This window comes from Rosa chinensis, chromosome 4 (genome assembly GCF_002994745.2).
Source record: "Rosa chinensis cultivar Old Blush chromosome 4, RchiOBHm-V2, whole genome shotgun sequence".
In the NCBI taxonomy this organism is placed as follows: domain Eukaryota; kingdom Viridiplantae; phylum Streptophyta; class Magnoliopsida; order Rosales; family Rosaceae; genus Rosa; species Rosa chinensis.
In genome coordinates, this window is record NC_037091.1 from 57,646,747 (window position 1) to 57,717,499 (window position 70,753).

Below are 70,753 nucleotides of genomic sequence, written 5' to 3' on the forward strand. Positions count from 1 at the left end.
CAAAAGAAAACGTCACAAAACAAAAAGAAAAGAGAGAAAGATGGAGGGACAGATAGGGGATAGAAGAGGGCACTGCAATCCTCAAAATGAAACTGATTTGGAGTTTTGGGTTTTTAACGAAAATAAACAGAAAACAAAGAGAAGAAAAATGATTTTGAATTTAGGGTTTGAAAAGATATGGATGAAGATGTTAGGATCTCGGAAATCCACCACCAAAATATGCTTGAGACAAATTTATCTTCCTAGTTTCAATTACTAAGTCGTGAAAAAGGTTTCAATCAAGAACAAACCATGAAGCATGCGTGAGTTCTTATTACTTCCCTAGATTACTTAAGCAAGATGAACGCACCATTACTAAGCCTTTAGAATAAAAAATCAAGGTATAGAACGCTATCCTATCAACAATTTATTCTAAGCATTAATCACATGTGGAAGTTTGATCGAAACAAGTATGCAAAACTAGTGTGGAACGCCTACCTAGCATCCAATCCTTTTTATTTGGTTTCACCTATTGTCCTATAGGTTTTACTATCATCGAAATAAGCATTATTAACCGGTTAGGAGATCAAAATACCTATTTCTAGCCCCACTTACAAGTTCATAATGTTCTATGCACGCGTTCATGAACATAAACAAGTAAGAGTTATCCATAAACCAAAACCAAATAAACAATTTCACAACAAAGCAATCACAAAACTAGGAATCAAAATATTGTCAAAAACATATCTTAGGGGCTTCAAACCTCGCCCCTAACAAAAGTAGATTAGCCACACATTGTCTCAAAATTCACAACTAGAAACATATAAGTTTGAATTACAAGAAAATAAAAACCGTAAAGGGCAGAAGATGAGAGCCACGAATTCACTTTTAGGCAGCCTTGAACGCAAGAACCCCCCTCAAGATGGTACACGGCAAGGCTTGATGAAGATGGATGATGGGGTGCACGGTTTTTGCTCTTGGAGGACTTGGGAATTTCAAGATTTTGTGTGCTAGGGTTTATGGCAGAAGATGGCGCTGTAGGGTGGTAATTTTCAACGTTTGCAGAAGCCCTATGTGTATGTGGAGCACCCTCAAGATTCCTTTTCCAATTCTGCTTTGAAAACCTCCCCTAGTTGCTTGAGGATTACTCTGATTGGTGCACAATTAAATGATTTCCAAGCCTTAATAATCTTCTAAAAATCTTGAGGAATCCTTATAGGACTCTCCTTCATATTTTCAGCAGAAATTACCTTCCAAAAATGCACCCAAAATTCGTCCACAAAAGATTTCTGCCAAACAGTCCTGTTTTGACTAGGATTCAATTTCTGACTCTGAAGCTTCCTTCTTGGACAAGGAACGACTTCTTCTGGTCAATTTTCTGGATGGTTCTTGACTCCCACTTGTTCTATGACATCATATCATCTAGAATGATCAATAACCTTCTGGAAAAACTCCAAGAAAATTTCCGGAAAAGATCTCCCAAAAAGCTTCATGAAAAGCTGACAGTTTCTGCCTTATCGGGAACCTTACTTTGAATTTGATTTCCTGCTGCCTCGCTGATGATTCTGACCAGTTATTTAGCTATAGTTAAAGTATAACATCATTTCTTCAAGGATCGATGTCCCTTTCTACGAAGGTGCATCTGGAAGGGTGCAAGAATTGCTCCTCAAAACCGTTCCCAGAAAGCTGATTCTGAAACTGCAGTTTTCTGCTTTGCAGCAACTGTATTGCACAATGAATTCCGTGGACTTCCCTAGTAATTTCTGGCCAAAAGGTTGATCAAACTTGGTCCTTTGCATCAGTACTTCATTATCCATGGCTTCTTTTCTCCCTTTCAGCTCTTATTTCTCTTGAGCTACTTCACGAACTACCTAAAAAGAAAACAAAGTTAAAACTGATTTTTTAAAGGAATTAACTAAGAAAAGTGTAAGGGATTTCACACTATATTCGTTGCATTTATGCTCCTATCAGGCGTCGGACCCGTAAGACCGAGGACCCGACCCGAACCGAGGAAAAAAGCCCGATTCGGTTCGGTTTTATAATAGAAATTTTCGGTTCGGTCTAAAGCCCGACCCGAATTCATGTAATCGGTTCGGTCTCGGGTTCCATATTTTCAGAGCCCGAAAGCTCGAACCGACCCCAATACTGTAGCAGTTGCCACATGTCAATCCATGATTGGGTGTTATAATAATAAGTTAAATATTAAAAAATATATATATAAACAACCCTAAAGGTAAAGGGCCTTTAGTCCAGCCCTAGTACTCTCCACTCCAGTCGACTAACTCGAGGTCTCGAGTACTCGACCTCAGCCTCCCTCTCTTTGCTTGTCGATACCGTCGATACCATCTCATGATCTCAATCTCAGATTCTCAGCCCCAAATCTCAGTGACTCAGTCTCAGCCCCAAATCTCAGTCTCAACCTCGATCTCCAGTCCGTCGATTCTCCCTGAGCCTTGATGGTCTGCACTCTGCGGCATCAATATCGGTTAAAAGGAATACCGGTGGGATAGATCTTAGTTGGGATTAATTTCGGTGAGTAATCCTCTTGGGTTTTTTTTTTCTTTTTTTCTTATAAAGTTATGATCTTTCTGGGTTTTTTACGTTTTTTGGTGATCTTTCTGGGTTCATTAATTCTGTAATGGGGTCACCTTGCTCCATCTCCAGGAACAATTTGATCCCATACTTACTTGTCTTCAAGCTTTTGTTGAAGGAATAAGCTTGTGAAGTTGTGATCGATGGTGATTTTCGTGGGCGTGCACCAACATGTAATGAAAAGGATAAGCAGGTCCACTACAATCCTGCTTATAAGCATTACTTATGTGGTCGCGAACCCAATTTCCTTCCTTCTAGCTATGATCTGATTTTCACAAACAATATTGCTTCTGGTTGGATATGTTCTCTTTTCCCTGTCATGTATCAGCAATCGATTTTGAGTGTCATTTTCAGCTGATGTATGTGGTGGAGGTAATTTCATCCAGCATATTGGCCAGTTGTTGTGCCATTTCCCTCAGAATGAGGAAAAAACTTGCTGCCATTCCTAATTATCAAAATCAACATCTTGGAACTTATTATATTCCTTTGTTCTGACTGAAGTTGTCCATGTCAATACTTTCATCTCTACACCATTAAACCAAAGCAAACAAGTTTCTATTTGCGTGTTAATTCAAGCGTAGCTACACAAGGGGTTCATATAATGATGTGATAATAGTACTTTTTGTTTAGACTTTAGAGTTTGCACAAATGTATGGTTATAATTTGATATACAGATATATTACATAGTTTTTCTCCTTCCATTACATCATTCACAATTAAAACAAGGTTATCGATATTTAATGTTGTGTACTTGTGTTTCCATCTTCCGACTACTAACAAGTGAAGCAGAAGCATGTAACAGGAACTTTTCCTGTTGCTCTAATCCTTTTCACCTTTTCTTCATCTGAGCTTTTTCCCAAGCATCTGCTTTGGTTTCCACTACATTACCATGTCCTCTTGAATTTCCCTTTCGGTTTTGATTTCCGTCTGCAGGAGTTGGAGGCCTTATAGAGTTTCCACGATTTGGATACCTGGACGGAAAAGCTTTCTCTAAGTCCAATGTTTTTTGGTCCTGCCCCATTGGCCTTTTCATTGAAGCTCCACCTATTAAGTACAACCCTGTTTAATTCTCCAAGACCATTTCACTATAAAAAAAGGAAAAAGCACAATGAATATGTGCAGCTAAATTTACCACCATTATTTGCTCCTTTGTTTGATAATCGCCGAGTTGCTGCACTAGAACTCGGCCTCCCATTCATGTGATCATGCATATCGAGTTGCTCCTTTGTTTAATTTTAGCTTTTTATGATGCAGCGGTATCTAATTATCTATCTTAGATTTTTTTTTTGGGTTCACTTTTTGGCCATGTTTTGGACTTTTTTTTAACTTTGAATTTGTAAATTGATCAGCTTTGAAATGTGAATGCAGAGTTGCAGACCTCCCATTCATGTGATCATGCATATCGAGTTGCTCCTTTGTTTAATTTTAACTTTTTATGATGCAGCAGTATCTAATTATCTATCTTAGATTTTTTTTGGGTTCACTTCTTGGCCATGTTTTGGACTTTTTTTTAACTTTGAATTTGTAAATTGATCAGCTTTGAAATGTGAATGCAGAGTTGCAGAGAGTTGTCATGGAGTTCTAGACCTGTTGAGCATGGGAGCCGGTCGAGCAGCAATTTGTGCAAAACGGGAGGATTGTGTTCATGTTTCTGTTGCAGTTGTAGTACCATTCAAACTTTGAATTTCAAATGATTGAACACATAGTTGAAATGATTGAATAATTTGGATTGTTTTCTGTTGGGCAATGGACAATGTATTTGTGAGTTTGTGTTGTAAACTATATAAATTTGTAATAATGCATGATTACTGTTATGTTAATGAGATAATTGGATATGCATTCTAGTCTTCCAGGTACCAAAATGAGTGGCAAATGACAAGGTGCAGAATTGTATCTGGAAAATAGGGAAAACTGGCAAACATTCTTGAATTGGAAATTGGGCCCGAAAAAGCCCAAAAAGCCCGAACTGTAGGTTTTCATTTCGAAAAAAGCCCGAACCGGCCCGAACCGATATTCTCTGTCTCGGTCTTGGTCTTACTGATTTTCGGGCCCGGCCCGACCTGAGCCCAGCAGCAACAATAGCTATTCGGTTTCCCATTCACAGAGATAGCTCGCTTCTAGGATTTCTCACCACCTCAACCATTCTGCATTTAAGATATATTCTAAGATTATCTCAAGCCCAGAATTCCAACTGAAGATCGAAATGACCAAAGGAAATTTAAACCTGTAATCAGAACAGTTATACACGGCGGTGGACGAATTATACTCAAAACTCAATCGAAGTCGAAAACAGTTATACCAGAACGTAGAGCTCAATGAGAAGACTAATTTCCTTACCTTGCATGTCGTCATCGGCTACCGGAGTCGCCGGAAAATGCAGAAGAACCGCCGTAACCGTAGAAATTTCTCGGCTTCCACTTGGCTTAGTTGGAGCTCGTCGGTGGAAACCCAAGCCATAGAATTGGTCGCGACGTCGAGAGGAGTTGAATGAGACCTGTACGCTGCCATTTAGTGGTCGGACCGAAGAATTCCGGTCGGGCCTTCTTCGCGGCTTCCGGGTTCGAGAAACCCGTCTCACTTCCTCTCGAACGTTCTGGGTCGTTCGTCTAATATCGATCCTTATATAGGCTAAAATAGATTTTAAATGGACGCCGTAGATCAAGCGGTGGATAAACCAACGGCCTAGATCACACCGAAATGAATTTCCTTTTATTCAGAATGAATTTCTTAATTCCCAACTTCTAAAATTTGTAACAAATAGTTCCGACGTCCGAAAATTTCCACAAAAATTACCACGAACTCGTCATGACGCGTACGTTACACTTGAGTCAACAAATTGAAAATTTATTTCCGCAATGTTTTTTAGAAAATTTCCCGAGTGTTGTTATCACTTATCAGAAAATAAAATTAATCTCGTCTTAAGTCCTTAAACTTTTCTCAAGGCTCACACTGGAGGTCTCCAAAGAGGTCATCAGAAATCTTATAGGTCACCGGAATTTTTATTACCTCAAATAAAACCCAATAAATTTTTATTGAGGGTTCAATAAAAGTTTATTGGATTTTTTTTTTTTGGGGGGGCGGGGGGAATAAAATTCTATACGGTATTATTGGGAGACAATAAAAACGGACACCGATCACCAGACTTCAATCATCGGTCACTGGAGGTCCTTAAAGAGGTATCGAATATCTTATAAGTCATCGGAATTTTTATTAAGAGGCAATAAAAGTCTCCGATAACCTATGAGATCCCTGACGACTTCTTTTGGAATCTCCGGTAAGATTTTCAAAAAAGTTCGGCAGCCGGTCACCAGATTCCGGCGAAATCTCCGATTACTTCTCTCTCTCTCCAAAATTGTCCACAAAAATAAATAAAAATAATAATTTTTTTTTTAATTGGATATTAGGGCAAAAAATATGTAATTTATTAGATAAGTGGATAAAATTTATACGATGCTTGTGTAAGTGGAGTTATAAATGAACATTTTTCCTTACTTTTATTATAAAAGGTATTGTAAACTTCCAAATTTTGGTTAAACCCTTGACACTAAACTTTGATTTCCATTTATAGTAGTAGAAATTAGTTACATAGAGCTTGAAAATTGGTAGACAATGACACGGTAAGCGTTTCATTATCTTCAACCTTAATTGGTGAAATAGCAAATTACAATAATTATTTCCCCTATTGAAGTTGAGGACGGAGATCAATGTCGGTAAATAGTTTACATTTTCAGATCATCATGTACACTGAATTAAGGTAGGACAGACTATTTGTAGCATAAATAGATTATGATCATGATTCATGAGGTGAAGCACTTGCGAATACATGTATACAAGTACCACCTCAATCGTCGGCAAAGAATGGTCCAGAAAGGTTATCCATGACGGCAAATTGCATGTTTTCAGATGGTCTCCAATGACGTTTCCGCTGATTGATGAACCAGTTGTTGATTTGCCTCTGATCGAGCCCCGTTGATTCCGCCAGTGCAATCTTATCAGCCTCCTGAATGCATGAACGAGAGATTACAGGTTATGTTGATTGTTACATTTTGTCATGAATTGCAATGTAAAGCGACAGCTATGAATATGAGTGTGACACATATCGAGTACGTCTTCTCTATCGTTGTATATAAGACCGTTCGAGATAATGAAGTAGTACCGTCGGGTATGGCCATTTATAGTGAACACTCCACCAATGAAGTAACGCTTGTCTTGCTTCCTTCGGAAGCTTTCCCTTCTTCTTCTTCTTGGAGAATTCCAGCTTCAAGGTGCCAATATGACTGCCAAACTTACGGAAAAGCCTATTTTTGAGATCTCGATCTTCTCCCCGAGCTTGAGCTTCTTGTACCTCTAATTCGCCTCCGCTGAACTCCTCCTCTGATGACACAGCACCTTCATCTGACCAAATACAGCATTGGAAAAGTGAATAAAAATATATCAGTATTTTCTCACATTTTGACATACATTGTGAGAATTTCTCGCACAGGAATCGAAGATACACATGTGATGAACAGCTAGCATTCAGTTTCAACATAAACTCAGTATCCGCATCCTATCAACGTTTTTATCATAACAAAGTTCAGGATCATCCACCCTCTGAATTGAAATGAATCTCTACATAATCCATTATGCAATTAATTAGGGAGTTGTTAATATCAATGTACAGGTCTTTAATCAAAATTGAAACACATGCATGAAAGCTCAATGAGATCACAACCAAGTCCTCGGTAAATCCATTCAACGACCGTATTTTGACAATTGCAGACTTTGAAATTTTAATACTCCAAAATACTATGCAAGTTTCCGGGGACCCGAAGTCTGACCCGGAACTCTTTTCTAGAAGACACTAAAGTGTAGACCAGCCACAAGCGTGGTAGTATTGATTGCGTCAGAGACTGACCGAGAGTGGACAAGACTTGGTAGAGCCCATCCATCAAATCCAAATTGACACACACAACCCCACAACCACCACAATAAGCCAGAGTCTCTAGGTACAGATACGAAGTCCCACCGCCCAACCCCATATACCACTAGTAGTAAGCCTGGTTATGCAAAGCCTCTCCCTGATAAGCCGATTAGCTCCTTCCTAAACCCTAATATCATATGAAGACCCTTTCACCAAAAAAATGAATGAAAGAAGGACAGCATGTCGGACCCGAGTGCACCCGCAGGAACGAGTAGTAATAAAGAGACACGTGTGGTGCAATAATCAAAAGGGCAACGACCCACAGAGAAAGCACAAGGAAGACGCCATGGACACAAGTACTTCAGCGGCACCAAGTGCATGGTGAAGGCTGAAGACGACATTGCTTTGCTCATTAGTTATTACAGAAAAGCTGGGAAGACATGCAGCGGAAACTGCGGGAGTCCATGTGAATTTGTGTGTGGGAGAAAAATTCGACCACCCGCTCAACCCGGGCTTCGATTTGATTGAATTGGATTGGCTTTCTATAAAGTTCATTCTCTCTCTTAAAAGTTCTCTCCATCCCTCTCTCTCTTATCTCCATCTCACACAGTGCTGCTGGTTTAGGTATTTTCTCCAAGTTCCCATTATGCCCCTAACGAACTCCATCACCACCACGGCCGAGTTTGGCAGCAATAATTTGAACTGAACCCTAGCCAGCTTATGAAAACCACGATAACAAGACAAATGCATGTGGAAGAAATAAATGCCTCGCTAGCTAGCTAACGTTTATGGTATACAAGCCAAACTAGTTTCATATTCATATGTAACTATAAAGGCCGTGCGCCCAGATTGGGATATAAAACAAGAAATGAACACAACCATAAGACACAGAAGCGCATATTATGTTCGACTGTTTCACAAGAAATGTGAAATGAATAATTGCTGTACCATAGCGCATCTTTTACTTGCATGATATTTATGGTTTATGAATAAAACAATATTATGTAATTGACACCATATGAAATACTATATCAGAATACATGGGTTAAATTAAATTATTAAATCAATCATAAATCTTTTGCTATGGTATTCAATCGAGAGGTTGATTACTCAAAACTATATATAAAACTAGAGGTAGAAGAAGAGATCGCTAGCTAGTAACTGGAATCAATAGATCAGGAACTGTTCCAAGTTATTCAAAGAAGTTCTCACACAGTAACCAAGACCAAGAGAATAATATATACAGATTAAGAAAGATTTGCTTCAAAACGCTATGCTTGAAAAGGAAACAAAGAACACTTTGCAGCAAACCAGATGCACGTGATCATATGCCAAATATTATCTCTAAACCACCATAACATATCCAAGTGGGACGTGTGCTATGGTCGCATGCTGTTGCTTAAAGAATGTTCTCTCCTCGATCTCTCTCTATTTTAAAAATTCGGGTCAGTACATTAAGGAACCCTAGTTAGAAAAAAAAGGATTACGGTGAACCGATTGATGCAGCAGTAAACACGAGGCCTAATTAAATATGGAAAACACATCACTGATCACCGGACAGGTATTCTGTACTTCCATTCAAATAACAAATAACAGTTGCCAACCACAACCAACCAGCATTAGGATAACCTTTTACCAAAGAGATAATGTTATTCTAATTAATCATATCATCCTGGCTAGCTAAAGCTGCTATTCGCATGCATGGCAGTTACATCCCCCACTCCACTCCACTCCACGCCTAGATATGCAAATGAAGCTTTTCTCTCAACTGAGATGCCTAAATGTCCAGGTCTTTGCTAAAAGAAGTAATGAATTAACAAAAGCAACTGTATTTTATCATCTACAAATGGGATATGTACCGAGACTACATCTGCTGCTGGGCTATTACATATATAACAGACAGAATTCAGCAGTAAATCATATACACACGCAATTAGGCATCAGCAAGATTCGTAATGTTGCAAATAACTTGGCTTCTCTAGTTTAGATCGAAAACAAATTTCAAGAAGATATATATGAATGTAGCATTCTATATTATAATGCTGCAAAGAAGCCAGATACTAGTTGGACAATTTCCTATGACATATCAGAAACCACCATATGTACTACACATGTACCTTGGAACTTGAAAAATTAATGAGAATCAATAAAGGATCGAGCCTACACATGATTGCTTCCCATTACCAAACGTGAAGATCACAAAAAAAATAATTATTAACATCCAACAGCTATATTCAATATCATCCGATATAAACCTAGATATTGACCTTTACATCACAGTAATGGCACAAAAAATATCATGCATGTAGTGTGAAATACTGAAATCAGAAATGTGAAGTAACTAGTTTATATTTTTGAGGCTAAATAAGGTCAAAAGACTACAAAACATAAACTACATACTATTTACATTCTGTAATTAGGTTTGTCATTATTGGCCCAAAAAAAAGAGTTTTCATTGGATGGAATCAGAAATTTTTTTCATTTGCCTACTGTAAATTATTAATGAAAAGACGCTAAAACTATTTACTATAAGCTATGTGATCAATTTTTTTTTTTTTTTAAATATCTACAATACTTAACATGGATAATATTTATTTACTTTCACCTAAACATTTAAGCCAATAGTTATACAGTCAAACTGCTACCTTAACTGAAAAGCTTGGTCTAAAAGAATTGTTTGGAAATCAACCTCATACTGGCAATGCAAAATGCATACATTTAATCTAGCACGTTAATAAAAGAACGTGAATTAATAAAAGAACATGAATCTATATGCAAGTGGTCATCACTCAAGCTATTAGAAATATATGACTCAAAAACAGGCATTAATGAACTATGGAAACAAAAAGATCATCCAACCTACTTAAAAATTCACCCAGATGAACTAAAATTCTAAACCTGGATAGATTATAATTCATGCTTAGGAAAACAAAAAGAAGAAACATCCATCTTCCCCAATAATCAGCATTAATTTGAAGAATACTGATGAACTAAGTTCATGGAACATCTACTATTTGAAATGTCACTGTATCGAACCAATCAAAACAACTATTTAAGATGTCATATCTGCGGCAGATCTAGCTATCTCTGAAACGTCACATCAGAATCTCTTATTCAAAAGAAAAGTTTTTATGTTTTTACTTTCAATCTAGTTATCCTATGGCGCGCATTTACTATAAGTAAAGATAAAAAGGCAGAAGAACACAGCAAAGAACATAGTGGGTACGGCCAACTCAACTAAACGTAGTACCAAGGTAGTCTGATCATCACACCAAAGACAACTGAAAGAAAGATATGAACACTGTAATAAAGTCCTCCAGTAATCCACAACCTGAACCTTTTTTACATATATATCGATATACACGAGAGAAGAGAGAGAGAGAGAGATAAATGAGAATGCAGGCGAAGGATAACGTGTACTCCTAATAAAGCATTTTCCAGATTACAATTCCCATTCCGGGTACCGTTTTAGAAAGTAATAAAGTTTGGAAATGTGTATGTGTATGTCAATGAAGGGTCTGTGTCATCAGTTTCTAGGGTTTTGTTCGCTTTTGTTTCGTGTCTCATTATTGCCAGGCCCCTATTATCATGATAAAAAGATAATTATTCCGCGAGTATGTTTTGTGTTCTCAGAACTCAGAAGAATAACATGCAAGTACCTTCACTAAGGTTAATCTTAGCTAAGAAAAAACCAGCTGCGGCATATATAGCTAGCTGCTGCTTATTAATTCCTGTGACATGGCCTGGTGGGGCATGAGCCTCACCTAACCATATTGTGCGTCATCAACATAGAACAAAACATGCAACAGTGGCCGCCGGAGAGACTCCGGTTCACAGCGATCGATGACGTCACATAAGAAAAACATAGAGAGCGAGAGAGAGAGACTGACCGGAGAGAGTTCGAATGCAGAGATTGCTGAGTTGCGTTTCAATCTTGTTCAAGAACGTGGTGGCTTCATCAAAAGGCCTTGCTAGATCTGATTTGTACTTGACCAGCATATCGCAGTAGGTTTCCTACATGATAAAATATAAGAAATCTAGCAGAGACTAAACGCCCAAAATCTAAAAAGTGAAGAGAGAGAGAGAGAGAGAGAAGTGAAGCTGGGGGGGACCATTATCTACTTACCATGAACTCGTCGAGCTCGGGATCGGCTCCTAAACACGTGGACATAGCAGCGTCTCTTTCTCGTTTATAAAGGTCATTTTCTCGGCGGATTTCCTCCAAGAAGCTCGCTATTTCCGGAGGCGCTCCTACCTAGAACAAACAACAACATTCACAGAGTATCTGTCATCCATATGTACAAGTCAGTACTGACTCACTGAGTCGGCGTTTAATGATTAACAGAAATGAACCAAACAAAAGCGCCTAATCCGTTTTCGAGCACAAACAGAATAGTTGAATCAACCATGGACGGTTTGGTTTCACCTTCTGGCAATCGATGTAGGCCTCAATAAGTCTAGGGTAGCTTGGATGGGAAGCAATTTTGGCTTTGATGGGTCCAAAAACATCTTCCTCCCCGCGCCGAAACTCCGGCACGGAGGATATGGCCGAGTACAAGTCGCCGGCGTCGGATCCGAACATCATCGGGACCCGATGGTCGCGGAAAGCTACGGAGGAGAGCAGGCTCTGGTAATCCATAGGAAGGATCAGGTTCTCCGGCGTCATAAGGGCCTTGTCGGCGTAGTCCGTCGACTTATCCCCGTAGTCCACCGCTGATTGCAATCCGTACATTTCCTCCATGAAGAGGGTACACAAGGTTATCTTCACTCTCTATCTCTGCTTCTTGGAAAAGAATAAAAGCCAACAATAAACAATATAAATTTAAACCTGTTGAAACTTTTTTTTTTTCCTTCAATGAATTTATCTTAGAAATTGAATTTTTAACTGAGATGGAATTGGAGTTGCAGGAGTAACTGCAAATGTTCTTGGAGGGTGTGATTGTATTTGTTGGATAAACTTGATATATATAGCTAATCATCCCTCTTTTTTCCACCTTTGTTTTCTTTTGTCTTTTTTCTTTCCTTTTCTTATTAATGGGTGTTTATTTACAGCAAAACGGCATTATTAATTAAGATTAAAAGCCTACGCTAAGTTATATACTGCACGACTCGAGCATCCCTTGTAACTTTGTAAGTTGCAAGGTTCTAAACTAGGTCAAGAAAGCAATTTCTTTCCTTAAATGTGCTTTTAGCTGGATGTGCTTCCAGTTATAAACTTAATGAATAATTTGTGTGGCCAGTTGAGAACCGAACAAGTAAAACATATTAATTTCATTACAAACTCGTCTCTCAAAACTTTCTCATTCAAAAGTACTAATTTCTCAAACTGATAGATCTCCTTCTAGATCTTCTAACGAGTCGTATAGTTTACTAAATTGTAATTATCTTTTACTACATTAGTACTAGTTGTTGATAATTAACTTAACAATGGTAATGACGATAGTGTGTGTTTAATGTAGTCAAAACGAATTCTATTTGGTAGGTCATGGACCGAGAGAGGCGGCCATCACCTGTGGGACTCTCACACGTGAAGGGCACGCTGTCCTTTTCAATAGAGTAAGTGAGTAACCCACCTGACCGATATGCATGGCAATTAGCCAATTAATCTTAATTTCCGATAATTAACTGGAGCTGTGGCAGTAATTTCTCCTGAAATGGTAAAAAAGAAAAATCCAGGGGATACAGTAAAATTTTGAAGAATGATACATGAAAAGACTTATTAGCTTAACTAGAGCAATCCGAATTTGCTGGTAACTGAAAAAAGGAACTACCTAGTTCATTACGGATACAAGTCATCGGTTTTGTTAGACTTAAAGAACCAAATCAACCAATGATCGATCTGAATGAAATAAAGATGGGCATAAGAAAGAAAAGGATAAGATAAAGGGGGTCATTCTGTGTCTCCTCAAAGGCCAACTATCTTCCCTTCTATGAGGATGGTCCGCGATTAATGGCACTACTGTCTACAGGTACAGTTGAGAAAAGCCAATTTGATATGTCTAGGTGTGTGTATATACAACGTCTGCTTTTGACTAGAATACGTAGTAGGCCCTGAAATTGAAGCTAATTCGACTAGTCAATAAAATGCAACGCAAAAGAAGGTGATCTGTGATACGTTATCTGTTATTTATTCAGAATAACTAATATTATGTAATTTATATAAATTATGTGTTTAGATCTCACTACCATAAATTAAAAGACATAAGAGATGAGTAGTGTTGAGTAATAATGTAAAATAAAAAAGAGAAAAATACAGAACAGGGGTAAATATATTGTATATGTGCGTACATAAATTACTTACGCATACTGTGGAGTGCGTCCACCACTGCAGAGGCCAACAATTAGACCTAGAAGAGGACCAGAGGGGGCAAAGTTCCAACTTCAATAGTGCGTGTGTGATTAATTTGCTTCCTTAATCTCATACGAATATATAATTTTGTTTCATGTTTGAATCAAACTTTGTCTGAAGCTCGTTGTTAGTAACACGGAGTTTCAATCTCGAGTATCGTGGACCAAGCTCATTGGTGAGCGAACTGTTCGTTTTGCTTCCTAGCTATTATTATATTTTTGATGTTTGATTTGATTGATTGATTGATCGATCATCTCGGAGAAAAAAGTGACAGGAAAGGAGAGCCTCCTCTCCCTGAGACCTGAGTAGTAAAGTTAAAAATGAAAGAAACTTTCAGAGAATCCAATGGGTGATTTGTATTACCCCAAGTGAACTCTCAATAACATCCCCCTCTTTCTAACCTATCTTGCTTGGTGGCTAGACAGGCACAGGGTTAAGTTATCTTACCGCTTAACAGGCTTTAGAGTAGGTCCATCTGAGATTAGCTCGTCAAGACTGTCAAGATTATTTACTGTTTTTTGTCTTTCATTTCTATCTTTTTTCTTGACCAGTCAGATACTGTTCACAAAAAGTCACTCTGAGTCAATTTCTTGACCTGCCAACTGACATTTTGTGATTTTTTGTGAACGGTCTCTGACTGGTCAAGAAAAATAATGGAAATGAAAGACAAAAAACAGTGAATAGTCTTGACTAGCCAACCTCAACGGATAGACTTGCTCTTAGATCCACCGAGAGAGAAAACAATCGTCATGAACAGTTGAACTTATAGTACTCATATTTGTCACTCCCTGAAACCAGAAAAACAATGATAACATAACGTCTCCTTAAGATCAAAATTACTAGACAAACTCAAAATTTATTTTTCAGTTCTTTGTAGTGATTAGTTCATAATGAGAAACATCACAAAATAATTTGTAAATCTAAAAATGTTCAACACCAGCATTTCAATACTCCCAAATATTATAAAATTTTCATATAAACCCGTTTATTCCATAGTTTTAGGAAAAGGTCTCCATCTTGTGCTGCGGGATGTAATGCTTGTGAGTCCGTGTGATTTAAGAGTTTGAATATGTTTGACCAGGAGAATATTATATGTACGTGATCAATGTTTGACAAAGGACCTATGAATTATAGTCGAAGGTAATATAACAATAGAAAGTATAAAAATAAGAACTTGACTTAAGGAATGACAAGTGTTACTACTTTAACCGAGCACCCTAAAGTTTGGATTATAATCAAGTTCCAGGTAATATAATCAGCCAAAAAGTAGGAGAACCACAATCCTAAATGATCGATGCTTTTCAGAAAGTTATTTTGATGATCCATCGAGTCAAACGATTAAACGTGTTACTTAGTCATACATTCATGTAGAATTTCAAGTCATTTTCAAAAGATGCCCGATTAAACATTTAAACATGATAAAATGCACACCTTAATCCCGTATTGTTTACTATTTGACTTTTGTTAACACAGTGAATTGCCTAGTCCCACATTAAAAATGGGCAACACCTAAGGAAGCTTTATCTATGGAGCATTTTATCAAGATCAATGATACCAAATCTTGGTGCTTGCAGTTTGTTACGATTTGACATGTAACTAATAACAACTTTTGTCGACTGGGTGATATAATTGTTTGCGTTTGAAATTCTGTGAAATATAATTTTGAGGAATAATTGAATCATCAAATTTGCTTACTAAATTATATCACTTTATATTCAAAATAATTGAAACCCAGAGCTCTCGTTTTCATTTTGGCCAGTCAATTAAAGAAGAATTCATGATTGTCAGTGGCTGAGGTGAAGGCTGACCTGGGTTGACAAGGATCTCCATTAGTCAAAGATATATAGAAGAAGGTTTTTCTGTAGTTGCACTTCTTTTATCATCAAACCATAGTTTTAGATACTTTTAATTATATTGAGAAGCTTTAATTTTGTTAGAACTGGTATGAACAATGAGCTATAATTCTAACCGAAAAGAAAAAGAAGCTGCACCTAAGCTCAGAGCCTTCTGAGTCACACGATCGGGTTTTTCCAAAGCCAGCTGAGAAAGGGGTTGTTTCTGGTCGAAAGAATGCAGGATTCCCTCAACTATTTTGGGGGAAAAGTATTCGTTTTTCTAAAGCCAATTTAAGAGACAAAAATGGAATGTTATCTTTATCATATAAATATATTAAAGTTGCCATTATTTTTTTATCTGATAACCCTAAGATATATTATATAATTTTTCGGAGTATAATCTCTTTATTATATAGAGACAATGCTCCTCTGTGATAAGTGCTGCACTCCTGCATGATTAATCATTGCTTTTAAGAAAATAAATAAAAGATAGTTTATTACAGAAGTCAAATTTACAAGAACCAGACAGTGGAAGTAGCATTGATGTTAAGCTGTCTAAGATAGGATTTATATTTTCATATTAAATATTTAACCCATCCATCAGTATTACGACAAGTTTACTAACATTAGCGAAAGATCGACTCCATTAGCCACTCCGGCTCTAAAGTAGAATTTCTCCCATCCCTTTTTCCTGTCCTTTATTATGACTTGTGAGTCACATGTGGCCATTTGAAGCTCGGCTTAGTTGAATTTGGGCTTCTGCTCATGTTACTCCATTTTGGGCTGGTCTGTTCTATTTGGTTTACATGGAAATAATGCTTTCCAAATCTCAAAACACAAAAAGTTAATAACTAGAATGACTTATTTGGTTCGCTGATCAAGCAGGATAGGTTAATTTCAATATTGTGATTAACGTAGCCTCATCTTTTACTTTTATAATCCTACATTTTTTTTATATTTTTTATCAAAGATATAATCCTACAGTTCGTCGTATAAAACCACCAATTATGTCAATGAATTCGAATTCTAATTAATTAAAAATATATAATGTCAATTCAAAAAATTGCAAGTAAAATTGAATGACATTGCATTTTTGGTATCTTTTGAACCAAAAATGCATACACAGATGTTCACCCTACATAAACAACATTCTACAACCTCATATGAATCAGCATGCAAGCTACTTGAGAAAAAAAAAAATTAATTAAAAAATATATCTTTTGACAGTAAATATATTTTTTAACGTGACAACAAAACCCATTGTTTTTTTACAAGAGAAATAATTTGTCATCATTTTTTTTTTGAAGGGGGAAGAAGCCCATCAAATGTTACAATAGTGTTCACCTGGTCAGTTGCTGACTAAAGAATTTATACTCAATAACCCTTAAATTTACATCCAATGGTGGAAAACAAAACACCTCAACTTAATAATAATTCTCTCTGCCATTGGATTTACATCCAAGAGTGGTTGAGCATTATTTTATTGGTCAATAACTGACCAGGTGATCATTTTCGTCAAACGTTATTATTGTTAAAAGGATTATACTGCGAGGGGAACATAAAGCCTAAACCTCGAGTATTATATCAAGAGTAAATTTTGGGAAGTACTCTCCTTTTACAAACTACACTCCTTTATCCCACTGATTAGGTGAAAATTTCCAAATGACCCTCACAGCCAATCTAACAGACGTGTTTTGCTTTGTCTTCCTTAGTCCCATCATTTTTTTTTCTTTTTTTTAAAAGATGATCAAAGGATTTCACTTCTACCCTCATGGTGACTCAAATCCAGGACATAGATCCTAGGTAGTGGGCGCTCTAACCATTGAGCTAACCCCACTTCATCACCTTTGCTTCGTCTTCCCTAGTCCTATCTTGGTTCAGAGTCTGTTCATGTGCTTGTGTTATAGTTCATCACCTTCATGGCTCAGATCTCAATGGCGTTGGGGGACCCAAGATCACATCTCCAGGTCGTAAATTTTAACCGGGTTTCTGCTAACCAAGTAACTCTTGAAGCTATTACACAAGCATTTGGTAAACACACATACCCAATGAAACAGTCATATATTTATTAGCAAATAAAAACGAAACCGTTTTCGAACCAATTTCTTCACAATTCAAATTCCTTGAAAATGGAAACTTCCTTTGGTCAAGGTATTAGATGTATATCGGTGTCCAATTCCACCACAGTTATGCTTCTTGACGGTGGCAACTTTGTTTACAGAACAGATACTCCTCCTCCCTCCCTTGGAAAAGCACACATAAAATCCAGCACCTGGAATTTTTTTTCTCTCGAGATTGAACAAAATGAAACCATTAATTTTCTTGCTAATGGGTCTAATCGGATAGTATTGGACAAGTGGGTCTTGGAATGGCAAACTTTTTCCCCAAGTCCCTGAAATTGAGCTGAATGATCATATGCTCATCATATCACAAATGTAACCAATCGGCCTGGAAATATTTAATATAACTAGTGAATTAAGGGAGTGTAGATTACATAAAAGAGTGTGAATTTTCACTCCCCTAAATTTTTTTCTGGCGAGCAGTTATGTTGGTAAAGATAGTTCATTTTTGCCCTAGCCTGATTCCCATCCGTCCTTCAAAAACGAGGCATATAGCAATTCGTTCCAAGTATCCGGAACACCCGGCAAGCACCAATGGTTGCAATCCTGAGATCGTTCAGCAGCAATTTCTTCTTCTTTTGTCTTGTATTCCATTCTGTAAATGGAAGGGTGGGCATCTTTTCTGCAATCTGTAAGCTTACTTATGTTAAAATACGTCACCGGAGTTTTCATTCCTTGAAGTACAGACTCTACAGCTCTCATTTTCGAAGGATACTTCGATAAATGAGCTTCGTTAAAGATTGGTTCTGTTTCTTTGAGGCAATGTCCTCCTGAGTTCCATTGCCCATTACTGCAATTACATCAAACACTTTCACAAACTTGTTCTTCCAATTATTCCTTTTAGGTAAGAGCAAAACTGAAAATTTAAAGATAAGAAGCTCATAAATGTGACAACTAAACACATTTCTGTACCTGTAATGGGAATATGCATATCCTCGGAAGAAGACCCGAGTCCGGTTGGGATTGATGTTCATGTCCACCCATCTAGCCCAAGTGGTGAGAGCTCTCTTGTATGCTTCAAGAGCCTTTAGCCTTGGGTGCACATAGTTGCCTTCTTGGTAATAGTGTAGTCTGTTAGACCACCAAAAATGTCGTGATATAAAGTAGGGCTATAATCAGAAACTCAAGGAAAGAAAAAAAAAGCACCAACCCTCTAGCTGTTTTCCAGTAATTCCACCAGTGGGCAGTGTTGAAAACTAATATCAGCATCACGATACTTCGATGTGGTCTGGTCCATCAAATCCAACCTCAAGGTCTCTTTACCGGCGAATGATGATTGCCTAACAAGAAATGGTGAACCAACATATTCCACAAAACAATTGTATTCCTACTAATGCAGCAATGTGTGGACGGTTAGAGATTTTCAACCAGAAGAATAGTATATATGTATATATTGCTTGAGATCAAACTGGAGACTTGCCTCAAACTTGAATGAATAAATGCCCCTCTTCTTAAATTGCGACTTTCCTGAAAGCTCATAAACTTTATTCTTCTGTCGGACTCTGTGGCGTAGAATGCACACCAGAGACTCCCACATGTTCCTATTCAGCGAATCTCCCACAAAAACCAGCCTCTTTCCCCTCAACCTCTCCAGAAAATCAGTTGCATTCAGACTGAGAATCACAGAGGTAACATATACCCAATTTTCAAAAAGCAACATATAGTATCACTTAACGCTTAGTAGTATATTTTCATATCATATTTGAATAATACACGATATCACGTATTTTTTCAAAAATATTTTTGTAGTTTTTACACGTAATTAAACACATCTATCTATACTATTATTAAGAGAACAGAGCTTGCTCTCCATAACTGAAATTTTTTACTAATTTACCCTTTATATATTAAAAAACTTTAAATCAGAAATAATCACAAGAGATAATAAAGTCAGTTTACAAAATAAAAATAAAATTAATATTAAAATAAAAGTGGTAGAAACGTGGTGGATTTCTATGAGGAAACTCTCCACTACTTTCAACTACTTCCCCACACACCTTGAACAAAAAAAAAAAAAAAAAACCCTCCCTATACGGCTATACACAATGTGTGTAGGCCCATGCTAGTGTTAATCATCACACGCTTGTTCATGAATTTAACACGTTTTTCAAATAATATATGTGCATAGTTTTGTCATATTATGCATGTCCCGTTCATTTTTGACTATGCATGTTTCACTGAACAATCATATACTCAACCAATGACATAATCACATATTTTCCCGCAAAAAAAAAAAAAAAGTTTTGTACGCGTAATTAAACATGTTAATTATCACACACATTTTCATGAAATTAACTTATTATCCGAACAGTACGTACATGTACGTAGTTTTGTCATGTTATACATGCGTGTCTCATTCATCCTTGCACGTACTATGCATGCTTCACTAAACAATCGTATACTACCAATATTAACGTGATTTCAAAATTATACAATTTTTCACACACATACTGTGTAGCTCAACCACTATATGCTTCACCAAAACAAAAAGCGCTCACAATCAGCAAAGGCATCAAGTTGAAAATGCAATTTACCTTGAGATGTCGCACCCATATGGCTGCCATTTCCATTTTAAAAACTCATCGTCCGGCCTCCGATTGAGGTGACAATTAAAATCCCTATCAATGTGCGGACAAGAACCTCCAGGATAGTATGGCATGGAATCATCTCTTACCCATTTACCATCATAAATATCACATTTCTGATAAGAGTCATCATCACTCTGCATTTCCCAAGTTTGAGAATCAATGCCAATCATTTCAATTTTTACATCTTCTGTGACCATGCCATTCCCACTCCTAGAATTGTTTGAAAAACTAGCTTCAACTCTTTCCTCTTTGCCAGCAACGCTTGATTTCCCCGTTGCTTTCCCACCTGCACCATGCAATCTTCCAAATTCCAAAATCTCAGAGGAATTCCCCAAATGGGCAATCCCTCCTTCACCGTTTGAATCAAAGTTGCCATCTTTTTGTCGAACACTTCCTTCTTAAACCCCTAAGCTTTCACCTTTAACTTGCTCTGTAACATTCCCCAACTGGGCAATCCCTAGAACACTTCCTTCCTCATATGAATCAAAGCTATCATCTTTCAGTTGGACACTTTCTTCTTCAACCCAAAAGCTTATTCTATCGTCAACTTCCTCTGTAATATTTCCCAACTGGGCCTTCTGGAAGACCATCGTACCATTCTCATTGCCCTCCACAAATTTTTCGTCTACTCCAGCAATTACAGAATCATTTGATTCTCCAGTAGAACTCTGCAATTCTGGGGCAATGGAATGTGCAGTAGTTGAAACAAAAGAGGAATTTACAAAAACATTATAAAGACCCTGTTCCTCTACTGTAGGTGTAGGACTACTACTCTTTAAGGAGCTGCTCACAAAAAGTACAATGAGAACGACTCCAATTCCCAAAACAAACCCAGAAATTAAGTTTCTTTTTGGTGAGAAAAACTGCTCTAGTTTCTTTAAAACCATGGCTGAAGACAATGCATGCACGCAACACCCGGCCAGTTGGGTTAAGAAGTAGAGGAAATAAAAAAAATTAAGTGAGATGGAGATCAATCAAATAGTTCCGGTGTGGAAATGTGGAATGTGTTTAATTTGACACATAAGTGGAAGAAGGGCTTCCGGAGATTACAGATTACAGATTACAGAGATAAAGCAAGGAAGAATGGCAACCTTTCATTCGTGAAAGTGAAAAAGAACTAAAGAAATTTAATGGATGGGTCGTGACGCAGGGGAGAGAACATACAGTGCTGGACAAAAGTTTCTACCACCCTTTGGCGCGAAGAGAGGCAGTAACACTGTAACAGTGAAAGATCAATTATGCCCGTTTCTTTCTGGTTTCTACTTTATAAAGTTCTAGAAAAACTACCAATTCCTTTTTTAGGGGCATCTTTGTCAGATCATTAAAATTTTGATCTCCCACTTTAACAAATTAAATAGCCGAAACAAGAATTCATTAATAGAGGCTAAGTACGTAACACCTCAAATAAAATGTAGCCCATAGATGCGCCACATTGCTACAAAGTCGGGTCTTATTATCCTTAGCCTAATCAAGTAGATATCCATGAGAGGCTACAGTAGGCTCTGTTAAGAGTACAAGTCATATGCTGATGGTCAAAGTCAACAGTCAACAGAGATAATAACCACATTAGCATAATATGGAGTTTTTATCTTTAACTGAGGGTTGGTCATTTTCTTTGTAACTGTACATCGTCTTCTTCATTCATCCATGTACCCAGATTTCTACGGTTTGTTACAGAGTACTCCATAGCCATTTTCTTTGCCTCTTCGTTTCTACCATGATTTCTAACATGATATCAGAGCCCATGGTGGCTTGACCTTCGATCCTTCATCAAGTTCTCCACTGCAACTCTGATCAAAAACCCTAAGTTCCTCCTCTTCTTTCTTTGTTCTTCATTTTCTTTGTTCAATTACTAGTAGAAAACCGATATTGTTCAAGAAATCAAGCAAAACCAACAAGAAACTACCCTTTAGAATCATCAAATTACCAGTAAAAAAGAAATTTATCTCTACTTGCAGATCTACTCTGCTTTGTTCTTGATTTGTGAAAATCTGTTCGTGAATCAAGATTTGGGGTTATTCTATAGCTGTTTGTGTTGCTCATGTTGTAGCTGTTTGCACTACTCAACCACGGTTATTCTATAGTTTACTTATCTCCATGCTTACAACCACGCTTTCTGCAGAAGCTTTAACTCTGGTAATCGGTTGTCAAACATCTATGGAGGTATGGCTTACTCTCAAGCAAAGATATGCTATTGTTTCTGAACTGCATATTATGAAATTAAAGGCTGCATTACAGAACATTCAAAAAGGATCTGACTCAATAGACAAGTACTTGTTGCGTTTTAAATATATGAGAGATCGATTAGATGTGGCAGGAATTGAGATGAATGATCAAGATGTTAAATTTCTGATTCTTGCTGGACTCCCTAGAGAGTATAGTCACACTAGGCCAATTATCAGAAGCAAAAGTAATGTTGATTTGGAAGAAGTGACATCATTGTTGTTGTCTGCTGAATATGAAATTGAATTGGAGAATAAGTCTGCACCTTTAATTCTTTTTGATGCAATGTTAGCTCAATATGGTATGTACTCTGGGATGTTGTCATCCACTTGTTTTGGTCAACCTTCTAGGATGCAATCAAATCTTCTATCTTCCATTGGTAATCATGGAATGTGCCCTTATGTGACTTCTGGCATGACTAATGTGCATCAATATAATGCTTCCTCTGCAACCATGCAATATGGTGTTTTCACTCCACAGCACACTATGACTGCAAGCACTTGTTTTGCTATACCACCCACATCAGCTACCTCACCAGCTTCATTCCAACACAACTTCATTCCATCCAGTGGTAACTATCAGTCTATGCCATCTATGGGAAACAATGGATTCATGATGAACATCAATATGGTAAATGAAGGTAGTTACAATCCAATGCCATTTCTGTTTGATGTCTCTCATCAAACATCTGGTTTTATTGCTCAAAATGGTTCCAATATGTCTCTGCCATTCAGTCATCAACAGCAACATGCATCTATTATGAATAACTGCAACTACAACAGCACTCCACACCAGAATGCAATTTTATCTCAGCAGAATTTCTCTCATCAAACTGTTCAGAATGATTCTTCAAACAATGATTATCAGCAGAATGGCTTTATCAATTCCTTTGCAGATGGTGGCTACTCAGATGACAGTACTTCATATCCAAATTTTCCAAGTAACAAGGGTACAAACAACTACAACAATAGGTCCAATAAAAACAATGGGAAGCCAAGAACCAATGGGAACTTCATCAATGTCATTGTGTGTCAGATCTGTGAAAAACCAGGGCACAGTGCATACAAGTGTTATTACAGGAATTGTCAACAACAGCATGGTACATCAAGTTCTTCGGTAGTATGCCAAATTTGTGACAAAATTGGTCACCCTGCCTACAAATGTCATCTTAGAAATCCTAAACCTCAGAAATTTGCTACAAGGCATCAGTATGATTGTCAACCACCATCCCTTGCAGCACCTCAAGCTTTGTCTGCTTCCATTTTCACTCAACCAAAGCCACCCTCCATTGCTACTCAGCCAACTAACAATGCTTCTCAATCACAAGTTGTCAAGTCTCTGCCATTTTCATTATCAGTTCCTACTCGACCTCAATTGCAGCAAGCTCTCCTCACGAAACTTGCAGTTTTGTGGACACCAAGAACTTGGCTACTACCTTCCACTCTGGACAGAAATTTAATGAATTGTAGGCAAGCTTGTGAGTCTTCGAATTCGTGGCGATCACTTCCTCTCATTCCTCCTGGTTGAAAACACATTCTCTGTAGCACCCTAGTACTTGGGGATCCCAACACTAGTCTGAGGGGGGATGTTAAGAGTACAAGTCATATGCTGATGGTCAAAGTCAACAGTCAACAGAGATAATAACCACATTAGCATAATATGGAGTTTTTATCTTTAACTGAGGGTTGGTCATTTTCTTTGTAACTGTACATCGTCTTCTTCATTCATCCATGTACCCAGATTTCTACGGTTTGTTACAGAGTACTCCATAGCCATTTTCTTTGCCTCTTCGTTTCTACCATGATTTCTAACAGGCTCGTCATTCGTCACAAGATTATGAACAACATTAAAAGCAGCTGACACGTTCTAGGCAGGTTAGTAACCTCTTGGATCAAGCAGGAGGTGGACTGACCTCTTGATATATTAGAAGGATTTTTCCAATGGGGGAAGCTAAAGCTGTTCTGAGTATAGTATACCTGTAAGTTCTAGAACTGTTGAGGATAGAGTGGTGTGGAGAATGGAGAAGAGTGGTAAATTTAAAGTTAAACCTCCATATCGTGGTGATTTTTCTATGTCGCATTTAGTAGTCTTTTTCAAGTTTCAATGGGTATTAACTTTTGAAAGAAGCTTTGGAATGTTGTCATATGAGTCTGCTGTAACATTTAACCTTTCTCTTGAGAGACTTGCGTTGGAAAGGATGGTGTTGGAATCACAAGTGTGAGACAAGCTACAATACCCACCCGTGTATCCCATACCTTTATTTTTTATTTTTTTAATATATAACAATTTAATATGATGGTAATCTGATGACTTTCAAATTTTGACACATGGCAACTTAAAAAAAGAAAATTACCAATTTAACAACACATTTGTCATCAATTTATAATATTGTTTATGTACATGTAAATATTGTGATAAATGAAGTAAATACCAAAATGTTTACCCCAATTACACAATCGAGAACTATATTACGTGAATGAAAATACATGATCTATTTCGTCTGAAATATGAAGATTTATCACTTGTACAACACATTTGTCGTCAATTTTGTAAAATGGTTCATAAAGTGGTAGATGTTGTCTTAGATCTTGTAATTGCCAAAATCAGGACATTTATTACAATATTTTTGATCATTTGTCTTTATATTCGTAATAATCGCTGTCAGAGATGTAACTATTTTTTCAATGAGGAACATTACATAAGGTACCACCCAATTACACATTCGAGAACTTTATTACGTGAATGAGGACACATGCTCTATTTGGTATGAAGTATGAAGATTACCACTTGTAAATTTGTAAAATAATTCATAAACTAGTAAATGTTGTCTTAGACCTTAGACCTTGTAATTACCAAAAACAGGACATTTATTACAATATTTTTGATCATTTAATTGTCCTTATATTCGTAATAATCGCTGTCAGAAATGTAACTGTTTTCTCAATGAGGAACATTACACAAGGTACCACCCAATTACACATTCGAGAACTCTATTACGTGAATGAGGTCAGATGCTCTATTTGGTATGAAATATGAAGATTATTACTTGTATCATATGGTTTTCTTGCTTGGGCACATTTTTGGCCTTTCACTATGTATCTTTGTCCATATTTTGTTTTTGGGAGTAGTATTGGTTTTGACCGCTACTCCCTAATGCATGTTGTTTCTCTAGGCAAGGTTTTGGTGTAGTCCCCCTTGCTCTGTATACCTTTTATTTTGCTTATCAATAAAATTTCGGGTAAGAGCGCTGAGTTAGCTCTTACACCGCTTCCAAAAAAAAAAAATGAAGATTATTACTTGTAGAACACATTTGTTGTCAATTTTGTAAAATAGTTTATAAACTGGTAAATATTGTCTTAGGTCTTGTAATTACCAAAAATAGGACATTTATTACAATATTTTTGATCATTTGTCCTTATATTATTAACAATCGTTGTCAGAGATGTAATTATTTTCTCAATGAGGAAGGTACCACCCAATTATACAATTGAGAGCTTTATTACGTGAATGAGGACACATGCTTTATTTAGTCTAAAATATGAAGATTTACCACCAATGACAACACATTCGTTTTGAACTTTATAAAATTATGGGTTCATAAACTTGTAAATGTGGTCCTAGACCTCGTAATTACCACAAAGAGGACATTTTTTTACAACATTTTAGTCAGTTGTCTCATCTCATTTTCAGCTCCTCTCGGTCTCTCTTGCTCTCTCAGAGTCTCATCCACGCACTCTCTCGGTCGCTTCACCAAAGATTAGATAAGGCTTCAAAATTTAGGCCTAATTCAATATCTTATTGAAATTTGGGTTTCTGGGTTGCAATTTTGTATAATGTACTTCTAAAGATATTTCCTCAGTTGGAAAAAAGATTTGGTCATCAGAGGAAACATGTTTACGTACATCAAAGATACTAGGGACGTTGAATTGATTATGAAGATCAATGCACCTGACTTGATATTGGCCTTGGTTTGCTAATAAAGACTAAAATCTGTGCTTTGTTTACGTGTATTTTACGTTGGACTTGCTCTTTCAATTTGTAACACTGAATAAATAAATTTGTGGCAAACTTGCTCATTATTTGCATGTGACATGTGAAAAAATGTGCTCGAACTATCACGTTTGTAACTTGTTTTCTTATGCTTTTTTTGGGTTGTACTGAAGTACAGTGAACTCCAGACTTCTTAAAGATTCTAATTCTAATGAAGCTGGTGAAGAAGAACTAGCAGAATGACATTGAGATATGGACTCTTCGTCGTTGCAAATGCCAAAATTGTATGAACTGATATTCAATAACAAATTAACAATATAAAAAGCTGTCTTATTATAGTCATTGCAAACCACGTCTTATGATCCCGACATGTAAGTATACCTTGTGCTCCTGAAATAAGCTCATCAAGTTTTGCTGCACAAACCAAAATTTTGTTGTTGCCAGATCAAGTTCTTAATACATAAAAGAACTCAACTTCATAAAGTAACAAGACAATTTAGAAATGAAGAAAATAAACTACAAAACCAACCTGCAACAAATCCAACAACAGGTATATGTTCCAACATCTTCTTGGTGCCTACAACTCTTGACCTAAAATTCTCAACCACAAGAGTCATGAAACAAATGATTAACTCCTAGAAAAAGCAACAAAGTATTATCAAATTACGAGAGATGCGACTGTCAGCTACCACTCTACTTACCCCACCCTTAATTATCAGTGGTTTGAATCAAGTCTAAAGTGTTTTTTTGGTTTCTCTCATCTTTTCTGTGAGGGTAGGAAAAATATGAGGGTGGAAAACATTCTTTATTTAAAATAACATCTGCATTTACTAGGTATACTTGCTGAAAAATGGATCTCTCATGAGGTAAAGCGCCCATAACAGTTTTCATCTTTTAACATGAATCCAAGCCATAATACAAAGAGCTACTCAGCACCTACTTCAATGGGAATAAGACAACATATTATGACACTTAGCAGAAGGTTGATCTCATAGTCTACAAAGAAATTGGCCAAATCCAACCTCATTCTTTTCAGGGACAGAAAGATGAAACTGCGCGCTGCTCTTTTGGAGACTCTTTTCGGACAATATGGTGGATATAGTCAACCTCTCAACCACTGAAGCTGTGAGAAAATAAAATCTTGTAATAATAGAAACTTAATATAAATTGTAATTACACTTATCCCAGTGTGTATATGAGTAGTTACTTGGAGGCTCCACAATGGCATGCTGGACAAGTTCGCAAAGATGAAAGATGTTTGATCAATTTCTTTCAGTCGAACATACTATAAATTAGATTATTGATAATGCACAGAGTGCATGAAACCTGAACACAGTTCATGTACAAATGAAAAGAAATGTAACTTGTAATCTATCTAAAACCATTTGAAAATAGGATCAGAAAGCTTGAAGTACAAATAATTCTCAGTAATGGAAGTACAAACAATTCTACAAATAGCTTCCACAATCATCACTACTAGAAAAATGGTCTTTTACGGCCCACAAAGAACGCCGTAAAAGACAAATTACGGCACACAAAAAAACGCCGTAAATGGGCATGTCGTAAAAGACAAAACTCTTTTACGACATGTTTAGAGAAAGTCGTAAAAGACCCCGCCTGCACGCCGTGAAAGGCAAATAAGAGCGCCGTAAAAGAGTTTCAGAGAATTTGAATTTCGTTTTTGAAATATAAAAGCGCGCCGTAATTGACCAAAAACGTGCGACGTAAATGATCTCAGAAGCACGCCGTGATTGATCTTAGAAGCACGCTGTAAAAGACAAAAATGGCGCGCCGTAAAAGGGTTCTATAAATTATTTATTTCGATTTTGAAATATAAAAGTACGCCGTAATTGACATCAGAAGCACGCCGTAATTGATATCAGAAGCACGTCGTAACTGATCTTAAAAGCACGCCGTGATTGACTAGCAAGCAGGCCGTAAATGTGGTCCTGTTTACATAAATGTTTTTGTAAATTTGTGGCGGGTAATATTTGCACCGAATTTTTTTTCCTGTAAATTTTGCAATACCATTTCAAAATCTAAATAAAACTACACAAGCTTTTGAGATAAGAATGTAGATAATAAACTGGAAGTATGAAATTACTAAATGTAAATTAATTGCCAATAGCAATTCAATACTGTATAGAATTGAAACAACTTAATACCAACAAATTATCATCACAATGCATGCCAAAATAGAAAACATTCTAGATTACTAGAGAGCATCTTAGATTAGAATTGTCTTTGTTCATTGCAAAAGATAAATCTATAGTGATCCATGGTTTGACCTTTTAAACATCTTCATACCATGCATGGTGCCAATTTTTACCTGCATAACCAAAACAAACACAAAAAGAGCAATGAAATGTAGCCTGTCATATTTGTTTTTCATTCAAGGAAAAAACATGCAGCTAAAGTTCTAATTTAGCAATTAATGTATCATAAGAAAATAGAAGCAATTACCTCCAAAATGCCTAATTCACTTTGATGTCCTTGATAGGCCATGCAATCATACTTCCTGTGGATGCATAAAGTTTACTAAACTCGCTTGTTGGGCGATACAAGGCTATATCATGAAAAACTTCATGCACCGATACTTTCCAACAATCATGGCCAAGAGGCACATGATGCACCTCAACTTCTGGATCTTTTGATATAATACTAGCACTTGCAACAACTACTTCTTCTTTAGCAAACCAACTTAACAACTATACTTGTTTCCCCAAACATGTCTTCTGGACCTTTTTGGGGTTATCTTGTTGCTTCTTTCCATTAAAACTTTGCTGAATTGGCCTGCCATTTTCTGTCTCATTATAAGAACTTCTAACACTTGCATCTTTCTGTTTCCTCTGTGCTATATCACTACCAGTACTTCTAACAATTGGATTTTCTTTACGTTTTCTATTTCCAATCTCAGTAACAGATTGTTGTGCACTAGTGTGTTCCTTTAGTGAAAATCCAAAAAAAAAAAAAAAAGCAGTCAATAATCTAACTAAATGTATCAAAAAGAAGTGAGATATGTACTGTATTAGCATCAACTAATGTAAGTGAAAACTTACATTGTTAATTCCTCCTTGGTTTAGCCGAGCACAAAGGCCTCTCACCATCTCTTGCAATTTGTCTACCACTTGTGTTTGAGCAGCAAGAGCATTCTCTAACATTGTGACCTTGTTACTTACATGTAGTTGAGCATCAACTTTTGAAGGTAGCGCACCGAACCCATACCCTCTTACTCGTCCTCGGGGATCTGGACCAAGTACTTTTGCAGCAGCATCATTCTTTATAGAAGACGGTCCAGAAACTGTTTCTTCTTCTTCCTTGTACTTTTTCACTTGTTTCTACATATATAAAGAATCCATAACTAAATATATAAGCATAGAGTGCTAGAAGATTTATGTAATTCAAAGGCTAAGACATAATTGAGCTGGAAGTAATAATGTGCTAGACCAAGCTGGAAGTAATAATGTGCTAGACCAGTACGTATATATATTATATATTTTGAACAAAAGTATTTAACTATAGATGCTTGCATTGTTACCACTATTTCTGAATCCACAGCTTCCTCGGTTGACCCTTTCTTTTGTTTTGCTTCATACGCACGAAGCCAAACATCAGACCTTGATATTGCATCCGGCGTTTCACTTTGTTGCTTCTATGGAATAAGGAAGCACATATTAATTATGACTGTTATTTTGATATTATGACCTCAACAAACTAATCAAATTATTCTTACCAACTCTGCCTCAAGGCAGGCAAAGCTTTTCCTACTTGTTGTATGCAATAAAGTTCTTTTTTCTCGCATTGACTTGAATCTTTTTGACTTTTCCTATAAAATTCCAAGTAGAAACATTTGTAAGGCTAAGCATGTATTTAAATTCTAACTTTAAGCACTACCTCACAAATCAATAAAGTTACCCTGAATTCTTCGGTGCTTCTAGATTTAACAAAAGTTTGCCACTCCTCCATTGAATCTACGATATCTGGTTTGAGTTGTTCAGCAGCACGTGGTAAGCCTACCACTTCAGCTTGTTCCATCACTTCTTTCATTACAAGGGATCTATGATCTCTCCAAATTTTGACCATTTTTCAAAAAATATGCTTCTTGCACCACTCATGAACAACATAATGTTGCTGTTAAAGAAGATTATAGGGAAGATTATTAGCCATGGTATGTTCCCAACTATTACACTATAACTAGACAAGGTCAGAGACCTATATTTTTTCGAAACAAAAGTGTATGGAAATTAACTTACCGTGATATGTTGCCAGATTTGTTCTCTATAAGTATCTGTGAGGTCTTTCCAATTCTTAACCGTAATTGGAACAAACTCTCTTGCTGTGACTCCAAGGAAGGAGGAAAACCCTGATGCATATTCCCCATAAGGCTGACCCCTAGCATTGAATTCAACTTCAACTCGACCTTTTTTCTTAAAGTCTTTATCTCCCTTTGCCTTGCCCCTAGAAGGCCTCTTAGAATTTGCTGGTTCCGTCTCATCTTCACACCTTGGAGTATTAGGTGTCACAATAGGCGATATGATATCAGGAGAATTAGAATCTGCATCCGATATTCTTATTGGTGGATTGCTTTCTTGCCTATTCACAGCAATAGCAGCAGCATTTATCCTTTGTTGTTGCTTTTTTCCTCTCTTACCACCTTTTTTTGAGGTCTGACATAAAACACATGATAATTGATTAATGACAACTGAACAACTCTAAGGTGATGCATAAATTGAGTGTTTTTGAAACAGTAAGGAAATAAGATTAACATTACCTCTGGCTCCATAGGGTGACGTATCAGATTATAGTGATGGTATCGATATATGTCGATCAATCCTCACTGTGTTCGCTATCACTCTGTTAGAAGCAAATTGTTTTTAAGGCAACTTCTTAGCAAATAGAAAGTTTTCTGGTTTGAACTCGCAAATACAGTAAAAAAAGAAGAAGTTACAGAGTCTAATTAATTAATCATCTATTTAATTTTTTCCCAACCATGAAAAAGAAATAATAAAGACAATTATTGTTTTATGAAGGCCTATTTATCTTGTGCCCAGCTTTACCATCTGATTTCAAACCAGAAACCATGCATATACAGACGTCTATTCAAATCAAGTGCAAGACCACATTCTAAATTAACACCGAACACAATGATAGAATCTAACCTGGAGAATTTCATCAAGTCTTCATTACAGCAGCAGCAGCAGCAGGCTTTGTGTATAATATATGTCTCAATCTTCACTGTCTTCACTATCACTCTGTTACAAATAAATATAGTTACCAGGCATATTAAATCACTTAAAGAAGGTAAAAAAAAAAATCATCAGACAATAGGAGGATACATTGAAGAAGAAACATATTGATATTGTTAATCAGACACTAAATCACTAAAACACTAAGCAATGCAGACTGAATCCATTACCGATGCATCTGGCATCGCATTAGCTTGGCCTCTTGTAAAGTCTCCATCACCAAAATTTATGGCAAGTTGTGATACATCTAAAGGCGTAGTTGGCATGTAATCATTCATATCAAAATTGTCATTCTCATAGAAACCTCTTGGCGGTGCTCTTAGAACTACGTACCAATTCGATGTATCACTATCTCTCGAGTAAAAGACTTGTTTTACTTGTGATGCAAAAACAAATGGATCTCTGTCAAATTGACGTTGGCGTTGATGGAGATTTACTAATGTAAATCCATCTTCCACTTTGACACCAGTTCCTAAGTTAGCCCACTCACAATCAAATAAAGGAACTTTAAAATTACGATAATCTAGCAAAATAATTTCTCTAATAACACCATAATACTGCACCTTATCCAGCCTTTGCAAGGTGCCTCTTGCACCTGCTTGACACATTGTGTCTGCCTCAATAGATACACCACTATTTTATGTCACTTTCTCAGCCTCCTTAGTGTGAAATCTGTTTCCATTGATCTTAGAGCCTAAACATGACAAAACATCTTTTTTAGGCTTACATGCAATCCACCTCATTGTACTTGACATATCACCACAGTCACCAGATCTAACTATGTTAGCCAACCAATCACTAAAAGTGTTCTGATGTTTTTTCTCCAGAAGGCGTTCATTCTTCGCAAGACGTCCATCATTAAGCCTAAGCTCATCTTTATGCAATCTAGTAAGAAACAGTGAATAATAAATTTAAATTGAGGATAATATGAATAAAAAGAAACAAAACTCAGTACACTCGTAGTATATACACTTATTCTTTCCATGGATCAAGTTCTGTAGTATTTGCCAACACATAACGATGAGCAATTTCTAACATACTAGAAGTCAAAGGCCTTGTCTTTTTCCGACCAAAAGGTTGCCCTTCTAATATGGTTTCATCTTCAAAAATATCATTACGCTTCTGTTGAAGACCTATATTAGTAGCTTGTTTAATGTACCCACTACAAAAGCGTGTAATCTCTCCAGCAAGATAATTTTCTGCTATACTTCCTTCGGGGTTAGAACGATTTTTAACATGCTGATTTAAGACACCTACATACCTAAATTGGAAAAATTATTAATTAAAACCAATAGCTATCAAGTTAAATTGTATCTCACTAAGAGTGGAAAATTGGGATTTTACTAACCTTTCAAATGGGAACATCCAACGAAGGTGTACGGGGCCGCCAATAAGAACTTCTTGTACAAGATGAATTGGTAGATGGACCATAACGTCAAAGAAAGATGGAGGAAAAAACCTCTCAAGCATGCATAAAGTTTCAGCAATCTCATTTTCCAGCAGCTCTACTTTGCTTATATCAATCACTCGTTGACACAGCTGATTCAGACAATCACAAAGCCGAAAGATAGCAACTCTTGGCCCCTTTGGTAAAAGACCTCTTAACGCTACTGACAACACTTGTTGTATTAGGACATGACAATCATGGGACTTCAGATTAAAGATCTTAAGCTCCTCTAATGATACCCGACTGGCAATATTTGAACTGTATCCATCTGGTGGTCTCAAGCTAAATACCCTCTTACAAAAGATCTGCTTCTCCTCCTTTAAAAATACAAATGGTGGTGTAGTTCCTTTAGAACAACTAGATCCATCATTTCTCCGACGCAATTTTTTTGAAATTCCCATTTCTTTCAAATCTTTGCGAGAGTTCAAGTTGTCCTTTGTTTTTCCTTTCATATTCAAGAGAGTGCCAATAATACTCTCACAAATATTCTTTTCTATGTGCATCATGTCAAGATTATGACGCAATAGCAAATGCTGCAATTCAAACAAAAGGAAATGAATATTAAATTCAGCCGATAACTCTAGTATATAGTTAAATTGGATGAGGACAAGAGGAAAAAAAAAATATTACCTGCCAATATGGCAACTCAAAGAAGATTGATTTCTTCTTCCACCGCTTTGTAAGCTTCGTAGGATCATCACCATCATCATCACAATCATTATCAGCATCATCGTCATAACTATTTAATCCACATTTTTTTCTTTTTCGATTACCTCTCATCATCTTTCCGTTATCACCTTTCTTTTTCTTTCCCCAATCATTTTTAATATTTTGGACAACTTGGTAAATTTCAGAACCACTTAACTGTTTAGGCTTCAATCGATGTTCCTCGGTTCCATCAAAGGAAGCTGCCATTGAGCGGAAGGGGTGATCATGGGGAAGAAACCTCCTATGGTCCATGTATGCATGTTTCTTTCCATTTACTAGCCATTTTGAGCAAGTTTGAACACCACAAACTGGACATGCTTTCTTACCCTTCGTGGAATAGCCAGATAAATTTCCATATGCAGGAAAATCATTTATGGTCCACATTAATAAAGCTTTCAAGTTAAATGTGACGTCCCTAAATGCGTCATGCACACTCACCCCATTCAACCATAACTCTTTCAAATCATCTATAAGTGGCTCTAAATATACATCTATATCATTCCCTGGTTGCTTCGGCCCAGGGATGAGTAATGTAAGCATTAAATTTTCCTTGGACATGCAAATAGAAGGGGAAAGGTTATATGTAACCAAAATCACAGGCCAACAACTATAACGAGAACTGAAATCACCAAAAGGATTAAATCCATCAGAAGAAAGACCAAGTCTGAGATTACGAGGCTCAGATGCAAAGGAAGGCCAATTCCTATCTATACTCTTCCAAGCCAATGAGTCAACTGGATGGCGCATCATGCCATCTTGACTCTTGTTAGTGTCATGCCATGTTAACTGTTCTGCTAGTTCAGCATTTTTAAACATTCTTCTAAATCTTGGTATTATCGGAAAATACCTCAAAACTTTAGCAGGAATGCCTTCATTAATTTTCTTTGTGTGCTTATCAACTTTCCAACGTAATGAGAAACATTTTGGACACTGAACTGCTTGTTCTAGTTCCTTCCGAAATAAGCAACAATCATTCACACAAGCATGTATCTTATCATAACCAAGGTCAAATGCTTTCAATAATTTTTTTGTTGAATATAAAGAATTCGGAAGAATGTGATCATTTGGTAAAAACCCACCAATCATCTCAAGAAGTTCATCAAAACCAGTGTTTGATAGACTATGTCTTGCCTTGAACTTATACAAGGCTACTGTTGTAGACATTTTTGTCCAGCCACTTCCTCCATAGAGGGGAAGTTCTGCCTCCTCTAATAAATTTTCATAATCAAACACATATTCGTTGTTTGTAGGTTCCCTAACATCATCATTTTCCAAACATGCATCCCTAAGCATTCGATATGTTGCTGGAACCTCAGTGTTATCATGTGTTCCTGCAATTGTTGTCCCTTCCCCATGAAATATCCACTTAGTGTATAAAGGATTCATCCCCGGTACAATCAAGTGGTCATAAACTATGTTATAGTTATGACGTTTTGCATTTCTGCAATCAATGCAAGGACACCTAATTCTTTCTGGATTCCCCAAACTCGCCTGAACAGTATCAACGAATTTACGTGCTCCATGTCTATACTCCATGGTGTATCTAGAGAAAAGAAAACTAATTAATGTTACCTTGTGTATAACATGCTCTTTAAACTAAATTTTAGTTTATTGGGAATTTTAAATTTAACCTTTCAAATTTGACCCATTCTTTGTCCATAATGTATTTTTTTCAGTAAAACAGCCCCCCCCCCTGTATTGTTTTCAGAACACAAACATTCCACAGATTAAATTCTATACATGCATTTGTAAAAGAGAAAATATCACTATAGGTCAAGAATATAAATAGAACATGCAAATGCTAGGACTAGTGCCAAAGACATCAATGCTATCTCTAATATTTAAAACAACAAGACATATAGGAAAAATGTAAAGTCACTTACAGTACGAAGTCTCCTCACTGCCTCTATTTGAAGTCTGGACGTCTTCCCTACTTAAATCCTCCCTATGGTTTGGAAAAGCTGACCAATTGCTATGACTAGTTCTCTAGATAGGAAAGGAAAAATGGAAAAGAAAGAAGATTAGTACCTTAATTAATGGTTGATTAATTGATACTTCTCAATTAAAGGACCAAATACAATAGCCCCCATATTTTCTACTTCTAAATTAGTAAAACATGTCTTCTCTCTCTATACCGTCTTCTTCATTTTTGTCTAAAAGTTATACAAAGTTTTTAAATATGAACTCAGTTTTGTCTCAGGTTTGGTTCTAAAGGCAATCTACTGTGAGATTCACCGCAATAATTCAAAGTACTAGCAAGCTTCAGTATCAATCACTCTAATTCCTTTTTCCAAATTGACCTCCATATACTCCACGTGTCACACCCCAAACATGAACTTGAAATTCTCTAAAATGAAAGCTGACATATCAATGTACAACATACTAAAATTTCAAGCTAATCAGAGTTCCAGAAGTAAGGGAAAAGATGGATGTAAATAGACTGAACTGTCAGGTTTTAAAAAAATGTAGCAGCAGCAAAGTCAACTTAGAAAATCCACCAAAAATTCATTTTAAGACCAATTGACAATCCATCAATTTTGAAACAACTATTGGAATGACTAGTTTCAGTATATACAAAAACCAGAGGTTAAATGATTCAAGTAGAAGTTCTAATCTCAGCAGAAAGTCAGAGGGTACACTAAAAATTCTAGAACTTAGCCAAAAACAGACCAGACATAAAAGAAAAATCACCGAAAATTCAGCACACATTGAAATAAGATGAAACTTTCCAAATCATTTGTTAACTAGCAGGACAAAAACATATCAAAATTTCACGACATTTGGATATAAGTAAGTAGGGAAACACAAGGCTCAAAGTTAACAGATCGGCAGCTTTCTCAGAAAATAAAAGAGCTAGCTGCCAAATAGGTGACCTGTTGCCAAATGAGAATTTGGAAAGAAAGACAAGCTTATAACAACCTGATGACACAAAATCTGGCCTTTGAAAGCATGTGCATATATCCACACACAGATATTCACTTCTCAGACTAGTCTAAGATAAATGCAACATAGCTATTCATTCAAGAAATCCAAACATACCAAAACTTAGTCATAACAATAACTTCAATAGCCCTAGTTTCTTAGTCAATCTAAAGACATGCAATCATCAGATAAAAGCTTAGCCATCTCCAATTAGCAAAGAAACCCCAAATTGCTACCGAAATCCCCAAACTTCAGCCTCATACATGACACATCTAATCAAAATATCACAAATTATCACAACCAAAAACAAAACTGAAGCTTATCCTATAAATTTTCATACAGTTACACAATTTTGTTCCCATACAAAATAAATCACCACATATTCATACAGATTCAACCATATAATTAAGCGTTGGAGAATTAAATTGGAAGAGGGACTTACCAAAGCAGCGGATGCAAGTCACTCTTGTTGTTGTTGTTGTCAGCCTGACACGATATGCGTCAAGTCTTGAACACAAGTGATATGAAAATAGAGAATCTTATTCTAGGATCTAGATTCTTTTCGCAACAATTTACAAAACTGTCTTTTGGCTCCAGTCCTATACAATCTGCAGTCCCCAAACACAAAGTTACAGAAAATCCTTCTTCACCATACTTCCCGACAATACCAGCCTTCTTGGTTCTCTTTGTCTGTATAGCTAATCAGGAATCAAGGCATCAGACCCACGAGCATCTCAATGGTTTAGAAAAATAAAAGAAAAAACAATAGCAGCATCGATAAAAGCTGCTCCTATCCAGGATTCAATTTAATTGTGATGTCATAATCACAGAAACAAAAACTGCAGATTGTAAAAAATAGAGGTCCACCTCCACTTTCTTTTCAGAAGCCGAATAATAGAAAGACAAGGCACTAATCACAGAAACTACATGATAATTTGAATATGACAACCGAAAACAATAAAATTACATCGAATTTCCCTTTTCAATTCCCCTGTGAACTTAGTATGAAACTACATAAAACTGAGAAAAGAACGAAAACCCTGTATAACCCACATGAAGTTCTATTTATTAAGGTTTATACGTAGCTAGATGCTGTACATTTGAAACGGTTTGCAAACTACACACCTTCAAAGCTTGGTATAAATGAGCAACAACAGTTCAATCAAGCAATTTATTAGTAAAAGAATACCGAGATTTCAAGTCAATCTCTTCAAATGGAATACAGAGAAATCTATAAATGCAAAATCAGTACTAATAACAAAAGTACGGGATCTTTGGATTGCAATAGTTAAAATTGAGAAATTAAACAACGTAATTTGAACCAAACCGCTAGATTCAAAGGAGAGTACAAATTAAGTAGTGTGGTACTCACTCAAGCCACGGCTACAGAGGGTCATCTCATCAATTGCTTGAATCAACCGCCTAACCATTGAAAACAAAAACAAATCAAAATGAAAACTAAATGGGCATACATACTATAGATAAAACAAGCGAATGAAGATGAATTTTCGAGAAGAGGACCTCCGTTGTTCAAAGAGGGACTTCTTGAGTTGGTTATCAGTTTGAGATTTGAGAGCGTCGTTTAAGATTTCAACAAAATCAAACAATAGAGAACAAAAATTTCCAATTATTGCAAGGAAGAACATATAGGAATCATACCCAGAAATAAGCGGTGGCCATTCTTGAAATTGTGCAATCTTGCTGGGAACTTTTCTAGATCTAGCGGTGGATAGTGGTGCAATCGTCTTGAGCAAGTTCGATTCTTCTGCAATCTTGCAGATCCGGCCGCTCTTCAACTCTTCTCAATGTAGATTCGGAGCAAACCGTCTTCCGCCGCTCGTTCTTGCCTTTTCTCTCATCTCAGTTCTTTCGTTTTTTTTTTTTTTTAAGAAACATGTTCACTTATATATCGAGTTAGTATTTGGGAAAGCTGGGAAAACTGGAAGGAGGGAAAAGCTAAAAATTTCCGCGCTAATCGCAAAATTCACGAACTCTTTTACGGCGTTTTCACAAACATGTCGTAAAAGACTCTAGATTACTCATTTAAGGCCTACATATTGTGCAAGCCGTGAATGAAAAGAGATATTTACAGCGTATTCCAAAAGCATGCCGTAAATGAACTAATTCATACACCATTTACGGCCCACATAGAAGTGTGCCGTAATTGATACTCATTTACGGCGCACATTGAATGCACGCCGTAAAATGTGCGTCGTAAATGATCAATTTTCTGGTAGTGCATTCAAACACTCTGATTGCAATTCCCATCCAAATTACCAAACTGTTTGCAATTCAGTTACCATCCAAAACTGGCAAAACATATGCCAAATTTCAAAACAGATACAGAGCCAATACATATATACAAATAACGGCAAAATAGCTCAATCAAAACAGCCAATAAACCAACTTATCAACAAGGCAACAGGCAACAGCTCGATCAACTAATGGAGATATTCAGAAATGCAGCAACTTGAAGCTCAATCAATTTAATGATTTTAATCATACAATTTGATTATACATTCATACAAATATACAATACCCAGCAACTTACCAAGCTTGATTTCAGCAACTAACCAAGCTTGAAGAGTGAAACCCAGAATGTAAGTGAAAACCCAAAAATCGAACCCATAGTGTAACCAACAGTTTCTGGCTTCTTGCTTTGCTGCTTGAGGAAGAGAGCAACCAAGTTCGAGACTTCAAGGCTATTTGACTGAAAATCCAGAAAGTAGTGGAGTTGTTCATGAGATACAGATCGATTGAAAAGTAAAAACCCAGAAATTTCGATAAACTATTTGACTTACCACCATTAGTTCATCACCGTGGAGTATAGAAAGGGTCGTCGACGCCTCGACAGTAGAGGCACTACAAGAGAAAATGTCATTGGCGACAACTCAAAGTTGTCGTGGAAAGTCTAAATTTCTCCCTTAATTGAAAATGCAACCACTTTGGGTTGTCGCAACCAGTTGTCGTCTAATGTGTTTTACTGATTGTCAAAAGCGACAAAATTACATGGTTGTCGTTTTTTTAATATGCACCGCAATTGGTTCCTCGCATATTACAAATTTGTGAGACACACAAGTGTGTCACCAAAAATTATGTGTGAGCTTTATATTTGTTATCGTTTTTAATATACGAGACTTCATTTACGTTACATATTCCATTTGCGTGGCTTGTATGTTTGTCGCATTTGAAATATGTGACACAATTCATTCCTCGCATATGACATCTTGTGAGACACTTAAGTGTGTTACAGATTGCTATATGCGAGACTTTATGTTTGTTATAATTTCTAATATACAAGGCTTTGTTTACGTTGCATATTTCATTTGCGAGACTTATATGGTTGATCATTTTTTTGGTTGCGAAAAATAATTGCAAAACTTTTCTTTTTTCTTAATTTCTTTTTATTTTATTTTACTTTTTTTTTCAGTTTCTTTTTTCTTTTATTCTTTATCTTATTTTATTTACATTTCCTTTTTGTCATATCGTATTATTTTTATTATTCAGTATTTTGTACAAAGTACAGGTATTTCGTATAATACTGCAAAAGAGATTTCCATCGGAACCCAGATTTCATAGAGCCAAAATACCAGTTCCTTGGCTTCTCTCTTCTCTCTCGTGCAAGGCCAGATCCAGCAACCAGAAACGGATATTGAAAAAGATTCCAGAACCTCTGAAAAGCCTTTCAATTTTATCCCAAATTATCATGTTTGTTCCCAATCATATTAAACCATGGATTGAAATTAGGGTTCGAAGAAGGAAGCGGTGAGCGTCGATTTTGACATCGCCAATATTTCTTCATGCCAATCTGAAACTCGATTTGAATCTAAATTGTTTCAAAACCTGATGATGAAGGCGATTGCAACCATCTTGATCTTCTGAGTTAAACGGAGTAAAGTCAAATCTGCTCTTCTGCAAAGAAAAGAAAGGAATTAAGAGAGGAAATAATAAAAGAAGGAAGAAGGGAAGTATGCAAATATGCAGACTATATGCATTGTATGCTTTGTCTTCGTCTGAGATATAAGATTAAACTTGCATATCTCTTTTGCTAAAAAGGAAGAAAAGATTAAATTTATATATTTCATTTGAGATAAAAGCGGAAAAAATTAAATATAAAATTTCCTTCTAATGTAAATGGTGGTGCTAAATATTAAAATATTAAATTTCGTTTGAGATAAAAGAGGAAATTATCAAATGATAAAGTTAAAGACACTGCTTTAATTTTCCGATGTGCCACCGTTATTGTAAAACAAATGGAGTAGTCGATATGACACTCTTTGCTATTTGGTGCATGTATGAATACATTGTAGTTGTAGAGACTCCTATTATTATTCAGGAGGTCCTCTTGAGGTGCATTGTTGATTGTATTAAGAGGTTTAGGCACTATATCCCCCTTATGTATTCATTGATTTCATTAATGAATGCTTGAGGGTAGCCGCTTCTCTTATTCAAAAAAAAAAAAAATCCAAAAATCAAAAGAATTTATTTTTTCCTCACTGAAATGGAAGGCATGCGGATATAAGTATCTAGTAAGTAATATAAACTTGAGGAAGGCATACAGATTACTCCTCACTCAGATTCGCTTTAAGAAGATTTCTCCTTATTCGGATTCTCCTCGAGGGGATTTTTCTTCACCCAGATTTCCCTTGAGAGGATTACTCCTCACCTATATTCGTCTTGAGAGGATTTCTCCTCACACAGATTCACCTTGAGTGAATTTCGCTTCATTCAAATCCGCCTTGAGAGGTTTCACCTCCCCCAGATTCGCCTTGAGAGATTTTTGCCTCATTGAAATCTGTCTTGGGAGATTTCACCTCGAGGCATTTTTTCCAAACAGATTGCGCTGCCACTTTATTACGTCATTTCCTGATTAGAAATCGTTCTTACATTTTATACCTCAATAAACCTCCATATTCTATAATGTATGTTTCTCTTCTCATATTTTACAAATATTTCTTCATTTTATCGGGATATATCCTAAATATCTATGATATTAGAGATATTTGATGATATTGGAGAAATTCCGCAGAAATAGTGGAAGATAAGATATCTTTCCTCTATGATATATCGATAGGTTGTGAGAAAGTACAAGTTGTCATATAATCATTAAGCGACAACTCATAGAAGTAGTCGCTTATTTGGTCTTTTGTAAGAAAATTAAAATTGTCACTTAAACATTAACCGACAACTCGTACAAGTCGTCGTCTAATTGGTTTTCAGTGAGAGAGTTCAAGTTGTCATACAAGGATTAAGCGACAACCTGTAGAAGTCGTCACCTAATTAGTCTTTTGTAAGAAAATTAAAGTTGTCACATTAACATTAACCCGGAACTGTCAACTAATAGAAGTGGTCGCCTAATTGGTTTTTAGCGAGGAATTTCAAGGTGTCACATAAACATTAAGCAACAACCCATTGAGGTTGTCGCCTAATTAGTATTTTGCGAGAAAATTAAAGTTGTCACATAAACATTAACCGACAACTAGTAAAAGTCGTCGCCTAATTAGTTTTCAGTGAGGAATTTCAAGTTGTTACATAAACATTAAGCGACAACCTGTTAAAGTTGTCGCCTAATTGATTTTCAGCGAGGAAACTAAGATTATCACATAAACATTAACCGACAACTCATAGAATTTGTCGCTAATACAGTTTTAAGGGACAAAAATCTAGTTGTCACATAAACATTAAATGATAATTGGTAGAAATTGTCGCCTAATTAACATTTTGCGAGGAATTGGGTGTTGCATAATGTCATATGGAAGACAACTGTCAATTTCTTGCAAATACCTACTTCATGCAACAAATTGGTTGTTGCCGATGAGATCATGTGCGACAACTGAATTTCCTCGTATTTACCAAACTTTTGCGACGAATTTTAGGTTGTCACAATGAAATTCCTTGCTTTTGCTATTTTCTCTTGTAGTGAGGAGAGAGGCTGAGATGGAAAGGGTCCGTGCCGGAGAGAGAGAACCCATGGGCTGGAAGCTGAAGAGGACTGAAGGAGCAGTGGAGTGGAGGGGCGCGGTGGAGCAGAGAGAAACTGAGGCAGAGTCGCGCAGAGAGAGAGAGAGTCGTGGTGGCACAGCGAAGCGAAGGAGCTCCGCGCACGAAGGCCCAAAGCTGGAGGCACGGTGACTAACTGAGAGTGACGGCGAAACGGGATACCTTCTGAATAGGTCAGCTTGTTTCGAATATCCATGACCCTTGGATATATTACCGATCCAACCGTCACAAATATTCACGAAACACACAGTATGGGATACCCCTAGTACTGTAGAATTTTATGTAGAATGCTCTTCTGGTTTGGAGTCCATGATACATTTATGTCGGGATTGCCCATTCACAAAACAATTGCTTCAAAACAATGGGGTGTTATCTCAAGTGTGCTACAATCCTCATGCTGCTCACTTGGATATTCTTGATTTGCATGAGTTTTAGAGGGGTGTATTGTATTTGGATTTGTGTGGAGTTTTTTTAAATGATAGACTTTGTCAAAAGTCCATCCATGGACTCTATAAAAAGTTCATAGACTTTTATTGATTTTTTTTTTTTTTTGATGAAGAGAGGTCAGCCCATTATATATATTCAGCAAGCAGTACAAAAACGAAACATCCCTATGGGGTCGACAGAAAGAATCGTTTCTTAGGGAACCCTAAACACCTATTCTATTACAAGAACAAGCCCTAGACCACCCCGAGTACACCCACCTTTTGAGGAAAATAATGCACCTTTATTTCAAACAAAGATCAAAACGTCCTCCTAAGCAAATAGTAAAATGAACTCTCAGAGAATGTGATCTTTGCGACCTAATAAAAAACTAAAAGCTAGGAATGGAAGATGACAAATCACCTTCCATCCCTTCCAAACTTAAACAAGCCTAACAAGCCCACCAAGCCCAGGAATGGGACAAAAACCAAACAGCCCACATCCAGACCCAACCAAAACACCTAGGACAAACCCTAGATGAGATTGATGTCAAACCACCACCGCCATACATCACTCGCCGGAGTTTGATGCCTGCATGACCACCATCACTTATAACATCATCCTGTAGACCAATACCAGGAAGAAACCCGAGCAGAAATGGATCCCATGCACGCTGAAGATAATAAACCCCACCACCATACTCGAAGCCCACTTCCAGTCTGGCATCCACTGCCGGCGAAGAAGAGTCGAGAGCACCACCGATCTCGTTGTCCATCAACATGAACGACCGATCCCAGCCACGCCAAAGAGTGCCACCATCGAACGGAAAACCCATCCTCTTGCTATCTATCTGAACAGATCCATCAGTTCTCCAACACGAACCAGCAGTTACAGCCCTGGACGACAGCAGCCACCAAGCGCCACCAGTCGCTTGACCCACGAGTACTCCTCTGTAGATCTGATCAAACATCAGATCTCAATCAATTCCGCCATCAGGAGCTTGAAAGAGAACTTTAGGCAGGTTTCGATGGAGAGGCTCGTCTTTACCACCACAGATTGGACCATAGAAGGAGGCAACTCCATCCTTCCAGATCGAAAGTACACTGCCTCCCCCAGCAAAGAGAGGAGGCGAAGGAGAGAGCTCTCTCGAGAGAGGTAGAACCATTTCTTTTTTTAACTTTTATTGATTTTTTAAAACCATTGATTTTTAGCACAGATTTTTTACTGATTTGTAAAAATCTACAAACTTTATATGAATGACTTCAATAGATTTCACAATACTTATAAAAAAGAAAAACCAAGCAAGTTTATTAGTCAGAGAATAAAATACAATGTCGTAGCTATGTTAACTAATGTCCATTAGCGTAGGAATCAGAGAAGCTCAAATAATGTCATGAAACAAACATATAAGAAAATAAAGGAAAAGCCTCCAAATATAATCAACCAAACCAAAAGGTACCAAAAACAGAGAAGGAAAAAAAAACACATTAATTGATGAAGTTTCATACCAAATAAGCAGACGTCTCTGAAACAATGATATGAATTATTCTTCTCCTTCATTTTCACTTTGTTGATTGTCATTGTTTTCATTGTTGGCATTTGGTTGGGCATCTGTCCACATATGAGTAGCAATACTCATTCTCCATTCATTAGCATTCTCTCTTTGCTGATCTTGGGTTTGAAAATCATCCCATTCAAAATTATCTTCGTGATTATCTATCAGATCTTCTTCTGGTCCAGGAGGATATTCATCTGAATGACATTCCTATTGAAGAAAAAAGAACATCCCAAAGTAAAATTTCTATCGGATCATCCCAAAGTAAAATTTCTAACATTAAAGCTCTACTCAACATGCACATAATATTCTCAAAGCATAAAAAATAACACTAAATTTTAGAAAAAGAACATAAATAACCTGACATAATTTTATCAGCCATTGCCGACTTTAGTGGTGGCCAACATTTGCTTCAAATTGAAGGGTTAAAGCAAAATTTTAATGAAAATTAATAACTCTATATAGAATCACCCAAAGCTTGAACCAAATTGCACCTCTGACATTACAATCATTTGAAGAAAGTTGACATGAGATTGTCAACATAAGTCCCATCTCAATGCAGGGTAAAATCACACACACTATTTTAGGTATAGAAAAGAAGGTTTGGCATGAAGAAAAAGAAAGAAAAAAAAAAACACCCACCGTTTGGCTTATCTACCCAAACTTAAGAGCCACAAGGGCAAAGCAGTAGCAAAAAAACGAGAACCATGCCATATAAGACGGCAACAAATACAAAAGAAACAGAAAACCTAGAGAGAAAAACAAATAAGAAGAAGAAACATACGCAGCAAACAATTAGGACGACAATAGCTAGCAATAACCATAATAGTGTAAGATGCATGACTATGATCGAACCGTAAAATCATTAGGCATATACATATAGACGACAAATTTGGCTTTTACGGTTTTAGGAGTTGATGATAATATTTGGGTTACTAGGGTTCCAAGCATCACAATTGAAAAACAAAAAAAATCAAATTCAACAACAACAATGAACATGTTAGGTATTAGAGGTTGATATCACAAAATGTTAGAGAAAAGAAAAAAGAAATCATGAAAGAGAGATGATGGAGGACCAACCTTTTCACGCGCAGAGAGAAGAAGTTTGACAGACTTTTCCACTCTCAAAATCTTTGCTCTGGTGGTTGGAAAAATATTGGAATCTGGTATTTATACTGAACACTACAAAGTCCATGATTTTCTAATTCCGTATGTATGAATGATATTTTGAGTACCTCTAAACTTCTATTCATTTTTAAAAGTCCTAATTGAATACTCCTAGACTTTGATGGAATTCATAAAGATTTTTTAAAGTCGTAATTGAATACACCCATACTTTTATGAGCTGTTAAAAGTCTTTATTGAATACACCCAAACTTTTAAATTCTATGGATTTATTTAAAAGTGCCAGTAATTCCATATACAATACACCCCCTTTAGTGTTTATGCACTTTTGGTTATAGATTTGGGTGATTTGATTTATCTATCATGAGGAATTTGGAAGGAAAGGAATTGTCGGATTCGGGAGAATAGGAGTGCTGCAATTTCTGAAGTGCTTCCTATGTCCATGACGAGGTTGCATGCAGGTTTCATAATTCAAAACCTCATATTGGACGTACTGTGAGGATGTCACGTTGGTCTTCAATCTGCTCCTTTGGGATGGTGCAAGATTAATGTGGATGGTTCCTATATTTATGCTACAAAATGTGGAGGAGTGGGTTTTGTACTAAGGGATAGCTTGGGAAACTTTCTTGCTGGGGGAGGTATGCCGCTACAGGGGTTATTATGCCTGGAGCACGCTGAGGTGTTAGACTGCAAGTTGGCATCGAACTTTGCTGTGGAGCAGGGGTTGTTCCTGCTTTACTGGAGCTTGATGCTCGGATGGTACAGAGACAGCTTGATGACCCTAATACTTCAGTGCTGGGGTGAATATATGATGATCTAAGTTTATTATTTGAGTCATCTAAATTTGAAGATTGTGCACGTGAGTAGGAGTGCAAACAAGATGGCTCATCTCATGGTAATACATGCTAGTTTTGAATTACAGGAACATTATTATTTTTCTTCTTCTCCTTCGTTTTTGCTTGCTACATTAGCAGGTGTCGCTATCTCTATGTAATTTCATCCAAAGTTCAATAAAATTTTGACCTCCAATCCTTTCCCTAAAAAAATAAATAAATAAAAAAGAAACGCAGCTGACTATAAACAATATAGAGAAGTACAAAAATGTCGTTGTTTTAATACAAGGAAAATAGTTTTTGCCACTACAACATCCCCCTTGTCATTTCGTATAATACCACCAAACGCCTCCGACATTCCCACCATCTACATCTAACTTATGAGCCATTGGGAGGAAGGGACTAGGGGTGGGCATAAATGACTGAAAGACCGAAATACCTAAAGGAACTGATCCGAACCGATCGGTTCGGGTCGGGTATTAGACTGAAATAGGTGATTTCGGGCCGGTTCTGTCCCCGTGCTAAGTGATGTCGGTCCGGTCCCGGTTCTTGACTAGCGGTGAATGCGTGGACCAGAAAACCTGACCTTGTGTACTTGTATTTCATTTATAGGTTATTTTTGTTAGTCTATTGTGTTACTATGGACCTGTCCACATGCAATTGGTAAGTAAACCTAAAATCCCAAATCGATATTCCATCCTCCGCTCTCCGCCTCTATCTCTCTGTTCGAGAGTTCTGGAGACCAGAAATCTAGTCTTCCAGCCACATGCCCACATCCTCAGTTCTCAGCTTCTCATCAGCTCTGCCTCTCTACTCTCAGTAGGCCACAATCCCAATTCCCAAATCCTATATCGCAAATCGATCCCAAATCCAGCTATCCAGGTACTCACCGTACTCTTCCGGCCTGGTCTCACAGTCTCTCTTTCAAGTTCCGGCCACAGTCTCGCTCTCACATAGGTACTCACCACAGTCTGACTCTCTATTTCGAGCTTCAAGCTTTAATGCTTGATTAGTTGATTTCAGTCATTTCATTTGATTGATTTTTGATTTTGTCTGTATTTTGATATGTTTTGTTGAAGCATTTAAATTGGAAACAGCTCAAGAATCAAGATCAGTGTATATTGAGGCTTATTAGATCAATGGATCCTGCTGCCATGGTGAGTTATGAGTGTTTGCTGTGTTTTACAACTTAAGTTTTATGAAAAAAAATGGAAAGAGGTACATTTACTGACATTTGCGCAGATTTGCTGCTATTTCTTGCTCTTGGTGTTCACTTTGCAGTCTTCAATTTTAATCTTTACATCTCATTTGTGATTACTTCTTAAGTTGTTGCAGATATAGCAAAGGGAAAAGAAGTAGCTGTGCAAAGTGAAGATGAAGTAACTGTTGAAGCTAGAAGATCAAAGTCTCCAAAAGAGCTGCAGCTGCAACTCCTTCAACAAGTGTCGTTGCTGGAACCTCAAAATCTGCAAAAGCAGCAACACAAGTGCTGCTGCCACCAAGAAAAGCTAAAGGTATATTAATTTATTGCCTTGCATTGGTGCAAAATATAAGTGTATAACTGTATAAGGTGTAATACATTGGTGCAAACTTCAAGTATAAGTGTATAACTGTGTGAGTGTATAACTAAAATGTGTAGGGAAAAAAATGAAGAGGGAGGAGCAGCTGCATAGCATTGAGCATGGCAGTATGCATGGAAGTTTCTGAGTTGAACAGTTTCTGATTTCGGATGTTTGGACTTTGGACTTTGGCCCTTTGTTTTGTTTTTAATTTGTTATGTTGTTAAGACAATATGTGCTGCTGTTAGTTGATTTGTTTTTAACTTGGTGTTGATATTTGATAAGTTTTGGTGTTGCTGAACTTGGTTAGTTGGTTTTGTTTTTAATCTGATATGTTGATCAGATGACTATTATTTGCAGAATGGTTGTATTTTTCAGCATTGCAGCCTTGCTGCTAGTGCAGATTGCATTGTAGATTTGTAGTCTCTATTTGCAGCCTTGCTGCAGAACTGCAGATTGCATAAATGCAGAATGGTTTTATTTTCAGCTTTTCAGCATTGCAGGTAGTGCAGAACTGCAGAAGTGCAGATTGCAGAAATGCAGAATTCTTTTATTTTCAGCATTGCAGCCTTGCTGCTAGTTCAGATTGCAGAAATGCAGAATCTTTCTATTGCAGAATTGCCTAAACAGATGCAGGTCAAAATGCACTAGCAATGCTGCAAAGATTTACAAGACCAAAAAACTGAAAAAACCGGCCCGTTTTGGACAGGTCCAGATTTAGCCCGGTCCCTGTTATCTGAAATTGCAAGCCCGGCCCAAATTTATACTGCCGGTCCCTGTCCCTGAAAAATCACTGCCGGTCTGGGACCGTGCCCAGCCCTAGAGGGGACCAAGATCTAATAGATTTTGTCCCTATAGCATTTGCTTGAGCAGCCAAATTACCAAATATAACTTCCTCGAGCAAAGCCACACAGCCTTCCCATATGCCATCACCACATGTTGCATACACACGTAAAACATTTTCAAAGTCCTTTCCTCACGAGTTTGCATTAATGCCACTTCCCATTAGCAGGAAAAATAAGAGTTTTGCAATTGAAGGAAGAATGGATTCAATATTGTATGGTCATGGAGACTATCATTTTTCAAAAGTTTATCTATAACCAATGAGAAGTAGAGCAGAGAAAAATATTACCAGAGCTTATTGCCCTATTCCATGCACCTACTGTCATTAGCAGGTCAATCCCTACAAAAACAGGCGATATGTTTTTTTCTCCGCCCCTGCACCACCTCCGGCCATGGAAGTAGTCTCAAAAGGACTGCCTAGTCCCGTCTAGCCATTAGCCGAGCTCCACCACCCTCCATAACCATCTACGACAGCATATCAAAGAGGAGAATCAAAACTGGTTGCGATCGGGTTCTTCCTCCTCCAGCCATTTCGAGCTTTGTCACCACTTGGGTTGTGTTACTCTCTTCCTTGTAGTTTCAATGCCACCAACCATGCTCATCAAATCAATCCCAAGGCAGCGTATCGAAGAGGAGAAACCGACATGAGTTGCAACCGGGTTTTTCCTCCTCCGGTCACCTCGAGCTCCGTCACTATTTGAGTTGTGTTCCTCTCTTATTTACGGTTCCACCACCACCAACCATGCGCAGAAAATCGATTTGTGGGGGGAGAGTATAATTGAAAAAATTTGTCCAAAAACCCGTCAACGTAAATTCCTCCTTCCTCGTTCATATCTGAACTAAGCTCCAGCTATGAAAATTATACGTTGGGTAGAGATAGAGTCAACGTCACCAGTTTCACTGTTTTTGGTGGTGATTGACAGGCAGTGCATAGAATAATTTTTGAAATATTATACAAATTAATCAAAGGTCATCAAACAATACTGTACTACTCTATAATACACACTAATTAATCTTCGGGTATGACCAGGCAAGCATGAAATGGTAAGCATTTCAATTTAGAGAAAAAGAATAAATTGTCGCTTATGCCTTGTATGTACTATTGCCTTAAAGATGAATAGTCTCAATAGAGAATAGAGACTGAAACGTTAATCCTTACAATATATGTAGACGCCCATGGCGTATGGCTGAAATCTCTACACTTGATCAAGCTAACTAATTAACTAAGCATTGGTGCCTAAAAGAGCGAGAAGAAAGGCCATGTAATGTCCAGTAGTGTCAGAATGAACTGCATCGTTCAATGCTTTTCCATATTTCTCTGGTGGTATTCTGCCTTTATATACTGCATGTCACTCTCCGCCCTCGTCACCACAACCCTTGTCAGTGTCGGATGTACCCAAACCCTTAATCGCCTTACATAAAACCTGTAATTGATCATAAAACTAATTTGTGTCAAAAACGAATTAACCAATTACTATTGCTAATTAATGTTAACATATGAGAGACAATATACCTTTGCAAAAAAAAAATGGCACGATGTTGAGCACATTGTAAGATAGTCATAAGCGCATGCCCAAAATTTCCAGATGTTTCCTTTGTCACTGCTTACAAATGCGTGTGCATAAAGTCTAAATTAACAACAACTTGTACCATAGATTTAACAATTAAATCTATTTTTTCATACGTTCTAATATTAAAAACTCGAAGAATCATAAACTCTGCAATCATGTAAAAATTTCGTTACATGAATTCATTAATAGTAGAATTAGGATTGTCTGTATTGATGTATTAGCTAGGTACCTTTTCCAATGTATGGCGATATTTATTTTGGTAAGTAGAGCTAACAGCAGCCAAATGCGCCCTGCTTCTTCCGTTAAATATATCTATGAAAGTCTTATCATCGGCTCCCGCAAATCTCTTCCCCCCGGCCTTATACTGAGCTTCTGAATCTTTCTCCACTTCTAATTGATCGAATTCTGGGCCTTCGTACTGGGATTCGCTAACAAATGCAAGCAGCAACTGCATCCGCGCAAAATATAAGCTCAGATTAACTCATTAATTATCAAAATTCTAACTAGCATGAAACTATGAATATTGTGTATATGCTGGACTGCTAGCCTTTTTTGTGATCTCCTGAGGCTTTAGATGCAATGTCATCCTCGAGGCCAACACTGAAATTTGAAAAGTAGATTTGCTTGAATTGTCGCAGCTGGGACGGAGTACGAGAGCATATGACTTCACTGGCCGCTTTGAGATCAACACCACGATCCAATGCGTGCCTCACTATGTTTGCATCACGCGTTGCTGGATCAGGCATCCACAACAATATTGCTTTCTGTATTATTGATCGATATCATCCACAATACGATCATCACTACATAGTCCTCGATCTCCATAGATATTCTCCATGAAATTGAATCAATGTACATTAGGTACCTTGACATGTACACTAAGTTCGGAGGACAAGCGCTTGTTGAGATCTTCGGAGTGCATGGTGTTGTATTTTTTTTGGATGGCATCACGCTGTGTTGCAATATTCCTGTGAGCAAGGATATTGACTACTGCTGCAGTATCACATCCAAATCCTGTATAAATAAATTACAAGCCTGTCCTATGATCCTTAATGTACATTTAAACTGGGATACAAATATGTTATAGCCAGAAATAATTTTTTTTTTTTAGAATGCAGAAATAATTAAATTAATGCAGATGCATAAAGAAAATTATGACAAATTAATTGACGGTCATATCTCAAAACCAGATTGATCCATTACAAGACTAATTCAATTACATTCAATTTTAATTACATAAATGCAGAAATGCATAAAGAAAACGAATACGCTGAAAACATACATACATACATACATACATACATATATATATATGGATCCGGCTCCTCTAAAGTGAGAAGGCTGTAAATTGACTTCAAGTTCATAAAATCCAGATGCTCCACATGATCTAAGGGTTTTAACAATCGACACATTACTCTACCACAAATTTTTGATATTTTAGTCTAAACAACTGTAACTTGTGGTTAACTCCAATAATAACATCAACAAAGAACTAAAAAAAATTGGGATTTTTGACGTGATCGTCTCTTATGCGACAATTTTTTTTTTAATGATATATACACTGCTGTGTTTGCTCCTTCTCTGTGCTTCCATGCTAATCCATGGTCGAAGGGAAGTATGAAAACAAAAAAAAACAATGCTGTCAATCTGTTATTGTTCATGATGCGCTGCCCTCCTTCTGTGGTTGGTTTGTCCCAATTCTAGAATTGCTCAGGTTCCATATAGCCAAAGTATAAACATTCAAGCTTGAAACTTGTGGAGCATTGAGAATTTCTATTGGAGCAATTGATATAAATATATAGTCATGGAATTACGTACTCAACTAATACTTATCGATCGATTTGAGGCTTTCCCAAATTGATATTGCTTCTTGTTGCATTTCCCAACTAACACAAAATAACTATTGCAAGAAGCCACTTCGATCCATGGCTTTATTTCGATTTCCAGATTCTTTGTACTTATATAAAAAAAAAATAATAGGCGATGATCTAATAGCCTTCCAAAACGAATTTATATATGTGCAACCAGTTTGTGAAACACCTACAGTGATTTTCAGAGACTTGAATGGAAAACAAAGATAGCATCACCCTTTTGTTTTTGTCTTCAACCATGAATGAGTATCCATGGAGGCAGAGAGAGCTAGAAATCTGGAGTATAGGAGAGAAAAGATCACGTCAAATCCCTAAATTTTTTTTTTTAAGTTAACGGCAAGTTATTGAAGTTAACAGTGTTTATTCTAAAATCTCAAAAAATGGTAGTAAAATGATGTATCAACTGTTAAGACCCTTAGATTATGTGGACTGTCTAGATTTTATGAACTTGAAGTAACTTTATAGCCTTCTCACTTTAGAGGAGCCGGATCCATATATATATGTGTGCGCGCGCGCACAAAAAAGAAGTCCAGGGGAATTCAATCTGACCTTTAAAGGCCTCGTAGAGATGAGCAGCATCATCACGCAGCGAAGGTGGCACCGGTGGGATGATCACAGATGCCATTCCAGCCTTCTTCGTCTGTCCCTGCTAATTTCCCTTGTTTGAACCAGGAGTACTATAATTTATTTTTATTTTTTTTTCTGAAAGGGAGGGTACTTTAATATAATAAGCTTAATTTGATTGCTTTGTATTGTAGTATTAATAAGTAGCTATTGCAGCGTTCATTAGATCACTGCTAATTTTCCCGTCCCGATATCAATATTCCCAGGGAGCTGATCAGTTCATGATTAATTGTTTGTTCAACTTCATTCAATCGAGAAATCAATGTTTTCCATTTTTGTAGCTTATTAAAACAAACAGCAACAAACTCGTTCATCGTTTTACCAAAAGAGAAGGAGAATTCTCCATATATATCTATGTCTTTTTGGTCAAAACCACTTAACCCATTGCGGGATGCGCTCTAGGTTATACAGGCTAAGCTTAATTGCCTTTGCGGCCGTTGGTCTAGTTGAGTGACATATTTTACGTACTCATCCAGGCCATCAACGTACTGTATTGGCCGGTAACTAAGCTACCCATGCGGGAGCGTTGAAAAAACTTCATCAACCTGACGTACTATTGTTTACCGGGAACAAATTATTAGTGAAAAGAAAGTCGATGATAATATGACCTTCTCAAGTTAGTAGCTATCTCCGCGTTGTGTTAATCCTCTAGGTTTTAGGTTTTTATTTTTTATTTTTTTCCCTTTCTGATAGCTAGCTTTTTGGAGTTTTAGTTGAAGATGCGTCAGCAGTGACATATATGAGATATATATTCATATGTGGTCCTTTCTTAGTTAGTTTGCAAATCAATTTGATGGCATTTAGCATTATTCAAATCCCCTAGGTTGACTACTGTTTCATTAGAAGAGAAAATGAAAATACGTAAACCAATTAAACGTTGCACATTGATTTTACAATTAACGCCTTAGGTTAATTAAACATGAAAACCAATTTTCGTGGACATTAGACGTCACTTAGTTTACTGTAATAATGGTCAAATTTAAAGCCTTATAATTAGTCGGAGCTCATTACGATCCTGAATCCGATTTCTCTAGCTAAAACTCCATAACCACAGGGATAGGGATGCAAAGGATAATAATAAACATAGTAAAAATTGAGGTCTTCTAGAGTCAGCTAACCAACACTACATCACTAATGTTAACTAAAAAAGCGACTTCATTTTTATAAAACTAAGTGCCCGTTCAGTAATGTTTTCAAAAACATATTTTCAGAAGGGGGCTGAAATTTGCACTCCTATTTTTACATTCTACACTTCCTTGCGCTCCTTTTACAAAAACACCCCTCTACTTATTTGTCCCGCTCTCTCTTTCATGACCAATTATCTGAAAGACTCCGTCTCTCTAATCAAGTCAAGTCTTCTATCGCCACTTTTTTTTATTTTAGAGGAGTTCATTCCAAGACTTATAGCTAGCCACAGTGGATTGTAAGTCTGAGATTTTTGTTTTGCAGATGAGGAAATCTGTAATCACTTCAGAACCCAGAAACACAGATTAAATAGTTAGTTTTTACTCAGATTCAATTAAAAAATTGGCATCCCAATAATTCTCTAATATTTTTGACCTTTATATGCACATGGCTTCTTGATTTTCTCTCTTCCTCACATTTGTTTCACTCTCTCTCTCTCTCTTTCTCTCTCTCTCTCACTACCAATACTACAACTGAATCTAAGCCGTTGACTATTGATGATATTCTTGTCAGATCTACTTTCACATCCTTTTTGGCCATTCTCAATCTCTCTTCTTCTTCATTTCTTCAAAGGGTGTGATTTGATTCCTTCACCAAGAAAATGGTTGCTTTGAAAAATATTGTTGCTTTGAATTTGCAGTTTTTGCTTTTATAATTCTAAGGCTTGATCAAGCCCGCTTCATGAAACTTGTCATCATTTCGCCATATTTGTGTTTTCGCCTCGACTTCCATGAAAAATTTGAAACAATTTAAGACTCTTTCTGTTGCTCGCGGTAGGAATTTGTCAATCTTAATTGGAAATCAAAAGAGTTCATCTATTCAACCTCTTCCTTCTCTCTTATCTAATGGGTTTTCTGTATATCAAATCACTTCTAGTCCCAATGAAACAAAACTTTTCAATTTTAGTTTTATCTAATAGGTTTTATGTATCTCATGGTATTTGTAGCCAACATTCTCTTCTTTTTTTGACAATTCTCAATGATTATGTGCTGATATGAACAAAGCGAAGAAGGGGACGATCAAAACAGAGAGAGAGCTTTTGACAGAGGGTAATTTGGGAATGCAAATAAGATTTAGAGATGAAATATTATAAAAATATCAAATGGGAGTGTGGAATGTAATAAGGGGAGTGCAATTTCAGAATTGTTTTTTGAAAATGAAAAAGAGAAATAGAGAAATAGAGAATGCATTTTCCAAATGGAAAATGTGTTTGGTAATCAAATCTTAAAAAACCATTTTTTTATTTTTTTTTCATAACATCAAAACCCATCTTCACAAACAAAGAAGACATGTGTACTATTCTTTCAAGTTTCTAACGCAGACTTCAAAGATACTTTTATACCAAGAGCACCAGTAATCATCCAACAGTTTCAATTTTTTTTTCTTTTGCTTTTTTTGATGTAGATCCAACAGTTTCAATTGCTAATCTGAGACCAAAATCAATCTCAAAATATTTCAATTCTCATTCAATTAACTCAATTCTCATCCGCTATTAATTATACAAGTGCATTCTGTCTTTCTTCTTCTTACCAGTTACTATGAGTTCAAATCCAAGAATGTAAGATCCACTTACAACCTGAGAGAGCTTAATTAAGATCAATACTGGAAAGACAGAAGCAAAGATTTAAATGCTTTCAAAGAAATTAGTATGCATCTGATCAATGATTGATGTCAAAACTGACTGGTTTGATTTGTGCTTTATTGGTTTGGCTGGAATCTGATAAGGGCACAAGTCTTACGATGGTGAGTTTGTTGGAATCTAGAACCCGGTGAGTATAAAAGAGTTTAGGTAGTGTCATATCCTTGAGTTTCGGACTGTTGGTGATTCATATGAAGTTTAGGGGTTGGAGGTTTGTGAGATGACAACAAAGTGTGAGAAAATATTGAAAACATTAATTTAACGTTTTCAGATTGTTAGAGTAAAGTAAGAAAATATTTCAATTTTCATTTTTAGAGTTTTCAAAAATATTCTACCGAACACAATTTCTTGTTGTTTTTGTTTTTAAAATTGAAATATGACTCTTATTTTCTCTACCAAACGGGCCCTAAATGTCCAGGACCAATAATCTTTGGTCTATTCTAAAATAATAATAATAATCTTTGGTCTGCAGACGTCTTTTAAACTAAGCATGAATGAAAGGTATCCATATATTAGATCTAATCTTGCAGAAAAGTTACAGTAAAGTTAGCTTAATTAATAAAGATATCTTCCTTAATTAGCACTGAAATCAGTTGTTCGTTCCTCGCTAAATGCGTACACTCTTATTTAAGATATTTGTTAACTTAAGTACTTAACTGGCTATCAATAGTACTAGAACACTACACCAAAAACTGCATCACACGAAGGCAAAAAAACGTTGTGTGATTTGGAGACTCACCGTCGTCTATCTCAATGTTGTCTGATGAAAACTCAGACGACGGTGAATTCACCATTGTGCGAGATGCAATCAGTCGACATATATTCATTTGCACTGTTGTCCCATAACTCGACAGATGCCAGGCACAACCATGTGCAGCAGTGATGTGCAGCAGTTCACACAACAGAACTTGTTTTTATGCCGTTGTGGGTTAAGATTCTCATACAACGTTTTTTTAATTATTCTGTTGTGTGATTTAAACTGGGACAACTGAGTTCTAGCTTTTTATGTTGTATGAGATTAAAACTAAATGACATTAGTTATTAAAATCCATTGTGTGATATATATAATTGCGTTGTGTGAATACCCAAATTTTGAATGGATATAAATTAATAGTGAACAATTGGAATACAAATTGAATGCAAACTATCAAATGATCAACATTTGTACCAAAGTCATTGTGATACATCAATTCATCAAATATTGAATTTAAGGAACATTGCTAAAGCATTCATACATCTCATAGACTAAAAAGCATTTAAGTTTCCCGGTTAAGTTTTACATGATGAAACAAAATATAACTTGTTGGATTAATGCTTGGTACTCCACGCTCGATCTCCCAAAGACTCTTTATGCAACATTCCCCCATATAGTTCCTGACACAATTAACAAATGCAATGAAAACAAGAGGGATAATACCTTACTATGTACATAATATACAAGCATTTTAGAATTAAATAATTTATAATATACAAGCAAGAAAGAAACAGAGAGTGACATTCTGGGGCATAACAGTAAAAAACACATAAACCTCGCCTTCAAAAGAGAGAGTGAGCTCACTAGTCCACGACAACAAGAACTCGTGCCCCATACTTCCACCTTATTACCAGCAATGATGTTCCCCATTTATTCACAGCAAGTCTCAACCACTTGGCCAAGCTTGTAGCAGATGATCAAATCCAACAAATATATACTAACCAAAAGTAAGTGCAATTATGACTACATAGAAACCCATCAAGATTGACCGATGCTTCTAGCTCTTTAAGCACTTGCTGGCACTGCAATTTGTTTGCTCCAGATATTATATTAAAAGGAACATTGAACACCATACTATGCTCAGAGCATTACAAAACTATAAAGATATTGAGAAAATCTAGTAAATATTTCTTCCAGTGACCATTATCTCTTACTAATCACCAATTTTTTTTTAAAAAAAAGTACACATTTTATTAGTTTTGACAGCATGAAGGTTTACTTTGTTAACTAGGCTAGAGCATACTACTTCCACTAACCTCTATCTTTATTTTATTAAAGTGCAATCCAAGAAAAATTACATATGATGACCATGATGCTTGTACTATGTGAGCAAACTCTATAAAACTCACTTGGCGAATCACCCTCATAAGCCAGTTCATCGTGTTTAGCTTTAACTGCCAAGTACAAATGGGCGATGCTAGGGACAAGCGGATTATCTACTCAAAGATGAATATCAGTACGAGCAACATATCATTTGGAGTTGGTGCTAAACGAGTTTGATATTGGGGAATATATTTTATCTTAAACCAATGATCAAGTCAAGAAACAAAAAGGAAAATGAGTGCCGCTTTCTTCTTTGATGATGTTTAACACCAGTATGAGTTCCTTCAAAATACTAACATTTAGTCCTACAAGTAAACTATTGCTATACAAAGACCAAGAACAAGAACATGCATACAAACAATACCACAAAGAAAGCTCAAAGTATAATAGAAGAACTTACAAGGATCAGGTTTTGTGAACATGGACTAAATTGCTAGTAGCACCTTTGTAATCGTTAGAGCTGGACTCCAACCATCCTTTACGATTTCCAAACTTACATTACCAGAAGAATCAACATTGCAATGGAAGACTTGAGTCCTAAATACGATTTGCAACACCAATCCTTTTAAGAAGAGAAATAATAAAATAAAAGAATACTAGCATCAAATGAGTGAATCAATCACGCAGATAACCTGCTGATCTCCAGTAGTTTTAATTTCATACATATACATTTTATTCTTAAGATCAATATTTGATACATTGATTAATGAAATCGGTACCAAGGCTATTGCCTATGAGTCCCACTAATGACCTGAACGAAAAGTTAGATAATCACTTCATTACTTTGTTTTTGGCATAGTATCAGTTTCATAATTTATATATAACCTTATGATGTATCTTTGGATGTAGAGATAAACTAAGATGCAGAACAAAAGGACAACAAAAAAGAAACCTAAATTCATGACCGATCAAAGCACAAACCAAGTCTAATATAGTTGTAAGTTGTGCTCAGTTATTTTACAGGAACATGTAAAGGACTGCATCATCCAATAGCCATAAGCCTTCATATATTAAACTCCCAACAGTTACTTAGAAATATCAGAATAAGTACAACACTCAAAACTCATATAAAGCACACCAACAACCTTCTACTCCTCATCTACAATATATTAATTTCCAGCACCCAAGTAATAAGAAAGCTAAAAAATATTGTTTTTCCCACCCAATTAAAGTGAAGGGTTCTGTGAGGCATAACATTGAACAAGTGGTGTGAGGTAGAAAAAAGAAGATCGCTCTAAACACAACATAGTTCTAAAACAAGCAGAATATTATATGTATTTCAATTCTAGAAACTGCAAATTTACAAATGAATCAAAATCCCAATAATCAAGCCATATGAAAATGATGTATTTCCAGACTCATACCAGACATCACCCAAATCCGAAGAAACTAGGCTGCAATACTATAAAAAGCAAACAAAAATTATAAGCATATCTCAATTCATAGTACCAAAAGCATATCCAATTCAGTCTATGACCATATCTTAATAAACCAGAAGAATGGGATCTTAGTAAACCATATGCAGAATGATAAAGCATTTACCCAAGCAACAACATCCTTGTTCTCCCTTATCCACTTGAAATCTATCACTTTCCACTGCGGTTTCACACCTACACCAAACAAACAAAGACAATTAATGAACTTATTCGCAAAATTTAAAACCTGAAGAGCAACAATGAAATCTCAAATTTAACTCACCAATCACAAGGATTTCAGAAACTCGAACCCAAATCGATTGGTGATAACTCAAACCTCCTTCTCAGCAGAATGTAATGAGAACTCAATCCCAACTAGAACCCCAATCAAGTAGAACCCAACTCGATTATTGAGAACTCAATCCCTCTTTTCAGTAGAACGAAAACCCCAAATCTAACCCAACTCGAACCCTAATCTAACCCAACAAAAGCTAATCCATACTACAAAGCTCGAGGTTTGGGAGAAGATGGTGATTTGTGATGGTTAGAAGTGTTTTCATACGATGGTGAGAAGATGGCATGAACAAAAGCTAGGGGTTTTTCTCTTGAGTTGAAAGACGGCTAGAGCAAATATTGAGGCATTAAGTGTGCCCTCTAGTTTTTCTCTCGATGTCGAGTTGTCTAATTAAGGCATTAAAATTTTGTTTTTTTTTTCTTTTTTCTTTCTTACTCAGACAATGTATAAACACATTTACGTTGTCTGATTTGTTACATCATTGAGGGAATAAAAAATGGAAATTTCCCGCCTCTGCAATCGAAATGTAAGGTTTGGCGCTTAGGCTAGTCATTTGTCATTCACACAACGGAAATAGTTCATTCTGTTGTTAGAACTTGCAAGCATAACAAATAATTGAAGTCAAATTTTCCCATTTTGAGGGGAATGAATGTCATTTTGGAGCCATCGCTCCAAATTTTGGTACTCACTTGCACAACAGCACATTAAAAACCATTGTATGATGATTTGCAAGTATACTCCTACAACGGAAGTAACTAAACTGTTGTCCAATTTAATGGCATTTAGGATACAATTTGGAGCCAAATTTGACTCAATGGTAGGAAGGAAATATGCTAGTCTTTTTGCTTCATTTAGACAACAGATAACCTTTCTTTCTGTTGTGTCATCACCTCCTAACTACAAGTTTTAGAATTTGAGCATCTTTATACAACGATGATTTATTAAATGTGTTATATAATTCAATTGTTTTCAACAGACAACAGAGGATTTGTTCTCTGTTGTGTGATGCAGTTTTGGTGTAGTGGAAGACCTAATGGGATATAATGCTTGGCTGTAATACAGTTTAATTAATCTCAGATTCTCGATCTTTGTGAATTGATATCCATGCCGTCAAACCAATATTTTGTGAATTGTGTCTTTAAATAAATCAGATATAAGACAGAGACTTAATGGGAGGTTGGGAACCAATACAATACTATATAAGCTTCAAGTCCTTGCGTGTTTTTGTTAATCAGGGCATGTGCCCTTTATATAATTTATTTCTTGTCGGTCCTTCATATTCAGAAATCAGAACCACCAACTTCTACTGAAATTTTTTTTTTCGATGAGAAACTTCTACTGAAATTGATTAGTGTATATATTCGCTTCTTTTCCACTAATTAATTTAGTTCATGAGTCCAACAAAATGCTTGAGCTAAGCCCACACTTTACAATTGAAAAAGGGCAATGATATAGGGCCTCAATGAGGCCTAAGATTTGTGGCCTCAATCCTAGGTGTCAAGCCATGTCACCTATACACCTCACTAATTTGTCAAATCATGTCATGTCATTCTTGAATAAAAAGATTATCTTATCCTTTCAAAATCTAATGGCTCTAAATTATTTTAGCTTTATTCTAGAAAATATACATTATTTTATTCTTTTTCTTTTTTTATTATATATATATAATTCGTCTAAATTTTTTTTTATATATTTTTGTGAATATATATATATATATATCTATAATTCGTCAAAATATATATATATATATATATATGTTGTTGAATATATAACGGCTCTAAATTATTTTGACTTTCTTTTAAAAAAATATTGTTTGGTTTTTTTTCCTTTCTTTCTTTTTCATTATTTTGGATTTTTTTCATTATACATATTCAAAAAAAAGTATCGGTGTGTATATATATATATATAAATATATATATATATATAATTCTTCCAAAAAATTTATATATTTTCGATGGAGAATTAATGTGGTGTGTGTGTGTATATATATATATATATATTAATATTGTAATTATAATCCATGAAATCTAGTAAATTGAAGTAATATTTAAATCTTGTAATAAATAAATTTAATAAACTTAATGGAAGATTAGTTACCTTACATTAACAAGTTAATTTGAAAAGTCAAAAATTAAATTGGATTCACAAAGATGGAAAGAAAATGTATTTAAATCGTAATTTTAACTCATAAAATCTGGTGATTGAAAACTTAGATATCTAAATTGATTGGGAAGTTGATATCTGAAAAGAAATTGCTTAATATGGAATACAATATATTGCACATGAGGAAATTAATTTTTGAAAGTATACTTGTTTTGTTGATCCCAAATTTTTCAATAGACAATAATGATTTCTAAATGTGAATGATAGCTTCTATTTTAATGTAAATATGTCATTAGAAAAAAGTTCCCAGTGAACTCTACTTGTTCATTATTAGCTACTTAGTGCTTTTTTGTTCGTATAAGACATGTTAGTACATAGCTGACTATCAATTTCAATGTGAATGATATATGGCTTCAATTTTAGTGTGAATATGTTATTAGGGAAAGATTCCCCGTTGAACTTTACTATTGGGTACTTAGTACTTACTTGTTCGTGCAAGACACACTAGTTTATTTTAAGTTTCAATGGATGATAGCTTCTATTTTAGTGTGAATATGCCATTCGGGAAAAGTCTCCAGTAAACTTTACTGGCTCATTATTAGCTACTTAGTACTTATTGTTCGTGTAAGACATGCTAGCTAACTTTAAATTTCAGTATGGATGATGACTTCTATTTTAGTGTAATTATGTCATTAGGAAAAGGTCCCCAGTGAACTTTACTAGCTCATTATTGACTACTTAGTACTTATTTGTTACTGTAAGACAATGTGGATGATGACTTCTATTTTAGTGTAATTATGTCATTGGAAAAAGATCCTCAGTAAACTTGACCAGCTCATCATTGGTTACTTAATACTTACTTGTTTGTGCAAGACATGTTAGCTCTTTCAGTTTCAGTAGATGATGGCTTCTATTTAAGTGTGAATATGTCATTAAGTAAAGGTCTCCAGTGAACTCTACTAGCTCATCATTGGCTACTTAATACTTACTTGTTCGTGCAAGACATGTTAGTTCTTTTAGTTTCAGTAGATGATGGCTTCTATTTAAGTGTGAATATGCCATTAGGTAAAGGTCTCTAGTGAACTATATTGGCTCGTCATTGGCTACTTAGTACTTATTTGTTACTGTAAGACATGTTAGCTGACTTTAAATTTAAGTGTGGATGATGATTTCTATTTCAGTGTAAATATGCCATTAGGGAAAAGTCCTCAGTAAACTTTACTGGCTCATTATTAGCTACTTATTACTTATTTGTTCGTGTAAGACATGTTAGCTGACTTTAATGTTAATGTGGACGATGACTTCTATTTTACACCTTTTCCTTAATTGCACTTTTTCTTTGATTATTGCTATGTTATACACCTATTGTTCATTAAATTTCTACATAGTATTAATAACATTATGATTGTTTTTTCATGTAAAAATAAACGAACAGTTGTATTAATGAAGTCTCACTTGACCTTTAAGGAACACTTCCTAATGTTGCGTTTGGATGAGACAATATTAAATTATTGAGAAATTTTGAAATGATGGAATCTAGAATTTTATCAATTCAATTTATTAATGATATTTTCTTACCTCTTCAACTACCAGATTTCATAGGTTTTAATTACGATTTCAATACATTTTCTTCCATTTTTGTGGATCCAATTTAATTTTTGACTTTTCTAATTAACTTGTTAGTGTAAGGTAAACTAATCTTCCATTAATTTTATTAAATTCATTTATTAAAAGAGTTGAATATTACTTCAATTTACCAAATTTGATGGGTTATAATTAAGATATTTATATTTTCTTTCCATTTTTGTGGAATCAATTTTAAATTTGACTTTTTTTTTTAATCAATTTTTTTTTATAAATTTTGTGGGTTAGAATTATGACACTAATATATATATATATATACACACCATATTAATTCTACATCGAATATACATATATAATATAATTATATATATATATATATGTTTGTGAATATATATATATATATATATTTATACACACAAACACATTTGTATATAATTTTTTTGACGAATTATATATATATATATATATTCACAAACATATATATATAATTATATATATAACGAAAAAAAAAATTTAAAATAATATATTTTATTTTTAGATGAAAATCAAAATAATTTATAGCCATTAGATTTTGGAATGATAAGATAGTCTTTTTACTTAAGAATTACATGGCATGATTTGGCAAATAGGTGATATGTGTAGGTGACATGGCATGACACCTAGGATTGAGGCCACAAATCTTAGGCCTCATTGAGGCCACAAATCATTTTCCATTGAAAAACTACATAGCTAGCTAGCTAGGCCAAATAATAAATTAATAGGTCAATTAATTTAGTAACAAGTGAGATGGGATGTTTGTCCAGCACTTGAGGATATTGATTCCTATATCCACGTACTTCTTGCTATTCTCCCCAACAACTACTCAATTTGTAATGATCGATCAGGAAGTTCTTGGCGGAAAGTCTACAATTAAGTACCTTAATCAACAATATTTTAGCTAAGATACCCTTGAGTCCTTGACTTAATCGGCCAATATATAAGTATATAACAAGAAAAAGAAAAAAAGATGGCTTTGGTTTTAGGTTAGGGTTTTTAGTCTGTACTTGAAGCCCTTAAAGCATCATTCATGTATGTAATTTGGGCAATTTCGGTAATTCTGATGATTAATGAAGTTAATGAAACTTGTAAGTTTGGTAAGTTCGGTAATTACCACCACAGGTAGTCGAGTTGGTAAGAGTTTCCAAGTGTGGAACTCTCATGCCCGAGTTCAAATTCGGCCGACTCTTATTGGAGTTAAATCTCAATCTATTCTTAGTGGCCAGGGGGGAGGAAGCGTTCTGACATGATCCTCCAGCACAAATTAGTCTCTGAGTCTAAAAAGCCTTTGAAGAACAGCGTGATCTCAATAAAAAAAAATTAAAAAAAAAAATCGGTAATTCCAATTGCATTAGCCAACAGAAATGTAAGCTTCCATGCATCATGCACAGGAAATTTGAAGTCGACTAGCTTGTTATAACGCAAATGCACAAAACTCTCAGCGTCAATTGATATTGTATAATCACCGTTAGTGGTGCTCATGCTAATAATAAATTTTCATCAATAGGGGATCATATTAATTAATACAAAGTCGTGAAGCTACAAGAACTATAGTGACATGCACAAACAAATATTTATAATTCAGTGTATTTTAAAAGAGATGCGTGACAGTTTTATTCGATCCAAACAAGAACTCTGATCCTTTCAAAAAAATAAGAACTCTGAGTGGTCCGTCGCTTCCTGTGGCTGTCATAAAGTTCAAGTCTGATTGCTAGTATAGTAGTATAAAATCACTATAATTAATGCGTATATATGAATGTGTGTGTGTATAAATAGAAATAGTGGTTAATTAAAAAACTGTAATTGATTGGAGGGTGTTGAAAGATGACTTTCTATAGATGAAAGGGTACTTGGATTGTTGTATCAAGTTGATGGGTACTCACTGAAAAAAGTAATATTTAAAATTTGGAAGAGAAGCCCTTTTTTCTCTCTAGCCCTAGCTGGTTAGGTTTAGATACTATTCCACGGTCACGTACCCTTTTCTTTTAAAACTCACATTATCCATTACACGACGGATTCCCACCGGGCCGGGATTAAGTTGTTCATTAGTCCGTGAATTTCTTATACAGCAACTTATGCACTAACTGGTACTAGTTGTGCCGGCGGCTCTGGAGTCTGGACCAACATTGTGTGTGTAGGTGTGTGTTTGTGTTAATTGATGATATGCAGCTACCTGGAATACCATATCAGACCATACCTTTAATCAGCTTTTAGGACATAACTATGTTATGAATGACAGAATCAACAGTACACTAAGTGCCATTTTTAGTTGGATGTGTCTTTTGAGGGTCTACATGGAAGATAAAATCAATCATTTCATATAAAATATTTATGTGATTGACTGATTGCTTGTGGGAATTAGGTACCAATTTTGGTTCAAATTGACTATGTGACTTATCGGCTCATGTATTAGATATTATAGAGTAACTGTTAGGGTAGTAATCAATCAAAGTCACATGCTAATCCTCCGTTGCTAGGGTTGGCGGTTTCTCAGCGGTGGTGTGTGTATGTTCTGATGTTCATACTCTACTCTAGATTATGAGTGTTTTGCCACACTCGTCAGTTGCTTATGGATTCAGCTTTTAGAATAAATGATTTGTGCTTCAAAATATATAGAAGTGATGGGTCATTATTTGTCGAAAAATTGCTAGTCTTTTTAATTATTGGTCGTTTCCTTCTTATTTGAAGTTTACATGTCACAATAGTTGTATTACTAGCTTATGGTTTCTCTTGCATCGATTATATCTTGGAGTTGCTCTCTTACACCATACAATTAATTATTAATATAGTGATGTCTTTTTTATTAAAAAATAGATAAATAAAATTTTGATACGTATGTATAGATATAAATCGTATATACATGATTAAGTATTACCACGCACAATAAAATATAGAACTTAATTTTAATGTTTTAAACAAGTGCTCGTAAATCATCAGATTCAAAACTTGTAGGAACCTAAAAAACGTGGTCAATCAATTAACTAATTAAGGCTCTTTCTGTCCTTCAGCAAACACCCTTATCGATCATCATAAATTGACATGGTTGACATGAAAGTGATTTAGGACTGGAGAGAGAATATTCCACAAAAAATATGAGGCCAGGGAGGGAGGTTGACATGGAGAATTTCATTAATAGTTATAAATGGTTCTCTTTTACGCGCGCCTGGATTAAAATTCAAATGCCCTCATCAGTAAGTAGCTAGTTAATTAAGGCCAGGTCGGCATGATATATATGCAGCCATTGGAGAAAGTAGAAGCCAGCTGAGTGATGATCCAGATTAAATAAAGGGTACCTTTCTTCGTTCGGACATTTGGATAGCCGGTAAGTTGTCGACACATCAGAGTGAGCATGGTTAATTTTCTGTTGCACATCTGTTTTCCAATATGTATATAGTGAGATCGATGGACCACCCCGGTGGACAACTTGCGCTTAAACTATCTAAGCTATATGTATAACACAAGATATCTATAGATATATACATCCTTCAAAATCACCAGCCTTCAAGACACAGAAATATTCAAGCCTGCATATAGACCCATCTCTCTCTCTCTCTCTTCGTATATAAATAAATATATATAGTGATGGAAATTACATTTATATATAGCAAGTGGGAAGACAATGTGGCTTAATTGGTAGCCATTTGATTCTTGTGATTGGTTAACAGATTTTGCATTTCTATTCTTCGATTCACGTACATATATATACACCATCCACGTCGATCGCTTTAGTTTAGAGCGAGCGAGCTAATTCCCAACTCCATCCTCCATCTTTCTCAACTTGCAGTGTGGTCTCACAGCATGAATAATTATTATCTCTGCAATTTCTTTTTATCTCTTTTGGCATTCTCTATCCAACCTTTTCTCATAAGTACTAGTACTCCATCTTCATCTGTCCTCATTTGATCCCCACTATTTCTCAGTTTCTGTCCATGACTGCAACTGCAAGAAATCAAAGAGAAGTGAGCACCATCTATCGTCTGATCTATTTCACTCCATACCGATCAATCTACACGCAGATATGCTTCAATGAATTAATATTCTTTTCTTATATGTGTAGGTGATCATGTGGCCTAGATTAGTGGCGAACAAAATTCTGAAGAAGCGATTGGGAAGCAACAACTTTGTAGCAGATTTCCCAAGCAACTCGGAAGACTCCACCTTGCAGCTGGAAACACCAAGTTTTGATCCAGAGAAACCGTTATCTTTATGCCCGACGACACCAGCTCCAAAAATCTTGAATCACCACAAGCACACACACAATTACAAGTATGTATTTCTTCATAATACATAACTCCATAGATAAAATATATAAACTTGCCGGCATGGCAAGGTCGTCTGGAACTCCAGTTATTATTAGTTAATAACCGTTTACCGGATATTTTCTCATTTTCATATATCTACTTAATTTAATTTGGTTTTCTCTTCCATCTTTAAGGGTTTTTGTTAGTACATGGAATGTTGGTGGAGTTGAACCACGAGATGATATGAACATGGCGGATTGGATTACTGACACATCCTGTGACATCTATGTTTTTGGGTACGTAGGCATGTAATAATTTTGACATGTAAATTCCAAAAGATTAGAAATTTTTCATTAACTCACGATGCATGTTTTTATTTTCAATCCATTTAGGTTTCAAGAAATTGTTCCTCTCAAAGCCTCAAATGTTCTGGGATCTGAGAATAGTATGATCTGCATGAAGTGGAACTCCTTCATTAGAGAAACTTTGAACAAGAAAATAAACCACCCGGGAGACAAGAATAAGGAAAAAAATGGAAAGTCAACCATTGTGGAAAGCAGCACCAATTCAGAATCACAGGATTACTTCCAGTGTATTATAAGTAAGCAAATGGTGGGAATACTAATAACAGTCTGGGTTCGAAGAAATCTTCGTCCTTTGATTCGGAATCCGAGTGTTTCATGTGTTGGCTGTGGCATCATGGGTTGCCTCGGCAATAAGGTACGTATAATATTACTAATATGTTGTAATAATATAATTAACCCTAGAAGTATACTAATCCTCGATCACTTCATAGCTAATATTGATACAGTACGTTAATTACACCCACTAAAAATAATTTATACTTTTGCAGGGTTCAGTGTCAGTTAGGTTTCAACTGCATGAAACAAGCTTCTGCTTCGTGTGCTGTCATCTAGCTTCAGGGGGAAGACAAGGAGATGAGAAACTCAGAAACTCGAACGTAGCTGAAATCTTGAACAGAACAAGTTTCCCTAGAGGTCCATTGCTTGATTTGCCACGAAAGATCCCAGACCACCAGTATGTTAAGACTAAACTTTGAAACCGTCCAAACTTTTTCGTTTTTCAGTTAATTAATTAACCTACAACTAGTTAATTAATCTCCTTAATTAATCAAAGATTTTTTTTTCTTTCACTACGTATCACGAAAATAAGACAGAGATGAACATTATTATTGTTTCTTCTCAACTTTGAATTTTTCGTGAGAGATTGAAAGCCGCCAAACTTGTACTATATGCATTTCTTTATAATTAAGTAGTTGTTAGACATATAATAAAATAGTCATGGTTGGACTCATTACGTTAAATGGGTTGCTAAACCACATGAAGGGGCGGTTGCATGATCGTTTCTATTACCATTAAACAGTCCATTGTTTGGTTTCTTTCCTTCAACAAACAATTAGTTGACTTCATATATATAATCAAATTAAAAGCTGATATTATATAAACCCTAGAAAGCAAGCTGATGAATTACACAGTGATAAATTAAATATCTGAATAGGCCACTAATTATGCGTGTGTTCGATATTAATATTGCAGACGAGTAATCTTCTTGGGAGATTTGAATTACAGAATTTCCCTTCCAGAATCAACCACACGGTCATTAGTGGATAGCAGAGATTGGAATGCCTTACTGAAGAGCGATCAGGTATTTATATATATAATTATTAGTTTACTTAGTATGTGTGTGTATTTGTGTGTGTGAACCTAAATTTGACGTTAAGTTTTGAATGGGAATGAAGCTGAGTATGGAGCTCAATAATGGTCAAGTATTTGAAGGTTGGCTTGAAGGAAGTATCAAATTTGCCCCGACTTACAAATATTTTCCAGATTCTGATACATATTATGGATGTCCTCCTCCTGCAAGGAAAGGTGAAAAGAGGCGTGCTCCTGCATGGTAATTATTTTTTACTTCACTAGTTTTATACCTATCTCAAATTCATTGATTCATTTTGTGTCGTGTAACCTACCAAATTAACGTCTTAAAAATTGTGGTCATTTAGGTGTGATCGGATAATTTGGTATGGAAAAGGGTTGAAGCAACATGTATACGACCGAGGTGAATCAAAATTGTCTGACCACAGGCCAGTGAAGTCAATATTTACCGCCCAAGTTGAAGTTCTACCATCGCTTATGAGAGGATACCAAAGCTTTTTTCTTTCGGACAGGTTTGACAAAATTTCAAGCCAGTTTGACGTACCCTCCACCGACGATCGATTTCTATGTCATCGCAGATCATCAAGCTTCAAAGCTTGAGTATATACATCCAAAGCAAAAGTGGTTCGTTCTAAGAAGATTATATATTGGGGATGATTTCGGCACTCGACTTGCACTCTTTGTGCTTCAATTCGCTTCAACTTTCAACTATAATATTAAAGTGAAGCGTGAGAGTTAAACAATATTGGAAGGAGAAGTGCCAAAATCACCCTCATTATGTTTGGTCATTAGTTGCTTAGTTAATTCGACTGATGATGAATGTACAGTGGCGGAAGTTGATACGTGAAAGCTTGTCTGAGGCATCCTTTCCATCTTTTTCGATACATTATAAAAATGGAGCTCGGTTTGTTACTTTTGTCCGGTGAATAAGTGTGTCTATATATATATATATATATATATATATATACAGATCCGATCTAGAGCGGAGCTCCGCTTTGAAATTAACGTGTGAAGTTCGAGTTTTGGGTCACTTTTCGGTTGCATATCCACATCTCGACCGTTCAGTTTTTAGGTACTAGTGTATAGATCATCTCTGCAAATTTTCAACCAAATTGATGATCGTTAAGGTATCTAACTCGCTTAAACCAATGGACGGACTGAATCTGTCAACCTGAACCATACTAGCTTTAAGGCAGTTA

The 70,753-nt window shown here is 36.1% G+C and overlaps 2 protein-coding genes, 2 long non-coding RNA genes, 1 other non-coding gene and 2 pseudogenes across 7 annotated transcripts; 2 read left to right on the forward strand and 5 right to left on the reverse strand.

Annotated features, from left to right (window-relative positions):
- Positions 1-6,276: 6,276 nt before the first annotated feature.
- On the reverse strand, positions 6,277-12,396 carry LOC112196329 (homeobox protein knotted-1-like 6). The gene is made up of 5 exons (XM_024336648.2): positions 11,901-12,396; positions 11,601-11,729; positions 11,365-11,488; positions 6,728-6,966; positions 6,277-6,571 (listed from the first exon to the last, which is right to left on the reverse strand). Exons 1-5 carry the CDS (start codon positions 12,213-12,215, stop codon positions 6,413-6,415), a joined length of 966 nt encoding a protein of 321 aa, XP_024192416.1. The 5' UTR covers positions 12,216-12,396; the 3' UTR covers positions 6,277-6,412.
- A 5,835-nt stretch (positions 12,397-18,231) lies between these two features.
- LOC112200702 lies at positions 18,232-21,253 on the reverse strand (annotated as a pseudogene).
- A 7,471-nt stretch (positions 21,254-28,724) lies between these two features.
- Positions 28,725-38,591, reverse strand: LOC112199636. Its single transcript, XR_005810323.1, has 6 exons — positions 38,562-38,591; positions 38,275-38,324; positions 37,345-37,600; positions 35,864-35,966; positions 29,043-29,372; positions 28,725-28,908 (listed from the first exon to the last, which is right to left on the reverse strand). It is a non-coding gene; the product is annotated as an uncharacterized LOC112199636 (transcript).
- An 8,897-nt stretch (positions 38,592-47,488) lies between these two features.
- LOC112198243 lies at positions 47,489-48,886 on the forward strand. The gene is made up of 4 exons (XR_002935911.2): positions 47,489-47,795; positions 47,918-47,995; positions 48,174-48,352; positions 48,478-48,886. It is a non-coding gene; the product is annotated as an uncharacterized LOC112198243 (long non-coding RNA).
- A 1,577-nt stretch (positions 48,887-50,463) lies between these two features.
- On the reverse strand, positions 50,464-53,307 carry LOC112199639 (annotated as a pseudogene).
- Positions 53,308-57,232: 3,925 nt separating this feature from the next.
- LOC112201039 lies at positions 57,233-60,264 on the reverse strand. 3 transcript variants are annotated; one of them, XR_005809600.1, is made up of 3 exons: positions 59,906-60,264; positions 58,608-59,817; positions 57,233-57,504 (listed from the first exon to the last, which is right to left on the reverse strand). It is a non-coding gene; the product is annotated as an uncharacterized LOC112201039 (long non-coding RNA). The 3 variants fall into 3 exon arrangements; XR_005809598.1 differs by having other exon boundaries at positions 57,233-57,906; XR_005809597.1 differs by having other exon boundaries at positions 57,689-59,817.
- Positions 60,265-67,557: 7,293 nt separating this feature from the next.
- On the forward strand, positions 67,558-70,359 carry LOC112198446 (type IV inositol polyphosphate 5-phosphatase 9). Its single transcript, XM_024339571.2, has 8 exons — positions 67,558-67,599; positions 67,698-67,906; positions 68,076-68,177; positions 68,274-68,601; positions 68,735-68,919; positions 69,438-69,546; positions 69,641-69,795; positions 69,902-70,359. Exons 1-8 carry the CDS (start codon positions 67,570-67,572, stop codon positions 70,152-70,154), a joined length of 1,371 nt encoding a protein of 456 aa, XP_024195339.1. The 5' UTR covers positions 67,558-67,569; the 3' UTR covers positions 70,155-70,359.
- Positions 70,360-70,753: the final 394 nt, after the last annotated feature.

Excerpts from the sequence above, each read along its gene's own strand:
- LOC112196329 (XM_024336648.2), bottom strand. The coding sequence starts at position 12,215 with ATGGAGGAAATGTACGGATTGCAATCAGCGGTGGACTACGGGGATAAG. Across the intron at positions 11,730-11,900 it reads CCTACATCGATTGCCAGAAG|GTAGGAGCGCCTCCGGAAAT; the intron begins GTGAAACCAAAC and ends TGTTTGTTCTAG. Across the intron at positions 6,572-6,727 it reads ATAAATGGCCATACCCGACG|GAGGCTGATAAGATTGCACT; the intron begins GTACTACTTCAT and ends TCATGCATTCAG.
- LOC112198446 (XM_024339571.2), top strand. The coding sequence starts at position 67,570 with ATGACTGCAACTGCAAGAAATCAAAGAGAA. Across the intron at positions 69,547-69,640 it reads CCTTACTGAAGAGCGATCAG|CTGAGTATGGAGCTCAATAA; the intron begins GTATTTATATAT and ends ATGGGAATGAAG. Across the intron at positions 69,796-69,901 it reads AAGAGGCGTGCTCCTGCATG|GTGTGATCGGATAATTTGGT; the intron begins GTAATTATTTTT and ends GTGGTCATTTAG.